The following is a 72089-nucleotide window of genomic DNA, read 5'->3' as shown; positions in this document are numbered from 1 at the left end:
GGAATGTGCAAACTCCATACTGACAGTGACCCAAGGCCAGAATCAAACCCAGGCCCCTGACACTATGAGGCAATAGTGCTAACCACTGTGACACTGTGCCGCCCAATTTATTAATAAGACAGGCATTAAATCACCCAATGAATACATGCGTGGCAAACTTCTGATTTCACTCATTTCAGCCATGTGAGCAGCTGAGTGGATCTTGAGCCCTTCCTCAAAAGCAGAGAGAAAACCAATGGTTATCATTCCCCACCCACCGCCATGTATATCTTAACATCCATCTCAACAGCAGAAATAGTACTTGTGCCAGACTTCCAATAAGGGAAATTAAAAATCAAATTGAAATGAAGGGATAAGAATATGTTCACAAACAGATGTACACATTTGGTTTCATGCATTGCATATGCACAATGTGTTCAGAATTATTAGTTTATGGAACTTCCCTCATTCAGGATAAGTGCTTGTTTATTTATTTTAATTACATCTCTTGAGAGTTCTGCTATTACTAGTTAAGAGCTAACACAGTCACTGGCAATCAAGTCTGATGTTGGTAAACGTTATTTCTCTTCTGGCTGAAATGATGACATTTGTCCCTTTCTACAATACCACTGAAATAAGAAGCAGAACCGTTCATTCCTCATCATAAACTTCATAGATCCATGTTTATTCAATGTGCATTCAATGCTAGTTTAAATTGAGTATCTGTACCAAGAAATATTTTCCACACCGACCACACGTGTTCTCTGTTTATCAAAAACAAACAAGTAAAGAGGGTAGACCAGCACAATATTTGAATGCTACAGGGCAAAGCTTTAGATTTCTTGGACTTGTACCTCATGTGGTAGAACTCTGCTGTACATTTAAAGCCAGGGGCTTGGTTGGCGCAGTTGGTTGGCTGGCTGTATTGTGATGTGAAGCAAGGCCAACAGCATGGGTTCAATTCCCGTACCGGCTGAAGTTATCCATGAAGGCCTCAACTTTGCCCCTTGCCTGAGGTGTTGTGACCCTCAGGCTAAATCACCACCACTCAGCTTTCTCTTAAGGGGCAGAACAGCCTCTGGAACAATGGCAGGGCACACACATTCTTAAAGCCATTTGAGAAATCTGGAATGATTTCTGTCAATAGGAGCATTGTGGTTTTCTGCTGGGTTCCCACAGCATTACAAAATCTTTGTTTATGAACAAGAGAATTCTAGCTTGCTTCATATTTGTAACCACATTGTCATTACCACTGATACTGTATCAACTATGATAATTACCACTGTGACTTAAAGTTAAATACACCAGACATTTGTCTGGTCTAAGGGGAATGTTGCCAAGTTGGCTCAGGCTGCTTGATGAAACTAGGTTCACTGTATTCATCTTGGCTTGATTTGGCTCACTTTCATGTTAAATGTGAAAGAATTTGTGTGGTTAGGACAGAATGTGTTTTTGGTGCTGAAGGAGATAAAAGTCCACTGCCGTACATTTGCCCAAACAGCAAAAACATGAAAATTATTTACATCAGTTACTATGAAAACAGAGGCATCTGGTGAAAATTTAAAGATGTGATCTAGGCTGGTTAAGCAAGGGTGTGAATGGAATCAAAAGTAACAAGCCAAGCTTTGGAGAAGTAGGTCAGTTTGGGTAAACTACTAATTTGCCAGTGATTTATCAAACACTGTCAGTTTTTACTGACTTCCTAAACAATGCCTTGGCGCATCGCTTTCTGAGCTGCATTCTATTCCCATCGCAATAGAAGTTGGCTTCACCAATGCTGACAGCACCTTTAACGGCCAATTTACTAATACTGCCTCAATTCTCTATATTCATAAATAAGCAAAGATACTTAAGTGCAGATACCCTAATGAAAAATATTAATACTGGTGAACTGTTAAATGTTCACAGTTTGACTATGATACAGATTAACTATAAGGAAACATTCCCTCTTCTCAGTTGGCATCCAGTTGGCCACATTATGGGCAACCTTGTGCAGTGAAATAATTTCCACTAGGAATGCAATTGGGACAGCGCAAATTCATTTCACTTGCAGTTGTCAAAGAGAAGCGTTGGTCAATCAATCTAGGCTTCACAAGAAGCCAATCCCTGGAAAGACACATAGGGCCCGATTTTACCATCAGGTTACGGCCGTTTTCGTGTGTGAAAACTTGGTAAAGTCGGGTGTGAGGTGAGTAGCGTGATCCGTGCCCGCCTCCGCACCGGTTCCCCCTTTACCAAGGGCCAAAAATGCATTTAAATTGACTTAATGGACTGCACGCCCAAACTTACTAGCACTTCCCCCCCCTTACCACCATGTTCTCCCATCCAGATTCGGCGCAAAACAGACATGGTCCGCAAAGATCCAATTCAGGCGCTCCAGCTTCTGAGGAGGTAAGTTCAGAGCTTCCAGTGGTTCTCTGACTCAGATCAGTGGTGGCGGGGGGAGGGAAGCAGGTCAGATGGCTCTCTGGTGTGGGGGGGGGAGGGAGGCAGGTCAGATGGCTCTGGTGGGGGGCAGAGGGGGCGGGGGCAGGAATGGGGGGGCAGGTGGTGTCCACTGCCACTCTGCGTGTGATCGGTGGGGGGAAGGGGGGTCCACTGCCACTCTGCGTCTGATCGGTGGGGGGGAAGGGGGAGGGGCCTGTGATCCATCTGGGTGGTGGCGGGGTGGGGGGATAAGGGGGTCAGGTATGTTGCGGGGGGTGGAGCAATGTCTGTGGGGGCCGGGGGAGGCATTATCCGGTCTGGGAGTGATTTGACAGGGGAGGGTTTCTCTATCTTTTTTTTTCTGTGCATGCGCAGTTGGAGGCACTGATCGGAGCTGCAGCGTTTTGGGCGCTTTAAGCCCTGACCACAGGCTTCTGCAGTGTGATTTGGAATTGCTGATTTTTTTTCAGGCAGAGTGCGTATGGGGGTGCCTGAAAACAGGTCTAAAAGTCGGATCTGGAACACTCCCAGATTCAAGTCCGTCCTGCACTTAGAATCAAAATGGTAAAATAGGGCCCATAGTTTAAATCAATTGGCCACTATTTCTTTTATTCTGTGTCCAAATTGTATCATTCTCCATAGTGCAGCCTGAGAATAAATAAATACTCAAGTGAATAAACTTAGATTCGAAATACAAATGGAAGAGGTTTTATACTGAGGGAAAGGTAGAATATCAGCCATGGAAATTGAAATAATTCCTCAGAGGCTGGTGTCACTTCACCAGATTTTCTTTATTTATAAACTTATCCCTACTCCTAAGAGGCTTCAGATAAAAAGTCAGAATTCGTCGTGTCAGTAGACCTGACACTCCTCAATATATACAAGTGAGACTCCCTGATTGGGCAGCCAATCAGTACCTCAATCAGGGAGCTCATACTCCAAGGGGCCAACTTCATGGGCCTCATTGAGGTGTTAATAGAAATATACACAGAGCAATAGTATCTTAGCTGCAGGAACATTTTACATGATTGAGTTACAACCATTGCTCAATCAGTGAGGCCTCTCAATCATACAACAACTTGTATTTACATAGTTCCTCTAATGTAGTAAAATGCACCAAAGTGGTTCACAAGAGTATTATATTTGACCCTGAGACTCATAAGAAGCTATTAAGATAAGTGTGCATAGGCTTGGTCAAAGAAGCAGGTTTTACAAGGAAAAGAGGAGAGAGGAAGATAGTTGGAGAGGTTTAGAAAAGGAATGGCAGAGCTTAGGTAGATGGAGGAATGGCCAATAATGAGGGGGGGCAGTCATTGAAAATTGGGAATGTGCAAAAGAACAGAATTGGAGCAGTGCAGAGGTCACAGAGGGTTGCTGTCCTAGGGAAATTGCAGAGGGTAGAGGCTATATAGAGATTTGAAATCACAGATTAGAAATCTAAAAGCAGATCAGGAACTCAAGAACTTCATGCAATGAATTACAAATGCTGCAATAATTACCATGATTATGATGGCACCCACTCTGTGCTGATTACTAACATACTGCCGTGAGATTAATTGCAAGCTAATTTGTTTTTTTTTAGTTGCTGTGATTAGGGGAGGAATATTGGCTAGCACTGTTTGGAAAATTGTCTGCTTTTTTTCAAAAGCTATCATATTTCCAACAGAATCACGTGTACAAGTCACTGGAACATCAATTTGTCAAGTCAACTGATTCAATGCGGATTTGTATTCAATGCAGATTTGTATCGTAATGCTGTCAACCAGTTTCTACACTGGCTGGAACAACTTTAAAGTGACTCCATAAAGACATACTCTGTTCCTCAAAGCTCCCAACAGTAACTATTTATTTGGTGCTACTATTGACTTTAAAGAGTTCAGGAGGACCACACATGGCAGCAATAACTAAGCCTGATTACTGGTCTGGACAGGGGAAACTAGACAATCAAGAGCCCAGCTTGCTGACGGCCATGTTTTTAGTTGGCTCAAATTCCAGCAACAAGCCACTTGACATTGAATCTATTGTCAAAGGTCATAATCATATCTTGGAGGTGTACACTATTTTGAAAGTCAGCAGGGTCAACTTTTTTTAAATTAAAAATTTGAAGATGCTTGTCTTGGTGTTGGCAGCAGAAAATTACAAATACTTCAATCAGTGTGTTTAGGTGGTTAGTGATCTTGTAACACTTTGTAATGTGGCATGTGACCAAGGTTGTGATAACTCTAACAAAGATGAAATCCTTCGTCCTCCCTAGCTCTTTAATAAATCCCTCAGCGGCAGTGGTATAGTGGCATTGTCACTTGACCAATAATCCAGAGACCCGGGATAATTCTCTGGGGACCTGGATTTGAATCCCGCCATATAGCAGATTTTAAATTCAATACAAAATCTGGATTAAAAGTCTAATGTCATAAAAACCATCTGGCTCACTAATTTCCTATGGGGAAGGAAATCTGTTGTCCATACCTAGCCTGGCTTACATGTGACTCCAGACCAACAGTAATATGATTGACTCTTAAATGGCAAGTTAGCCAAGAGCTTAGCCAACAAAGCCCACATCCCTTGAATGAATAATAAAAAAATATTAACCAGAATGAACTGTTTGACTGCAAAGAGTAACCAGAAGCAAAATGCTGGCATATGTAAATTATTTTAAACAAAAGTAACCCAAGAGAAGAAGAACATCTGGTATGATTGCTGGGATGCTTTCAACTTAAGTTATCCACTGCTAATGGCAGATCAAGGGAAGAACCCGGCATCAATGTACAGATTGACTTACATACTCACTCCACCAGTGGAGCATCCCAAAGAAACGTTGAAAGGGCTATTAGCTAGCCTGATTAAAAAGGAAGTACAGTAAAACACATTTTGTATCAAATGTATTTTTTCCAAGGCACAATCCAGTACTTGACACAGAGGTGGAACCCTTGTTTGGCCTCACCAGATGCACCTCGACTGACCCAATGCAAGGTAACTCCAAGAGCCAGGGAAGTGGGAGTTCCTGATTTAGGTAGTCTCTGATCCTCTTACATGAATGTTCATGGGGCAGAAGGAGATTTCACCGTGTACCTCCAACGTAAGGGCAGAACTTAGCATATCTGGGTATTAGTCTAACTTAAGACACTTCCAGGGCTTTCCCATTGGAAATTAACATAGAAACATAAAAAATAGAAGTAGGAGTAGGCCATTCGGCCCTTTGAGCCTATTCCATCATGGCTGATCATCAAAATCAACGTCCTGATCCCGTCTTCTTCCCATATCTATTGATCCCTTTAGCCCCTAGAACTATACCTAATTTCTTCTTGAAATCACACAATGTTTTGGCCTCAACTACTTTCTGTGGTACTGAATTCCACAGATTCACCACTCAAAGAACAAAGAACAATACAGCACAGGAACAGGCCCTTCGGCCCTCCAAGCCCGCGCCGCTCCCTGGTCCAAACTAGACCTTTCTTTTGTATCCCTCCATTCCCACTCCGTTCATATGGCTATCTAGATAAGTCTTAAACGTTCCCAGTGTGTCCGCCTCCACCACCTTGCCTGGCAGCGCATTCCAGGCCCCCACCACCCTCTGTGTAAAAATATGTCCTTCTGATATCTGTGTTAAACCTCCCCCCTTTCACCTTGAACCTATGACCCCTCGTGAACGTCACCACCGACCTGGGGAAAAGCTTCCCACCGTTCACCCTATCTATGCCTTTCATAATTTTATACACCTCTATTAAGTCTCCCCTCATCCTCCGTCTTTCCAGGGAGAACAACCCCAGTTTACCCAATCTATCCTCATAACTAAGCCCCTCCATACCAGGCAACATCCTGGTAAACCTCCTCTGTACTGTCTCCAAAGCCTCCACGTCCTTCTGGTAGTGTGGCGACCAGAACTGGACGCAGTATTCCAAATGCGGCCGAACCAACGTTCTATACATCTGCAACATCAGACCCCAACTTTTATACTCTATGCCCCGTCCTATAAAGGCAAGCATGCCATATGCCTTCTTCACCACCTTCTCCACCTGTGACGTCACTTTCAAGGATCTGTGGACTTGCACACCCAGGTCCCTCTGCGTATCTACACCCTTTATGGTTCTGCCATTTATCGTATAGCTCCTCCCTACATTATTTCTACCAAAATGCATCACTTCGCATTTATCAGGATTGAACTCCATCTGCCATTTCTTTGCCCAAATTTCCAGCCTATCTATATCCTTCTGTAGCTTCTGACAATGCTCCTCACTATCTGCAAGTCCTGCCAATTTTGTGTCGTCCGCAAACTTACTGATCACCCCAGTTACACCTTCTTTCAGATCATTTATATAAATCACAAACAGCAGAGGTCCCAATACAGAGCCCTGCGGAACACCACTAGTCACAGGCCTCCAGCCGGAAAAAGACCCTTCCACTACCACCCTTTGTCTTCTGTGACCAAGCCAGTTCTCCACCCATCTAGCCACCTCCCCCTTTATCCCATGAGATCCAACCTTTTTCACCAGCCTACCATGAGGGACTTTGTCAAATGCTTTACTAAAGTCCATATAGACAACATCCACGGCCCTTCCCTCGTCAACCATTTTGGTCACTTCTTCAAAAAACTCCCCCAGGTTAGTGAGGCATGACCTCCCTCTCACAAAACCATGCTGACTATCGTTAATGAGTTTATTCCTTTCTAAATGCGCATACATCCTATCTCTAAGAATCTTCTCCAACAACTTCCCCACCACGGACGTCAAGCTCACCGACCTATAATTACCCGGGTTATCCTTCCTACCCTTCTTAAATAACGGGACCACATTGGCTATCCTCCAATCCTCTGGGACCTCACCTGCGTCCAGTGACGAGACAAAGATTTGCGTCAGAGGCCCAGCGATTTCATCTCTCGTCTCCCTGAGCAGCCTTGGATAGATTCCATCAGGCCCTGGGGATTTGTCAGTCTTTATATTCTCTAACAAACCTAACACTTCCTCCTTTGTAATGGAGATTTTCTCCAATGGTTCAACACTCCCCTCTGAGACACTCCCAGTCAACACATCCCTCTCCTTTGTGAATACCGACGCAAAGTATTCATTTAGGATCTCCCCTACTTCTTTGGGCTCCAAGCATACTTCCCCACTTTTGTCCCTGAGAGGTCCGATTTTTTCCCTGACAACCCTTTTGTTGCTAACGTATGAATAAAATGCCTTGGGATTCTCCTTGATCCTGTCTGCCAAGAACATTTCGTGACCCCTTTTTGCTCTTCTAATTCCCCGTTTGAGTTCTTTCCTACTTTCTTTGTACTCCTCCAGAGCTCCCTCCATTTTTAGCTGCCTGGACCTAACATACGCCTCTCTTTTCTTTTTGACCAGTCCCTCAATTTCCCTGGTTATCCACGGTTCTCGAATCCTACCCTTCCTATCCTTCTTTTTTACAGGCACATGCCTGTCCTGTAGCCCTAACAACTGTTCCTTAAAAGACTCCCACATGCCAGATGTGGATTTACCCTCAAACAGCCTCTCCCAATCAAGAGCTGCCAATTTCTGCCTAATCCCACTAAAGTTAGCCTTCCCCCAATCCAACACCTTACCCTTGGGACACCACTCATCCTTTTCCATCACTATCCTAAAGCTAACAGAATTGTGGTCACTATTTGCCACATGTTCCCCTACCGAAACTTTGAAGACCTGACCGGGCTCATTCCCCAGTACGAGGTCCAGTATAGCCCCCTCTCTAGTCGGGCTATCTACATATTGTTCCAAAGAACCCTCCTGTATGCATTTTACAAATTCCTCCCCATTCAGAGTCCCTGCTCTCAGCGAATTCCAGTCTATACCAGGGAAATTAAAGTCTCCCACTACAACAACCCTATTTTTCCTGCACCTATCCAGTATCTCCTGACATATCCATTCTTCCACTTCCTTTGGGCTGTTGGGGGGCCTGTAGTACACCCCCAACATAGTGACTGCGCCCTTCCTGTTTCTAAGCTCCACCCAAAGTGACTCGTTACACGACCCCTCTGAATTGTCCTCCCTCTGCACCGCTGTAATATGCTCTCCAACTCATACTGCTACTCCACCACCTCTTTTGGCCCCTCCTCTGTCTCGCCTAAAACACTTGTACCCCAGAATATTCAGCTGCCAGTCCTGTCCCTCTTTCAACCAAGTCTCTGTCACCGCAACCACATCCAAATTCCTCATGAGCATTAAGGCCCTAAGTTCGTCTGTCTTACCTGCTACGCTCCTTGCATTGAAGTATAAGCACTCCAGACCTCCAGGCCCACTCGCTGGATGAAAATAATTCTCCTCACCTTAGTCCTAAAAGGTTTACCCCTTATCCTCAAACTATGACCCCTAGTTCTGGACTGCCCCGCTATAGGGAACATTTTTGTGAATCTACCCTGTCTAACCCTGTTAGAGTTTAAGTTCCTATGAGATCCCTTTTCACTCTTCTAAACTTCAATGAATATAATCCGAACCGACTTTAGTCTCTCCTCATATGACAGACCTGCCTTCCCAGGAATCAGCCTGGTAAACCTTTGCCGCACTCCCTCGATAGCAAGGACATCCTTCCTCAGATAAGGACACCAAAACTGCACAAAAAACTCCATTGGTGTGACTCACCAATGCTCGGTATAACTGCAGTAAAACATCCCTGTCCCTGTACTCAAATCCTCTCACTATGAAGGCCAACATACCATTCGCCTTCTTTACTGTCTGCTGCACCTGAATGTTTACTTTCAGCGACTGATGCATGAGGGCACCAAGGTCTTGCTGAGTATCCACCTCTCTCAATTTACACCCATTCAAATAATAATCTGCCTTTCTATTTTGCTACCAAAGTGGATAACCTCACATTTATTCACATTATACTGTATCTGCCATGCATATGCCCACTCACTCAGCCTGTCCAAATCACCCTCCCACCCAACTTTGTATCATCTGCAAATCTGGAGATAATACATTTAGTTCCCTCTTCCAAATCATTACTGTATAATGTAAACATTTGTTAGAGTGGTTGTGTATTTACTGGGCCCATTCCTCCAAATGTACGCTGGTGACCTTAAAAAGTAAAAAGGACCAAAGCTAAATCAAACTAGAAATTAAATGTAATCTCAAGGAAAATTTAAAAAAATAGAAATAATTTGTTTTCGCAATGAATATTCTCCGTTTGTTTAGATATTTTTGTCACTAATTTCTAGAGGCTGTACTTCAATGTAAATACATTTTGGCATCCAAATCTATTGTTTTAAGTAATTGCTCTATCAAATAATCAATTGTGCCTTGAGTTGTTGGTACAACAACATGTTGTACGTAAAATTAAATGCTTAATTAAATTGCATAAATAAATGATGTTTTATGTCCATCAAAATACATTAATTGCTTTAGCAATCGCACCCCTCCAACTGACCTCCAGCACTCAAAGGATTCCAGGTAGTTCATTAGCATTTTCGTATTTGAATACAGTCCATTGATCAAGGCTTTACTAGCTTCACAATTGGATTCTTATTGTTCTCATAGAAATGTTAACTGACAATTATCTTGTTTACACACACTGAGATGACCTCAAGGCCAGGCCTCTTCCTGCCTCCGATGGCAAATGTTACATGAAAGCCTCTTTTCAAGCACTGCATGTCTGGCCAAGTTGAGTCTTGGTCCCATTAATTTGAGTCCTGTGCTGGAACAGTGTGATAATTAAGCATAACCGGTTGAGCCCGGCCACCAGCAAATATAACACGCCAACCCTTCATTTAGCTTCAAGACTGGGATCTATGCCAGTAGCATTGTTTGGATGAATTACGCAAGAACTAACCATAGATGTTTAGTAATGAGGTCCAACATATATGCTTATTTGTGCTGGATTGTGTGTCCCCATTCCCCCACCCCCAACAATATTCAGGATCTGAAGCGGTTCTCACCATTTGCTTTTATGTTTGTCTTTTCACTGCTATTGGCCAGGCTTTCAAGCAAAGGAAGACAAATGCCAGGAACACAGGATAGCTATTCCCCATTTAAGAATATGCCTTCCACAAGTTGGAGGTGGTTCCTAGGTATTTGGATAGGAAGGAAATATGTATATATTAGCCTTCAGTTGCTTGCACTTGTTCTCTGGGGAAGCATGGCATAGATAATATCTTGTTGGAGGATCATGACAATGCTGTGAGTGGTTAAGTATTGACCTGGCAAAACACTACAAGGCAGTTACTAAGACAGACTCTAGCGGCAGCCAATTCACGCTGGGCATCTGGGCCTCCGCGCGTCTTCCAGCGCCGGGTTTCCAGCGCCAGATTTCCAGCGCCATCAGCTCCACACCGGAAATCGACGGGGAGCTGCCTAATGTACAAAGAAGGTAATTAAAATATATTTTAAATAGCATTAGCGGGCCCAGGACTGAATATCTCCAGCCCACTAGCCCGCACCCCCCCCCCCTCCCCCAACACCCACCCCCCATCCTTCCATCAGGAGTGGTTCACTCCAGCAGAGTTTACTATAGCTCCTCACTTGCGGGGAACTGGCAGCCCGACTCCGCTGGAGTTAAGGGGGGGCAATCGGCCACCGGTGAGGGTGCCCCCCTGGGCATTTCCAACTTAGTAAGAAGTTTAACAACACCAGGTTAAAGTCCAACAGGTTTATTTGGTAGCAAAAGCCACACAAGCTTTCGAGGCTCTGAGCCCCTTCTTCAGGTGAGTGGGAATTCTGTTCACAAACAGAACTTATAAGACACAGACTCAATTTACATGAATAATGGTTGGAATGCGAATACTTACAACTAATCCAGTCTTTAAGAAACAAAACAATGGGAGTGGAGAGAGCATCAAGACAGGCTAAAAAGATGTGTATTGTCTCCAGACAAGACAGCCAGTGAAACTCTGCAGGTCCACGCAACTGTGGGAGTTACAAATAGTGTGACATAAATTCTGATTCTAGGATCGCATGATAAAGACTCAGGAGGAAAAAAGCAGAAATATTTATGTGAAATAGTGTGACATAAACCCAATATCCCGGTTGAGGCCGTCCTTGTGTGTGCGGAACCTGGCTATCAGTTTCTGCTCCGCGACTCTGCGCTGTCGTGTGTCGCGAAGGCCGCCTTGGAGAACGCTTACCCGAATATCAGAGGCCGAATGCCCGTGACCGCTGAAGTGCTCCCCAACAGGAAGAGAACAGTCTTGCCTGGTGATTGTCGAGCGGTGTTCATTCATTCCGCACACACAAGGACGGCCTCAACCGGGATATTGGGTTTATGTCACACTATTTCACATAAATATTTCTGCTTTTTTCCTCCTGAGTCTTTATCATGCGATCCTAGAATCAGAATTTATGTCACACTATTTGTAACTCCCACAGTTGCGTGGACCTGCAGAGTTTCACTGGCTGTCTTGTCTGGAGACAATACACATCTTTTTAGCCTGTCTTGATGCTCTCTCCACTCCCATTGTTTTGTTTCTTAAAGACTGGATTAGTTGTAAGTATTCGCATTCCAACCATTATTCATGTAAATTGAGTCTGTGTCTTATAAGTTCTGTTTGTGAACAGAATTCCCACTCACCTGAAGAAGGGGCTCAGAGCCTCGAAAGCTTGTGTGGCTTTTGCTACCAAATAAACCTGTTGGACTTTAACCTGGTGTTGTTAAACTTCTTACTGTGTTTACCCCAGTCCAACGCCGGCATCTCCACATCATTTCCAACTTGGCAGTGCCAGCCTGGGCCCCCCTGGCACTGCCCAGGGAGCATCTTGGCACTGCCCCCCTGGGCATCAGGCAGTACCAAGGAGGTGGGGCCTGATGGGGACAGGGCCTGATGGGGGAGGGGTCTCTGGGGGTGATCAGTGGGGGTGGGGGGTCCTGCTGCCACTCTGCTTTTGGGCTGAGTGACAGAGGGAGGGAGGCCAGTGATCGGGGCTGGCCATCGGGGTGGGGGGGTCAGCTTAATGATGGGGTCGGGGCCGCAGGTGGTGGGGGGGTCAGAACGTCTGGGGTGGGGGGTTGGGACTGTGGGAGGGGGTTGAAGCTGCCAATGGTGGGGGGAGAAGATCCATGGGGGAGGGATCGGGAGATTGGGGCTGCTGGGGTGGGGGGTGGGGGGGGGTTCAAGGCTGGCCTGGGCATATTTGAAGGGCCAGTGATCGGGCTGTGGGGATGTGGGGGGGCAGCAATTGGGGGGCCGGCAGACGGGAGCCATTGCCCATGCACTGATCTCAGTGCTGACAGATCAGCACATGTACAGTGGCTCGCTCAGCACTGTGCTGCCGGCCTCTCGAGCGGGAATAGGCCCAACCCCTGATTTTCAACGTGGTTTTTATTAATCCACTCCATCATGCACAGGTGTTGGAGATTCTTTTTTAAACTCCCGCTGAAAGAAACAGCGGGATTTACTCCAGTTTTTACGCAAATTCGACACTTTGAATTTTTTTGGGAGAATTCGCCCCCAGAGCATGATTATATTTCTTTAAAGTTTGGCGGATTCTGGTGTCTAACTTGAATGAATAATAATGTTGCCATATTGACAAAGATTTTTGTCAGTTCCATGAAATTATTATGAACGAATATATCAGTGCATAAGGCGAAGAGGTGACTGGCGTAAAGTATCCAAACATGAAATCAGTTTCAATTTCTGTCATTTTTGAATCCTTTCCAAAAAGTGTATGACACCTGAATCACAATTTAGATGAACTGTCATGTGGACAAAGCCTACATGATTACTCATTCTTGACTGTTCGTGTTTAGTCTTATAAAAATGTAAAAAAAGGAATACTTAGATTTACCCTCTGAAACACATCAACGTGTGCTTAGTATCTCAACTGGAGTCTTAAAACCTGCATTACGCTCAATGGAGAAACCACAGCTTTGGTCACCAATGGACAATTCTATTGACTGATTGTTTCTGTTGTTTTATGGGGTATCTTAGTTTGAGGCAGGTTTAAGTTAATAGGGTTTTGTACAAAATTCAATGAATAACTTCTATTGGCTGCATTTCTCAGATCCTAAGATCACAAATTATCTCCAGAATAACTGACATTTTTATCATGGCATCTATGTAAAACAATTTTAATTGGGAGAGTAAGAAGTCTCACAACACCAGGTTAAAGTCCAACAGGTTTATTTGGAATCATGAGCTTTCAGCTTTCCTTCATCAGGTGAGTGAAGAGTTGGATTCACAAACACGGCATTTATTGACAGAGACACAATTGCAAGATAATGGTTGGAATACGAGTCTTTACAGGTAATCGACTCTTTACAGGTACAGACAATGCAAGTCGAGAGAAGGATAATCACAGGGTTAAAGAGGTGTGAATCGCCTCAAGCCAGGGTAATTAGTAGGATTTTGCAAGCCCAGGCCAAATGGTGGGGGTTACATGTAGTGTGACATGAACCCAAGATCCCGGTTGAGGCCGTCCTCATGCGATCAGTTTCTGCTCGTTGGTTCTGCATTGTCGTGTGTCTTGAAGTACCTCGTCTCCATCATCCACCTCATCTCTTCTCCACCATCCACCCCACAAGTCTGATTTTTGTAGGATTCCATTCCTACATTTCAAATGCAGACTGTGCACTGTCTCCGATCAAACACCTCAAGGTTTCAACCTAGGAATATGCATCCTTTGTTCAACATGGAGGAGGTATATCATATGGCCTCCCCCAACCTGCGCTGTAATGTTGTTGGATAAAACTGAACTAAGGCAATTCCTGTATGACCTCCAACGGGAACAGAACTCTAGGCAGCCATCCTGTGCTGTTTACCATCAAGCCGGTTGCAGCAGAAGGAGCTCTGGCCCTCATCAAACCTGCCAACTGGTGGAACCTCGGAACTTGTGCCTCCTGTGTTGCATGCCTTACCGTTTCATGGAAGTCTTGCTTTGAAAAGATGAAGCATTCTAAAATCAGTCAACATCCCTCATGGCTGTGTCTGTGTAAAAATAAACCAACCCTTATTATTTCATCTTACCTCAAGTTTCCTGAGCAAGATATTGATGGAAGATTGGAACTTTTCAAAGTTTAAGGGTTGGGGAAGTTATGCCATGATTTATAAAGGGGGACCTCGGAATACAAAGATGCCTTTCTGTGTACGGATGGGTGGGAAACAGGGACATCAGAGTGGCTTAAAGCGACCTATCCCCCATCCGCATGCAGTGCACACACACACACACACACAAACACATGCCCATGGCATGCATGGACACAAATATACATACAGACACAAAGATACACAAAAACACACATCTCTGATGGGTCGAGTTATTTTTAAACTCTCTGTCTGGGACACTTGGATAGTCAAAATCAGCAGATAGGATTCAACTTGCAAGCTGGATGTAGTTACAGAGAGAGAGAGAAGGAACCCATTCAGATTCCTGTTCCTTCGGCATCTCAGTTGCTTGTGCTGTTCAACAGAGAAAACAGATGCTTAAACACACAAAGTGTTGGCTTGTCACACAACCTTTTCTCACAATACTCAATCACCCAAATATGACCAAGGTCCACGGTGGCGGTCGGAACCAGGTTCCGTGGTGGCGGTCGGAACCAAAGTCCGGGGTGGCGGTCGGAACCAAGGTCCGGGGTGGCGGTCGGAACCAAGGTCCGGGGTGGCGGTCGGAACGAAGGTCCGGGGTGGCGGTCGGAACCAAGGTCCGGGGAGGCGGTCGGAACCAAGTACCTTGGTGGCGGTCGGAACCAATGTCCGGGGTGGCGGTCGGATCCAAGGTCCGGGGTGGCGGTCGGAACCATGGTCCGGCGTGGCGGTCGGAACCAAGGTTCGGGGTGGCGGTCGGAACCATGGTCCGGGGTGGCGGTTGGAACCAAGGACCGGGGTGGCGGTCGGAACCACGTTCCGGGGTGGCGGTCGGAACAAAGGTCCGGGGTGGCGGTCGGAACCAAGGTGCGGGGTGGCGGTTGGAACCAAGGTCCGGGGTGGCGCTCGGAACCAAGGTCCGGGGTGGCGTGACTAGTGTATTCCGGTTACTGTGATTAAATCATGACAGAGAATTCCTATCTCATTCATTGTTCCATTGTCCAAGTGATCATATCTAATAGTTTGTTTCCACCCAGTTGGGTACCCAGGCGATTGTCAGGATACTTTATTAATGGAATAGGAGCTGGCCCCCAATCATTTCTTTCAAAGCAATTGTTCATGGTGTGGCATTGAAGCCAGTTTATCTTCATTTGAATCATTTTTGGTTGTTAAAGGTACAATGATGCATTTGTGGAGCCATCTTTGACTGTGATCCCAAGTCACTGGAATGTGACTTTAGTCTTTTTCTTAAAATGTTCATTAGTGATTTCGAGCCAATAAATTCAATTTTTTTTTTTACTATTAACTATTGCTTCACAACATCAAGGCATTGGCTTTCTCTCAGTGAACATTCCTTGGAAGTATGCAGAACAAAGCAGATCATGACATTGACTCGTGTATAACGCTGATTTGACTTGGTGATGCCAGTTTGGAGCTTAGCAATCCATCTAATGCCTTCTCTTAACCTCATTCAGCTGAACAGACATTCAACGAGCCCTTGGCCCCACAACTTCACTAACACCATACAAAGGGACCTTGATAGACTTTTGGATACTAAAGGCATCAAGGGATATGGGGTATTACCAATATAGGTGTGGTTGCGGTGAGGCCAATTAGCTTAGTTGGCTAGATGGCGAGTGTGTAGTTCAGAATAACACCAGCAGTGCAGCTGTGATTCTCATTCTGGCTGACTTTGGATCTGTCACCCCACTTTGCCCTGAGAGTGGAAAATAATGGCAAACCGCTTTTTGTGCTTATGTTCAATAACCCTCATACCTCCATTGTGCTATTATCCTGGACCAGAACCCCAAGGTATATTATGAAATCAGACTAGACCCTAACAATTTTTCAATTTTGTGTAAATGTGAGGATAGGATGCTTCACTCCAGGAGTAATTCCACTGACAAATTAGGGACCTTTTATCACAACAAGCTTTATTCATAGCATAGTTCAAGAATAACTATAGCAAAGCAAACAGCTCAACTATTAATAATTGAACAATATTTTAAAAATGAAATGAAACAACTTCAATTTCTAACTTATCACTGTTTCAGTTCCAAATAAGCAACATTCTTCTCACAGACTTAAGAAAAACATTTTAAATATAGTTAGAAATCAGAAATATACTTACAAAATAAGAGTAGATAGTCTTGGAGTTTTCAGAGAGATATAGACCTTTCAGAAGCCTGCAAAATTCTTCTAACTTCAACCAGAACAGCCAAACTCCAACTCTTTGTTTAAAAACTTTTTTTTTCTGCTATAGATCCAGCTCTGTTCATTAACCACATCATCACATAACGCAGTCAGTCACTCTAATCTGAAATCCCAGGGGAACTTAAGTAAACAAAGGTCCATTAACTCTACTTAACAGAGGTTAAGGTTGCAAGGTTGAAGTGAGTCATTATCCTGCTCTCCCAATATCTGAGCTGTAATCCCTCCAGACATACTAGCTACCTGCAAAAAAAATCTCAACTTCAAAACATTCTCATGAAATATAAAAAACACATTTGCCTCTTTGCATACTTTCATCAGAATACCGCATAGCTTTCAAGTCCGTATATCACCTAATGTGCTTCTAGGTTCCTCTCCCTGATGTGCAACATGAATATAAATGCAATTTCCAGATGTTTCAGCAAGAGTTCTAAGTCATGTCATGTCAGATTCCATGGAATGCCATTTTAAATGTCTCTGCTCACTGCTGCAGCCAAACCAGATGAAAATCTGCTGGTACAAGGAAAGTGATACCAGTCTGTTTCTTGGTGTGAAACTGGCCAATTCCCTGCAACAAAACTGGACCATTAATTTCAAATCAAAAAGCCACAGAGGCTACAAGCAAACAACAGCAACATTTCAACTGGAGGCATATGAATAGATAGTGGTTAGAGCTTGGGAAGGCCATGAAGCCCCCTGCAGATGTAAGGGTTGGCATACGTAAGCGTTAGAGGACCAAGTGTTGCCTGGGGAAATCAAGATGTGAAGATGGCGGCGTTGGACTGGGGTAAACACAGTAAGAAGTTTAACAACACCAGGTTAAAGTCCAACAGGTTTATTTGGTAGCAAAAGCCACACAAGCTTTCAGAGCTCCAAGCCCCTTCTTCAGGTGAGTGGCCCACTCACCTGAAGAAGGGGCTTGGAGCTCCGAAAGCTTGTGTGGCTTTTGCTACCAAATAAACCTGTTGGACTTTAACCTGGTGTTGTTAAACTTCTTACTGGGGAAATCAATACATTGAAGAGCAAATGATATTGACAAAAAACTATACCAAATTTTCTATTAAGATAACTGTCTCAATTAAATTGTTTTTACATCGCAGTTAAATTGCATTTCTGGCCTTCTCAGCAATGTAATTTAATAACTAGAAACTTATTTTGCTTCTTTCACTGGTTGCACTGTGGACGTTAAGTAGCTTTCCGCTGCACTTTAAGTGGGGGAAAAACCAGCAGCTTAAATTCACTCCTCCAGTGATACACAAGCTTTCACTTCACATGAAGGTTGCTGTCACCTTGAGGGAGCTACCATTGGTGTTACATTTCCATTATCGGAAAATGTTTAATTCTTTTAAATTATGAACTTTCACACCTCGGAGTCTCATGGGGCTGGAGTTTCCGTGGGTTTAGTGCCATTTTGATGGCTTTTAGATTTTTCAGGTCCTAAAATTTTCATGTACAGTAGAATGCCATTTGCTCAATGACATTTGGTTTTCATTCCAGCACAGCAATGTGACATTGCACTGAAAGTGGACTTAGATTAATGTATGTTGAAAAATTTGTTTTTGCTAACCTACTCATCATGGCCCATGAATACATGTTTGTGTCATGACACATTGAACAGTGGTTATGATGTCAATGCTGATACAAAAAGCTCACGTAAAATTTAGGCCTCAGTCTGTTAGGCTAGACCTTCTGTTTTGGAAGCAGTGATGATGTAATGTTTATGTAATCAAGTTGAAGGTTGTTAGTGGGAATGAAACATTTTTCATTTCAGGCACAAAGTGTCAGCATTAAGTACTCTCAGGGCAAGTATAGCACAATTAGCTGCAAATTTAAACATGCTCTTCTCTTCCCTAACAACTTTACTTCAGCCCTGACCCTTGAAGAGTACCCACTACTTCATCAATGTGACCTTTTACCCCAGCTATCCTCTGTGCTGGTTTAAGCAGAAACTGCTGACTCTTCTAAATTAAGGATTGTTTTGTGCTGTGTAACTAAGCCAGGAAAGAACAACTTCAGATGATTAGCAGTACCCCACCTCAGCCCCTTTGTTTTCATTTCATTTCGTTTTTAACTGTCCTCTACCTTTTATTTCTTTATTGTCTTTCTTTATTTTTCTTCCCCCCACTCTTTCCCCCTATTTTATCCCCCTTTCCATACCTTTTCTTTCCTTTCCCCCTTTTTCTCAATTTTAATCTCTCCCACCCATTCCAACCCCCTATCCCCCACCGCCCCCCCCCTCCCCCACCGCACCGCCCCCCCCCCCCCCCCCCCCCCCCCCATCTTCATCTGTCTCAGCTTACCCTCTGATTTCAGCTTCTCTGCCATTTGGCCATTCACACCTTTTATTCTCTCTATGGGCTGCCATTAGCAGCCTTTCCCCTTGTTTCTGTGGCTATGACTCATTTTTCATTCCCTCACCCTGCAGTATAAATACCTCCCACTTTCTGTGCCTTTTAGCTTTGACAAAGGGTCATCTGGATTCGAAACGTCACCTCTTTTCTCTCCTTACCTGCTGAGATTTTCCAGCATTTTCTCTTTTGGTTTCAGATTCCAGCATCCACAGAAATTTGCTTTTATTAAGAACTGGATTTGGGACTTAAAAGATTAATATAATGCATATATGACACCTGCATGGGACAAGAATATTTGGTCATGGTAACAATTACTTCCAATTGGGTTTGTACATGCAGATGCTGGGCAGGAATCGTAGCGGGCAGGGGCGCACCAAGCAAAGGCCTGTTGAAATTGGGTGGGAGTTTCTGGCCTTGGAGTGAGCACAGCCAGAAAATCCTGCCCTCTGCGTGCATCTAATGCTATTGATCTTATCTTGTGACGACTGTAGTTTTTATCTTGAGGATAAGGATGTCAAAAAAAGAGGGAATATTGTTGTAATCTACGAATCGAAGATTTTAAGGGGAGCCAATAGGGTACATGGAGTGAAACTGGTTGAGGAGTCCAGGACGAGGGGACACAGTTTCAACTGCAGAAGCTATTGGCTGGCTTAGTGATTAATGCACACGCTGAAACAATTTAAAATTAGAGACATTTCAGGAGTGAAATTAGGCATTACCTCTACGCACAAGACTGTTAAAATTCTGGAACTCTCTTCCACAAATGGTAATTGATGTTAAATCAATTGTAAATTTTAATTCAGAGATTAATAGATTTTTGTTAACTAAAAGTATTAAAGTGGAGGGGGTGGGGGGGGTGGGGGGGGGGGGGGGGGCGGCGGGGGTAGAGAGCGGGGGACGGCTTGTATAGCCGGGTATATAATGTTAAGTGGCAGGTCAACAATGATCACATTGAATGGCAGAACTGGCTTGAAGAGCTAAATGGACTCCTCCTGTGACTGTTGTATAGCCAGAAAATGATTGAAAACAATTGTTTTGGGCAGGAGCACTTTTTAAGAAATTACATAGATGAAGAGCAGTATCTGAAAATAATTGTAGTAAAAAGTGAATATATCAAGCTGTTAATTTTTGATTTGATTTATTTGATCTGATTTATTATTGTCACATGTATTGGTGTACAGTGAAAAGTATTGTTTCTTGCACGCTGTCCAGACAAAGCATACCGTTCATAAAATGCAAAGGGTAGAAGGAAAGGAGAGGGTGCAGTAGAGGGTTTAAAAGAGTTAGAGTACAGTTTTAAAAGCATAGAATGAGAGTAAAAGATAGAATTAGAGGGTTGTGGTGAACCATTGTTGGTTCCCACCAGGAGTGCTGAGCCATGGTCTGTAGATATGTTACTGTTGGGGTTAGGGTTGGGCTGTTCTACCTGTTAATATAGTCCTTATGGTACACCCCAGTTGGCTCCGCCTCCTGGGAGAGGTATAAAGGTCACTGCTCTGCCTGGTGACCCTTTAGTCTGGGATCGTATACTGTATATAGTAGCTCCGTTATTGTTGGCAATAAAAGCCTTTATTTCCCGAGTACATCCTGCCTCTCGTGTGATATATCGCGCATCAAATTAATTGCCAATAAGTAAATTCTTTTTTTTGAAAAAAAAAACAAAAGAAAACATGGAGCAAATGCTTAAACCCGAACGGCTTACGTTGGACCCACGTGCGGCGGGAGCATCGAACACTTTCGACCACTGGTTGAAGTGTTTCCAAGATTACCTCGACGCCTCCACAGCGGTCACCGACGACGCCGACAGACTCCGGGTCCTCCACACGAGGGTAAGCGACGCTGTATACTTAGCGATCCGTGGGGCCACCGACTACAAAGGGGCCCTCGAGCTTCTCAAGAAGCGATACAACAAACTGCTGAATGAGATCCATGCTCGACACCTTCTAGCCACTCGACGGCGGCAGCCCGGCGAAACGACGGAACAGTACGCGTGCGAGCTTCGGCAGCTAGCCAGAGCCTGCAACTGCAAGTCAGTGTCGGCAGCCCAGTACATGAGCGACCTAGTTCGAGATGCGTTCGTGGCGGGAATCGGCTCGTCGTACATCCACCTTCGGCTGTTGGAGCAAGGTAACCTCGATCTCACTAAAACCATAGAGTTAGCTGATGCTCTAGAAACGGCCTCCAAAAGTCTGGAGATGTACCCTGACGACCGCGTGGAGACAGTGTGGCAGGGGCAGTCGCAGACTCCACTTTATTCAGCGGGACCGAAAAACTGCGCGATTGCGTTCCCAGCCTCGGACCTGACGACGGCAGCAGCTCCAGGTGGCCCACAGTGTTACTTCTGTGGGGGGGGGTGAAACACCCTCGGCAGCGATGTCCAGCTAAAGCGGTGTTGTGCTCCGCCTGCGGCAAGAAGGGGCATTATTCCAAAGTATGCCGGTCCAAACTTCCATCAAAGAACAGCAGTGCGGCGTGTGACTCCCCGGAGCCGGCCTCCTTGTCTTCTGCATCTTCAAGGTCTTCTACCACGTGCGATTCCAGGACGTCGCCATTCCGAACGACGGAGTCGCAAGACACGTACGACCTGCAGGGGCCGCAGGTTTTGGCGCCATCGTCCACGTGCGACCTATGGGGGCAGCCATTTTGGTCGGCACCGAACGCGAATGACCAGCAGGGGTCGTCATCAACCATCTCAGCTGCCTGCAGTTGCACCCACTAACCAACGGTGGCGTCGATCATCCTGGACCAGGCCAAACCTCACAGACTTGACAAGTCCATGATGGACATACAGCTTGCCTGAGTCCAGGAGATGGTCGCCACTTCAAGGCGTGCCCGAGTTCAGCGGATTGTCACCACCTCATGGTCTACCGGCCTGTGAGGAACTGGAGGAGTCGCTGGACACCGCCTTGGAGAGAACGTCACCGCGATTGCCTGAACCGGTGTCATCGCCGGTGTTGAGGAGGTCACAGCGACGGTGCGGTCCCCCAGACCGTTTGAACTTATAGACAGATGAACAATTGTTCTGTGTTTTGTACCCCGCTGGCCTTTGTTTTCAAAGGAGGGGTGATTGTGGTGAACCATTGTTGGTTCCCACCAGGTAGTGCTGAGCCATGGTCTGGCCAGTACTATGAGTCTGTAGACTCATGTTACTGTTGGGGTTAGGGTTGAGCTGTTCTACCTGTTAATATAGTCCTTATGGTACACCCCAGTTGGCTCCGCCTCCTGGGAGAGGTATAAAAGTCACTGCTCTGCCTGGTGACCCTTTAGTCTGGGATTGTATACTGTATATAGTAGCTCCGTTATTGTTGGCAATAAAAGCCTTTATTTCCTGAGTACATCCTGCCTCTCGTGTGATATATCGCACATCAAGGGTATGCTGGGGACAGCTTGCAAGAAGTCGCCACGCTCCGGCGCCATCTTGGATCATCTTTAAAAATCCGTCCCTTGCACTGATATTTGCGAAAAACAATTATCGCAGCTTGTCAAATGCAAACTTCAGGGGAGTTTTTTTTTCCAAAGAATATAGACAAAGGCATTAAAATTGCATAGGGCTCCCCAGGTTTCCTACCGTGACATTGGCAGGACTTCAGTGGAACTACCAGAGTAATGGCGACTGACGTCCAATCCTAGAGGCTTCCAATAGACTCCATCAAAGTTAGGTTTGACATTGAAAGGAACTCTATGGAGTCGTAGGACCTACGTTACTACAATCAGAGAAATCTGTGGATTCAGCAATTTTCAACATGTCTGCTGAGTGATGTCATTGACAGGAGCGAGCACTGAATTCTGGGAAGTGATCTGACAGCAACTCAATTCTGCAGCCACCTGCTATTTGGTCTTCATATTGGCCGCAATAGAAAATGTGTTTTAAAATCAAATTAAAGCATTTGAATGTTCAGATGGTCCAGTTAGCTGCCTTTACATTTTTAATCTCAGTAAAGCACTTATATAGTTGTTTAGTTGTTTAACTATTAGTTAAACATAGGGCCCAGATATAAATCAAGGGCTGTGCAGCGCTAGTAATATCTTCACGTAACTGTGTTCAACTAGAACCCTGATCATTCTCAATACCTTGCTTAGCATAGATATGGAGACAGATCCCTTAAAGTCTACATCGAGACCCTCAACATATATGATGACAGCAGAATGTAAGACACCATCTATGGTTCTATGACAACTTTAACTTGCTTTCTAACAACCTTTAACAGATAAGAGACCATTTTCAAATACTTTCTTAAACCAGAACACACAGTCTTACCTCCAATCCAATCAGCTGGATTTGAAGTGAAGTTTTACCACATTAATACCAATTGGTGTGCTTGTATCCATAATTGCACAATTTATATATTTGGCCCAGTGCATTTACTAGATGAATAGACGTACCGTGTAAACAGAAGGTCAAACTAAGTTTGAATCAATTGAATTCAGTTCCATTATTAATCTGGTGAAAGCCGCAATGTCCAACAAATGTTTCATGTTGTTTAAAAGCTCTACATTAAGCACAGCCAGATATTGAATATTGTATCTTTAAGGCATTTATTACGAAAGGTATAGCAGTGTTGCTCGTTTCTTCCACAGATTGATTGAGTGCTGGTTCTTGCATTAGCTGTGTGCACTTTATAAAAGTTGCTTTCATTCTGAGGTCATAACCTGTGAAACACTTGGTAAATGTTTTCAAAATCAAGAAACTGTGAAGTACAGTTCCTAATGAACGACTTTGATGCTGGACTTTAGTTTTTCTTTTCAGCAGTTTGGGTCTGTGGAAGGAAGTTGGAAGGGTTTATGCTGAGTAGGGAAGCAAGTGTTTCTGTATGCCAAGGCACAATGTTAATCAATAGCTTAGTGGCTGAATCCATGGCCCAATAGTCTTTCTCCATTCCATCCTAAATTTACTTATCTCTTGGGAACAGCAATTGGGACATGACAATTGGCCTAATTGTTTTCAAATCCTCACAAATTGCACCTCCCTATCTCTGTAATCTCCCCACAATCCTCTGAGACAGCTGCGCTCCTCTAATTCTAGCCTCTTGTGCATCCCCACTTTAAATTGCTCCACCATTGATGGCTGTGCTTTCAGTTGTCTAGGCCCATCTGGAATACCATCCTGACACCTCTCCAACTCTCTGCCTCCTTTTCTACCTTTAAGACACTCATCAAAATCTAATTCTTTGACCACAAGCTTTTGGTCATCAGTTGTAATATAGCCTTACATGGCTCAGCGACGTTCTGTGTTTTACGATGTTATTGTGAAGTACCTTGGAATATTTTATTACATTAAAAGGTGCGATATAAATATACACTATTGTTGTTGTAATCAAGAAGACTAAGCAATGGATAAGAGATCAGTCAAGATTTCTGCTCCCAGCAGTCAGTGATTGGTCCCTGTTGGGAAGTTCATGACCGAAATGTAACCACAGTTCACACCGGCAGGATTTTCCCCTCCTGCTGCAGGGGTGGGTGCCAAATTCTCCGACCTGGCTGCAGTGGAATCGTGGCATGAACGGCTGATAAAATCACGCTCCATGTGTTTGGAAATTTGGGGCGGGATTTTCCGTCTGCGCTCGTCCCCAAGACCGGAAATTCCCAACCAAGGTCAGGAATTGCATGGTCCTGTCCTGCCCACTACGATTCCTGTGGCGGGCGGCTCGGGAAAATCTCCACTTGGTGAAAGCAAGATTAGGTTCAGTTATTGATTCCATGCACCTCGGTCAAGGCTGAGAACCCCGTCTAGGCTTACAGAAGAAGAATGAACACTGGGATTGGGAGCCGGTGGCCACAGACTTACTCAGGAAAACGTTGTAATTTGGAATTTGCTTAAGCGCCAAAACCCAGTGTTGAACTCTTCACTAATGAGATTTACCATGGAAACCAAATACTCCAGGTTCAGAATGTGCACTCCAGGCATCTCTGCGTAACGAAATGTCTTCTAAAGGTCAGGAAATTGGACTCCTAAATGGTCGGACCTCCTGTGATGATTTGAAGCATAATCATATGCGGATATACAATATATGACACTTAGCTCCTAGTTCTTACACATAAATTAACCAAGTAATTCCATCTGATAGGAAATTTCTCAAAAGGTTTTGTTGTCTAAATGTGTCACAACTTTTAAGCTCCTTCTTCCATAGAATCCCAGATTATTTCCATTTTATCATTCTATTTCCTCTCCAGTGATATCCCTGGCCACACACCTTGGAAAGTAATTAGAAGATGCTTACTTAACACCATGAAGTCTTCAGTGTTTCTTCTAGAGGCAGAGAGAATATAGTAGACCTCTAATTAACATGCTGTGGATCTATATCAATGCAGGAATTTCACCTGTGGATTGCACAGTAGCCTGCGGTCATCCATGTATTTCTTTAAAAAAAAAGCTGTGAATCCAAGAATCATAGACGAGTTAATTTAACATTTTTTAGTAGAGAAAATGCTTGAAGGCATTTTCCACGATGCTATCAATATTCAGTTAAAGAGATACCAGAGCAGGCAAATGCCATGGTTTTAAAAGCAATCAGTCATGCCTCAATATCTGCAGGAACTCTTTAAGGAAGCGGCTCAATTGGTGAACAAAGGATATCCGGTGGATGTAATATACTCAGATTTTCCGCAGACATTTGACAAGGTTCTACATCAGAAGTCTCTCAAAAAGATAATGGTGCATGGAAGAAATGTTACATTAACTAAATAGAGTGATAATAAGCTTGCCAATTCGAGTGAATGATAAATTTACATTGCTTTAAGAGCAGTGACCTGCAGATTTTTCTTTTAGGTTCTTTGCTGTTTGCACGATTCATAACGTTGCAAAGAATTTTTTTTGCGATAGAAAACCCGGCGCAGACCCACAAGCTATATGTCCAGATAATCTCTGCATGGGTGCATAATGACAGTCAGGAGAATTTATCCACAATAATTGGAAGCTGAAGATTGACAAGTTATGCGAAATGTGAACGACGCACTAAATACAGAAACTGAAATAAGTATTAAATAGATTCACGTCAACTGAAACAGAAGAAATGAGATTTGTGCCTCATTCCATCACAGTGTTGAGATCCAGAATTGGGTAAGACAGGACTGTCTCAGCCCCCTGTTTGCTATCTTTCTCTCTGCCCTACTGAGTTAAGTTTTCCCTGCTAATAATAGAGAAAGTTTACCTCCACACAAGATCAAACTTCTCAACTTATCAAGACCAAAAGTCAAAACAAAAATTCATCAGAAAACTGTACTCTGAATTAGGTTTTTTTTAAAAGTTTATTTAGTAGGCTTACATTAACACTGCAATGAATTTACTCTGAAATTTCCCTAATTGCCACACTCTGGCACCTGTTTGGGTACACTGAGGGGGAATTTAGCAAAGCCAATGCACCTAACCAGCATGTCTTTCCGACTGTGGGAGGAAACCAGAGCACCCAGAGGAAACCCGTGCAGACACGGGGAGAACATGCAGACTCTGCACAGTGACCAGGAATCGAACCTGGGTCCCTGGTGCTGTGAGGCAGCCGTGCTAACCACTTGCCACCATGATGATGCTGCACTTGTTGCCCAGACAGGAGATCCATTCCAAAGGCTCATAGATTATCTGCCCATGTTGGTGTCATGTTTTTCCTTGCTGTTACTGTCAAGAAAACAATAGTTTTGGGACAAGGTTTTGTGGCTCCACCTCTGATGCAAACACACCACTGGAAGCTGTCAACAAATTCTGTTACCTTGGATCTTTGGTGACAGACAACCTGTCTGTTGATGAAGAACTCCAGCATATGCATTGGAAAGGCAGCCAGCAACTTTGACCAACCAACAAAACAAGCATGGAAAAGTAACAACAAAAACAGAAAAATGCTGGAAAGTCTCAGCAGGTCTGACAGCATCTGTGGAGAGAGAGAGTAGAGCCAACGTTTCGAATCTAGATGACCCTTCATCAGAGCAGAAAAACAGGAAACTGACCTGTAGGACCTAGATGCTGGTCAAAAGCTCTGTATCCTAAGCACATCACAGCAAGCCTGGACAACTTGCACCTCCCAAGATCATAGGCCTGTATCGTTGTCACAAAAATTTCAGAAGTGCCCAAAAATCACAAGTTCTGTCCGCAAGCATGCCATTTTCAACAGGGGCAGGAATAAAGCTGGCTCACATTTTGCCCCTGCACAGTTTACGAAAGCAACTGGCTAGTGACCCCAAAGTGTGCAGAATAGATCAGGTAAGGGCAGGTCTGCATTTTGTGGATTTGTTTGTGTAGCCAGGGTACCGTCATTGGAACTGGTCTTGGGATACCTTTGGGGGAGGTCAGCTGTCCTTTGGTGGAGGTCAGGTGCCATTTTGGGGAAGTCGGGTACTCTTTGGAATGTTAAAATTATGCATGAAAGTGCATAAAATGTGCGTAAACTCATTTACTGTCCCGCTCAAATTGGTGAAAAGAGAAGATAGCCAACGTTTTGAGTTTGGATGATCCTGCTGAGACTTTCCAGCATTTTCTGTTTTTGTTTCAGATCCCAGCATCTACAATACTTTGCTTTTATCCGTACATATTGGAACTGTCAATAAATCGATCAAAATCACCTTTCAAAACTATCAAGAAGACTTATCCAGAGAGTCTGTCAAAAGTACCTGTCAAAGAAAGCTGTCAAGCTGTTGAAACATTTAAAAGCCCTGTCCTTTAAATTTGATAAAAATGTCTGGATGTTAAAAAATCATTGCTTGCTATTTCACTCTGCCTGTCAACATACTGCAGAGGTACCAGATTACTGCTATATGACTGATTTCACAATCATCCATTGTCACAGTAGGGTGCCTGTTTTTTCACAGTTTGGTAGTTATAAGTGGTTTTAGACTCTTTGAAATCGGACTATAAATTCTAATGCTTTTGTTTAAGAGATTGTGCACTTCAATTAAATGTTTGTTGTGATAATATTTTATGTAGTTGAAGGAATATAAATGTATTAGATAAGTTTTTATGAGCGAGAGCATTTCCTTCTCAACATCGTGAAGTCTGCTGGATTTATGTGGTGCAGTAGCAGCACCCATGTCTCTGGGCAGGAAGCTCTGGATTCAAGTCCCACGTCAAGACTGATGACCATGGAAGGTGCATTCATACCATAGCCAAACAGGTTGTTTATCAGCCTGTAAATCCTTCCAATATGCCTAATGCCAATGGGAGAATTTACTGGTCAGCCATCTTGCAGAAGGCAACGGCAAATCACTGCAGTACTTTGCCAAGCATAATCATGGACCAATCCAGTGGAAATCCATGAGTGTCATGGCATGGTACTTGAAGGAACAGGAGGAGCGAAGTGTGCAATAGAAACTTAGGTTCTTATCTCATCCCTGCATGGGTCCTAATGTCCACCCATTATTGGATATTGGGTCAGTTGGCATGGTAGGTGTAAGGACAAAGTAAGGCAGGCATGGATTAGCAATAAGTTGGCTTAAGGGCTATAAAGGGCCATGAGGGTGGATGCTTGGAGAGTATGAGGGGCCAGGGGAGCAGGTACATGGCTAAGGTTGGCATGGAGCTCATGAAGAGCCATGGGGGTGGCATATAGTGATATGGATGGGGCTTGGGGAGTATGTGGGGAGGTGAAGAAGAAAGAGGTGGGATGCGATTTGGAGCAACGTTTCATGTTTTATTCTTCTTTTTAAATGTCAGACACAGTGCCAGAGCTCGAGGTAGGTCTTCCATCCAGCCCATCTCCAAAGCTGGCATCCTCCTTGGTACCTCTGTGGTCGCTTGCTCTAATCATTAATTTAGTGCACTCCTCTCCACTCATTCCCCCCATCCCCAGCACCTCCGAGCACCTCAGACCAAGAATTGGAAGTTCAAACAGACATTTTGAAAAGTCAGGTATACGGAGCTGGGAATTCTCCTGACTCTGCATATCCGACTGGCAGCCGAAAATCCAGACAACAGACTCAGTAACTTCCTTCTCCAAGAGACTAGTAGAGCATCTAGGGCCCCAATTCGAGGACGATGTCAAAAGAGACAGGGAAGCCCTTGACACCAATCAGGAGTAATGCAAATGGTGACCCGAGCTGTGAGCAGGAGGCAGGAGTTCATCACCTCCATGACAATAGTCTCAGTAGCTCCAAAGCAGACACCAGCCCTGCAAGTAAGGCATCAGCAGTGATCATCCCACACCACCAACAAGGAACAACTTTGCATGTAGCACTTGTGCCAGACCTTGCCTTTCCATTACTGGTTTGATCAGCCATCAGAAAAAGTGCAGCAGATAATCTTATCTGATCTCACCAAATACTGGAGGCTGAATGCCCATCATCTTTCAGAGATGGCAGGATACCAACCATTACCAAGAACATAAACTTGGATCATGTCACGTTTTGAGATTTTTACTAGTTTGCCCTTTAAGAAGTCTTTGATTTAACTTTCCGCAAGTTACCAATGTAAAGCTAGGTCCAGTTAACAAAGTTTTGATTTCAGCGTACTTTTCTGGCTTGACAGAGCTGGACAGCAGGCGATTTGGAAAGTTAATGTGCTTTCCAAAGGGCAAATCAATAGCCATTACACTTTTTTTTGTAAAATACACTGGTGTAAAACTAATGGAAATCCATTGAGTCCGTCCCAGAGCAGCTCGAATCTGAGTGGACTAAAAAATGAGCTTTCATGCAGAAGGTAAGTTGGGGTTCAGGTCGGGGAGAGGGGGTGGCAGGGGCTGTTCTTGATCTCACTTTAACTGATAATTGTATCAGGAGTGATAAGATATCAAGGTACCTAACTGGGAAACCAGGTTATATTAACTAATTTTGGGGAAGCGATGGCCAAGTGGTATTATCACTAGACTATTAATCCAGAAATGTTCTGGAGACCCAGGTTCAAATCCCGCCATGGCAATGGTGGAATTTGAATTCAATAAAAATATATGGAATTAAGAATCTGCTGATGACCATGAAGTGGAGATGCCGGCGTTGGACTGGGGTAAACACAGTAAGAGTTTTAACAACACCAGGTTAAAGTACACAGGTTTATTTGGTAGCAAATGCCATTAGCTTTCGGAGCGCTGCTCCTTCATCCGATGGAGTGGATATCTGCTCATAAACAAGGCATACAGAGACACAAACTCAAGTTACAAAATACTGATTAGAATGCGAATCTTTACAGCTAATCAAATCTTAGAGATACAGACAATGTGAGTGGAGAGAGCATTAGGCACAGGTTAAAGAAATGTGTTTTGTCTCCAGACAGGACAGCCAGTGAGATTCTGCAGGTCCAGTCAAGCTATGGGCTACATGTGACTCCAGAGCCACAACAATGTGGTTGACTCTCAATTGCCCTCGGGCAACTCGGAATGGGCAATAAATGCAGGCCAGCCGGCGATGCCCAGATCCCACGAATGAATTTTTAAAAAATCATTTCATGTAATGAGTTCATTGCTTCATGATGCGATGTCTGGTGAGGACAGTTGTCAGGATTCGGCCTTTTCTTAGCCATTCCCTGATTGATTGTAACAGGGCTAGGTGTAGTGTATGAGGATTAAGGTGTTTACTCAGGCCTGAATTCTAGGGTGGACGCATGGCATTCCTGACATGCAATGCAATAGAGCATGATAATATCAGGAGGGGTTCCAAATGTCATCATGCTACATTGCGATATTTTTGTTGGGGGGGGTGGGGGGTTGCCCAAATGAAACATTACAAGCAGAAACCTCCTAATCCAATGACACAGAGTTTAAGCCTGCAACTCCAGCGAGTTGCACCCAGCCATTTACGACATGGAGGGGTATTCATTGATTCAGACTTCCACTGCCATCTGGAGAGGAAGTCCCACCTCCGACAATGACCAACAGCACTCTGGAACTGCACCCAGACAATTGGCTCTGGAGCCAGACGGGTTAAGTGGGGGAAGGTAGGAACACAGGAGTAAGAATGGGTCAGTCACTTGAGCTTGCTCCGCCATTTAATCAGATCATGGCTGATCTTCTATCTCAATGCCATCTTCCCTCGCTATCCCTGCATCCCTTGATGTCATTGGCATCTAGAAATCTATCAACATCTGCTTTGAACATATTCAATGACTGAGCCTCTACCACTCTCAGAGGTAGATAATTCCAAAGATTCACCACTGAAGACATTTCTCCTCATCTCAGTCCTAAATGGTCTATCTCTTATTCTGAGACTGTGCCCTCTGGTTCCCCAGATAGGAGAAACATCCTTGCTGCATCCACCCTACTTAGCTCTGTAAGAATGTTGTATATTTTGATCTCATTCTTCGAAACTTCAGAGAATACAGGCTCCATTTACTTAATCTCTCCTCCTAAGATAATCCCGCCATCCCAGGGATCAGTCTGGAGAACTTTGTTGCACTTGCTCTATACCAAGGAGACCAGAACTGGTGGTCTCACCAATGCTCCCTATAACTGCAGCAAAACCTGCTTACTCCAGTAGTCAATTCTTTTTACAACAAAGGTTGACATTCCATTTGCCTTTCTTGTTGCTGGTTGCACCTGCATGCTAGCTTTCAGTGACTCATGAACAAGGACACCTAGCTCCCTTTGGACATCAACACTTCCCAATCTCTCGCCATTTTAAAAATTCTCTACATTTCTGTTTTTCCTACCAGAATGAAGAACTTCACATTTTTTCCCCATTATATTCCATCGACCATGTTCTTGTCCACTCACTTAGTCTATTTAAATCTTCTCGAAGCCTCTTTGCATCTTCTTCACAACTCACACTCCCACCAAGCTTTGTGTCATCAGAAAACTTGGAAATATCACATTTGGTCCTCATATCCAAATCACTGATATACATTATGATTGGATGGGGCCCAAGCACTGATCCTTGCAGCACTCCACTAATCATAGCCTGCCATCCTGAGAATGATTTGTTTATCCCTGCTCTCCATTTCCTAGCCATCATCCTATCTTCAATCTATTCCTCTTTATTTCCTCAAATCCCCTGGGCTCTAATTGTGCTTACAAACCTCCAGTGTGGGGCCATATTGAAAGCCTTCTGAAAGAGCATCACGGTGGCACAGTGGTTAGCACTGCTGCCTCACAGTGCCAGGGGCCCATGTTCGATTCCCAGCTTGGGTCACTGTCTGTGCGGAGTCTGCATATTCTCCCTGTGCCTGCATAGGTTTTCTCCCACATTCCGAAAGACATGCTGGTTAGGCGCATTGGCCGTGCAAAATTCTCCCTCAATGTACCTGAACAGGCATTGGAGTGTGGTAACTAGGGGATTTTCACAGTAACTTCATTGAAGTGTTAATGTAAGCTTACTTGTGACACTAATAAATCAACTTTAAAAACTAAACAACATATTTGTCTGTTGCTAAGTGCTTGGCTGCTGAGAGAGGCAATTGGAAGATATACGCCGCGATAATAAATTCCTGAAATTAAAAATAATTCTTCTATAAAACCAAACCAAGTAGAATATTATGAGGTAATTTGAGGCAATTTGAAAGAAGGAAGGCAGAATCAGATGTGAAGGTTCTACAGTTAAATAAAGGTAATTACAGGCGCATGAGGGAGGAACTGACAAAAATCGACTGGAAGCAGAGCCTAGTGGGAAAGACAGTAGAACAGCAATGGCAGGAGTTTCTGGGAGTAATTGAGGACACAGTGCAGAGGTTCATCCCAAACAAAAGAAAGGTTATCAGAGGGGGGATTAGGCAGCCATGGCTGACAAAGGAAGTCAGGGAATGCATCAAGGCAAAAGAGAGAGCCTATAATGTGGCAAAGAGTAGTGGGAAGTCAGAAGATTGGGAAGGCTATAAAAACAAACAGAGGATAACAAAGAGAGAAATAAGGAAGGAGAGGATCAAATATGAAGGTAGGCTAGCCAGTAACATTAGGAATGATAGTAAAAGTTTCTTTAAATACATTAAAAACAAACGGGAGGCAAAAGTAGACATTGGGCCGCTCCAAAATGACGCTGGTAATCTAGTGATGGGAGACAAGGAAATAGCTGAGGAACTTAATAAGTACTTTGCGTCAGTCTTCACAGTAGAAGACATGAGTAATATCCCAACAATTCAGGAAAGTCAGGGGGCAGAGTTGAATATGGTTGCCATCACAAAGGAGAAAGTGCTAGAGAAACTAAAAGGTCTGAAAATTGATAAATCTCCGGGCCCAGATGGGCTACATCCTAGAGTTCTAAAGGAGATAGCTGAAGAAATAGTGGAGGCATTAGTTATGACCTTTCAAAAGTCACTGGAGTCAGGGAAAGTCCCAGAGGATTGGAAAATCGCTGTTGTAACCCCACTGTTCAAGAAGGGAACAAGAAAAAAGATGGAAAATTATAGGCCAATTAGCCTAACCTCAGTTGTTGGCAAAATTCTAGAATCCATCGTTAAGGATGAGATTTCTAAATTCTTGGAAGTGCAGGGTCGGATTAGGACAAGTCAGCATGGATTTAGTAAGGGGAGGTCGTGCCTGACAAACCTGTTAGAGTTCTTTGAAGAGATAACAAATAGGTTAGACCAAGGAGAGCCAATGGATGTTATCTATCTTGACTTCCAAAAGGCCTTTGACAAGGTGCCTCACGGGAGACTGCTGAGTAAAATAAGGGCCCATGGTATTCGAGGCAAGGTACTAACATGGATTGACGATTGGCTGTCAGACAGAAGGCAGAGAGTTGGGATAAAAGGTTCTTTCTCAGAATGGCAACCGGTGACAAGTGGGGCCACAGCTGTTCTCTTTATATATTAACGATCTAGATGACGGGACTGGGGGCATTCTGGCCAAGTTTGCCGATGATACAAAGATAGGTGGAGGGGCAGGTAGTATTGAGGAGGTGGGGAGGCTGCAGAAAGATTTAGACAGTTTAGGAGAGTGGTCCAAGAAGTGGCTGATGAAATTCAACGTGGGCAAGTGCGAGGTCGTGCACTTTGGAAAAAAGAATAGAGGCATGGACTATTTTCTAAACGGTGACAAAATTCATAATGCTAAAGTGCAAAGGGGCTTGGGAGTCCTAGTCCAGGATTCTCTAAAGGTAAACTTGCAGGTTGAGTCCGTAATTAAGAAAGCAAATGTAATGTTGTCATTTATCTCAAGAGGCTTGGAATACAAAAGCAGGGATGTACTTCTGAGGCTTTATAAAGCACTGGTTAGGCCCCATTTGGAGTACTGTGAGCAATTTTGGGCCCCACACCTCAGGAAGGACATACTGGCACTGGAGCGGGTCCAGCGGAGATTCACACGGATGATCCCAGGAATGGTAGGCCTGACATACGATGAACGTCAGAGGATTGTGGGATTATATTCATTGGAGTTTAGGAGGTTGAGGGGAGATCTGATAGAGACTTACAAGATAATGAACGGCTCAGATAGGATGGACGTAGGGAAGTTGTTTCCATTAGCAGGGGAGACTAGGACGCGGGGGCACAGCCTTAGAATAAAAGGGAGTAACTTTAGAACAGAGATGGGGAGAAATTTCTTCAGCCAGAGAGTGGTGGGTCTGTGGAATTCATTGCCACAGAGGGCTGTGGAGGCCGAGACGTTGAGCGTCTTCAAGACAGAAATTGATAAATTCTTGATTTCTCGAGGAATTAAGGGCTATGGGGAGAGAGCGGGTAAATGGAGTTGAAATCAACCATGATTGAATGGTGGAGTGGACTCGATGGGCCGAATGGCCTTACTTCTGCTCCTATGTCTTATGGTCTTATGGTCTTATAGGTATGGTGGGGGGAGAGAGAAAGTGGGAATGTTTTTTTAAATGTTTGTATCAGATTACAAAATAATGCAGAGAAATCCAGAGGCATTGACGTGAGTCAACATTGTGGGAGAAAACTCACACCAGAGTAACATTTCAGAGAGATGGTCGGGGATTATAAGGACTCTGGTTTCTGGAACAAAATGGCAGCTAAAGGGAATTCCAATTGTACTTTGAAGAATCTCATTGATTCTTCTCTATTCCACATAATTGGTTGCTTATTTTTGAGCGCGAGTTTCTAAGAGTTGCGATTGTTTTTATATTTCTTGCTTGCCACTTGTGTTCATTTGTGCATTCCTGACTTTCTTAATTACTGCCTTAGGAGTAAACCTTTTCAAACAATCAATCTGGAATTCTAAGTGATGTGTGTGATGCCTGAGGTTTAATGGACATTATGTGTGCTAGGAAGTTCATTCACTTCTTTGAAGAGGGCTGACTTGCTATTTGGTTATGAGACTGATTGGATGGTATAGCGTCAAGATAATGAAATAATCAATTGAATGCAATACTGCAGTTTGTTGAAAAAATAGGTATGTAATGTCTGGATTCAAGTGGTCAGAGTTTTAAAATGTTAATGCCGCATTTAATTGTTAACTGGAATCTTCGTAACTGTCCACAGGGATTCAAGAAGAATGCTTATGTTTCCTCTCCAAAAAATGTTCATCTGTAATAATTCAATTCATTCAGAAAATTAAATTAGAGAAAGTCTCAAACTTCCATAGTGAGGAATAAGCTCGAAACATTCAATGATCTTTCATCTTCCAATGTCTCCCTGTTTTTTTGTGTAAGTTGACACAAGAACATGGTGCGCCCAGAGGCAAGTGTAATAAGGATAGATGTCCTATGGTATTGAGTCTGAAAAGCTAACAGAATGGCTGCCAGTTGGCAAGCTTGGAGCTCTGCTGTACCTATTGCATGCTTCAGCAAACTTGGATCCGCTTATAACAGCTGTGTGTAGAAACTTCTACAATTTATTGTGCTTTTTATGTTCTTAATGATCGTCTGTTGCCAGTCAGTAGATGGCACTGAAGTGCAGCCCAATGTAGAACCACCCCCCCCCCCACCCCCTCCCCAACCCCACACATGCTGATTTTTCTTTCCTTCCAACAGCCAGATACCTTCGCTGCACAGGTCTTATTCATATCAACCTAACCAAAATCAGCAAATTGCCACGTGAAGGAAACTTCACTGAGAATATCATCTGAAGCTGGATCTTTCATTACTTGTAAATGTATTCCCACTGATTTTAAGTTCACTTCAGTAAGGAATTATATAAGATTACATCCCCGACGTTTTGATCAGGCTGAGTTTTCTTTTTGGACACCTGACCTTGTTTAGTCTTTGATAAAAAATCCTGGGTATCGTAAAAATGTTTAGGTATCAAAGCAGTATTGACATAAGGGAACATTTTATGCATCAAACAGATGGCTGAGGAAGAAAAAGCTGGTTGGCATGATTAAATTTCAAAAACATTGGTACATCTTGTCACTTCATTAATTAAATGCTGTTTGCCATTAAATGAATATTGCAGCCTTTCATGCCCAAGGATATGTATGATTTAGAAACAGTAAAAAAGCCTGTAAGTAATCGGCAGAATGCCGTTGGCCTCTATTAGTATTCAATATATTCAGATGCTGATAGAGTCTGCTCCACCTTTCACAAAGCATGCCAGGTTATCAAGAATAAAGCAAAATGTTGAAACGGATTGTGATGTCTCAAAAGGTTATGCAAAAAAGAAAAGATATGAGGCTCATGCATCCAAATAGGAATCATAGAGGAAACCAAAGTTCCAATAGTTCATAAATGTAAGGAGAAAGTGAATTATTGTCTTAAAGTCCTCAGCAGTTATTACACATATTTGTGCTCGGAAAGGGCCATTTTTTGGTGCCTGGTATCAGGTTCAAGCACTATCAAGTTCCATCCAACATAGATCTAGTTTCTACAATACTGCCCAACAATGTGGCATTTTCATTTGTCACATATATTTATATATTTTTATGGATTGAGTAAGTTTACCACATTAGTTCAAGTACCACTGTATATAACATAGAATGACTTGCATTTATATTGTATTTTTCATGATCTTTGGGCATCTCAAAGCACTTTACAGCCAATGAAGTATTTTTTGAAGTGTCTTCACTGTTGTAAGAACTCCTCTGCTCAAGCCGTGTGCCCATTTTGCTCAGCAGCCTTAGAGCAGCTGACAGCGAGAAGGTTGTCAAAAGCGTAGAAGGTTTGAATTCACAGCCAAGAGAGGAACAGCCATTTGATGTAATATATATCACAATCGTGGTATTATCGTTTTGGGACGTAGATTACTGGTAAAGAGACAGGCCTCCAAATTTATAAAAAAAAGCTCCCAATTAACCGAGAAGGAAGTGTATCAATATTTAAAATATAATTTCATTTTCTTCTACCCCTGTATTAGGATTAGATAGCAATGGCAATTTAGCTTTCGAAGACATTTTGTGTGCATCTCAGCAACTGGACTCTTTGGCAATATTATCATAATATCAGAATCAGTTAACGTGGACTTCTGAAAAGCTAGAACTACACAGAGTGTAATATACTGAGAATGCTTAACACTGAATACTGATCAATTAGCAAAGAACAGAGTATTGACTGTCTGGACAAAAGAATGCTTAGATCTTGAATGGATTCTTTTCAACGAAATTGCATATAAATTCCACTCATCTCCTTATTAAAATCAGCCCCAAAAATATTTGCATCTTACATGTAAAAAATCATGGCTATTAGCTATATCTGCACAGTGTCTGTATTGTAGGTGCTATGGATATATTTTGGTTGCAAAATAATGTCTGGTTGCGTATTTATGGTGTGGCTTGTGTCGGTTGTGTTCGGAAAATGAAGAATAGACACAACATGATGTCAGTCAGTGTGTAATGCTGATTTGATACCAGCCAGCCTTCCAATTTCAACTTCACCACTCCAGCTAACACTCTGCTTAAAATTTCACAACTGAATGTATGTTCAGCAGCAGAACTGATCCCCACTGGGGTGACTTAAGGGGATCATCAACTACTTTCAGGTTAGCTGCTGATTGATATCTATTGGCCCTGGCTGAGTTAGTTATATGTTGAGTGCTTTGTTTGAGTGCTATATTTTAATGCAGTGAAGTTGACAGAGAATGGGTGTTACACTTGGTAAAGGCCATGGTTCTGACTTCAAGGGCTCTTGTCAGGCCATTTGTTTCCAGTCATGGGTGTTGAACCCGGCAGCCCGCTTGGGCCTGCAACAAGCAGAGGCAACACCAGAGCAGGACAAGCTACTTGAAGAGGAAGAGAACATAAGAAATAGGAGCAGGAGTTGGCCATCTAGCCCCTGGAAGCCTGCCCCGCCATTCAATAAGATCATGGCTGATCTGATAATGGTTTAGTTCCACTTACCCGCCCGCTCCCCATAACCCTTAATTCCCTTATTGATCAGAAATCTATCTACCTGTGACTTAAACATATTTAACGAGGTAGCCTCCACTGCTTCAATGGGCAGAGAATTCCAGAGATTCACTACCCTCTGGGAGAAGAAGTTCCTCCTCAACTCTGTTCTAAACTGACTCCCCCTTATTTTGAGACTGTGTCCTCTCGTTCTTGTTTCCTTTCTAAGATTCTGGAAAGAATCTCTCTGCCTCTTCCCTGTCTAGCCCCTTCATTATCTTATATGTCTCTATAAGATCTCCCCTCAGCCTCCTAAACTCCAATGAGTACAGGCCCAATCTACTCAATCTCTCCTCATAATCTACACCCCTCATCTCCGGTATCAACCTGGTGAACCTTCTCTGTACTCCCTCCAAGGCCAATATATCCTTCTGCAAATAAAGGGACCAAAATTGCACATAGTAGGGGGAGAGGGAAAAGGGCTCTCAACAGGAGACCACATCCACTCTTATCTCAAACCCCCTAAGGAACAATGTGTGCAATGTCTCAATTTTGCAAAGGAAATCTTCCACCCTTAGCAGAGAGACCTGCAGCCTCTGCGCAGGGCATATATAGCATTGCTAGTAGCTGTTAAGGTAACCATTGCAATGTATTTCTTCATGTTAGTGTCCTTTCAGGGTGGAACAGGTGATAACATCTTCTAGTTTACAACCCACTACTCTATATGGAAGTTGATTGACATTCTTTATATCAGGAGAAGGGAGTACATTGTATTTTCTCTGGCCAGAGAGAAGCAAGCATATCTTGTACATGTTTTGTCAGGATCATGGGTTCTCCCATGGTGCATAGTGCCATTGACTGCATACATTTAGAGGTGCAACGGCAAAGTTTTCCACTCCATGAATGTGTAGCTGGGGTGTGACCACGCTCAGCGAACCATGCAGGTGAATGTCCATTATCTTGGCAGCAGTCAGAATGCCTTTATCCTGCACCAATTGGCTTACCATCAAAGAGCCACTAATGGGCAACAAAGAGTTATCCACATATGGGCAGCTCACACATATTGAGACTCAGGCTGCTGTCCATGTTCATGAAACGCAGGAAGCTAGCATACAGGCACACAGGGTGATAGGGAAGGCAAATGGAAAGCTGGCTTTCATTTCAAGGGGGCTGAGAAGCAAAAGTAAAGAGGTGTTGCTGCAACTGTACAAGGTACTAGTAAGGCCACATTTAGAATATTGTGTACAGTTTTGGTCCCCTTATTTAGGAAAAGATTAATTATCATCAGAGGCAGTACAGAGGAGGTTTACTTGGATGATCCCTGGTCATGGAAGGACTTCCATATGAGGAAAGATTAAACAGATTGGGTCTGTACTCTTTGAAGTTCAGGAGAATGAGGGGTGATATGATTGAAACATGCATGAATCTTAGGTGTTAGATAAGGTAAATGTTAGGAGGATGTTTCCACTCGTGGGAGAGTGAAGGACCCGAGGGAATAGTCGCAGAATAAGAGGGTGCTCATTTAAGATGGATCTGAGGAACAATTTCTTCTCTCAAAGAGTGGGAAACCTTTGGGATTACTGTGGGGGCCAAGCCCTTGAACATTTTCAAGGCTGAGATTGATAGGTTTTTTATTAATAAAGGAATTAAGGGTTACAGAGCTAAGGCATAAAAGTGGACTTAGTGTGAGTGTTAGATCAGCCATGATCTTATTAAATGGTGGAGCAGGCTCTATGCGCTGAATGGCCTACTCATGTTCCTATTTCTTATGGTTTTTTGGGATTGTATATCTTCATTTTGAGCTTCCACTGCAGCACTCAGAGTTAGTGTGTCTTTTATTTCTCCTGCAATGGAACTGGGACATCAGCCACAAGACATTGCATCATGCTTGTGTTTGTGGGTCCTCTCGGAGATTTGACAACCACTTCCCTGGTGGAAAGGATGGGCTCAATTTCTGCACAAAGCCACGATGCTGGACAGCGCAATGCTCTTTGATACTGACCGGAGGCTTCCCATAATGCACTGGGCATTTCTGTGTGCATGCCCATTAGCCTCTTCCTGTATGACATTCCATCAAAGTTCTGACTTGAATCCGCTGCAACAGAACTCATAAGTGAGCTTACTCTCAGGGTAGCTGGCATGGCATTACCTTTCCCACTGCCCTGACTGCCACATGTACCCAGTGACTCACGCCAGGCAAATCCTATCTCTTTATTAACCTATAAATGGACTCACAAAATCTGTATCTGAACCGGTCGCTGCAAGCACGAGATCAAAAGTCTTTTTAAAAATCATCTCTTGTTGTTCTTGTGCTTCATGCTCCTGGCCAGGTGACCATTCTGGAGGATCTGAATGGGAAGAGAGACACAAGTATATGCTAACACCATTTATAACCTGTAAATTAGGAAAGATTATGGGATGAGGGGGAAAAGGAATATGAAAAGCTGGATTAAGTTTAAGCATGCCATCATCTTCAATGGTTTCAACCCCACTGCTGACCACAGTCTCAGTCATGGAGACTGTAATTATGGCAATCAACATCTCTGTCATTGGGATAAGCACGTGCTGCCATATCTATCCCCGAATGGTTAGGTATTGTTGCCTGCAGTTTTATGCCATCCTGTCCTGCAAGGACAAGGGAACTGTGTCAGTGAATGCGGTGAAATCCCTTTATGTTGTGTGTCTGTCGTGATTGAATAGCTGGCTGTGTATGTAAACTGTGAGACATTGGTGTGAGGCTTGCAAAAGTGTTAATGTGTGAGAGTGAGGTGAAACTAATGTGTGTGAAGTCCAAATAGTGGTTGATTGAGATTGGGCGTCGATCACAGAATGATTACAGTGCAGGAGAAGGCCATTTGGCCCATCGTGTCTGCACCGGCCCTCCAAACAAGCATCATGACTTAATGCCATTCCCCTGCTTTACCCCGTACTCCTGCATATTGTCTCCATTAAAATAATCATTTAATTCCGTCTTGAATTCCTCCATTGAATCTGTCACCACCAAACTTCCAAGCAGCACATTCCAGACCCAAACCACTCAATGTGTGAAAAGAAAAATGTCTCAAATTACATTTGCTTTTGCTTCAATTGCAAATCACTTTAAATCTGTGCTCTTCCTGATCCTTTTACAAGTGGGAACAGTTTCTCTCTATCGACTCTGTCCAGCCTCCTCATGATTTTGGACATCTCTATCAAATCTCCTCACAGCCTTCTTCTTTCCAAGGAGAACACTCCCAGCCTCTCCAATCTATCCTCATAACTGAAGTTTCTCATCCCCAGAACCATTTTTGTAAACCTTAACTCTTCCCAATGCATTCACATCCTTCCTATAGTGTGGCACCCAGAACAGTACACAATATTCCAGCTAAGGTCTAACTTGTGTCTTGTATAAGTTCAGCATAACCTCCTTGCTCTTGTACTCTATGTCCCTGTTAATAAAGCCCAGAATACTATATAATTTATTAACTGCGCTCTCCACCTGCCCGGCCAAATTTAATGATGTATGCACAAATAGGCTCCGAAAGCTTGTGGCTTTTGCTACCAAATAAACCTGTTGGACTTTAACCTGATGTTGTTAAACTTCTTACTGCACAAATACACCCAGGTCTCTCTGCTCCTGCACCCCTTTTAGAATTTTATCCCTTATATAATATTGTTTCTCCATGTTCTTTGTACCAAAAAGCATCACCTCGCATTTCTCCACATTGAACTTCATCTGCCACCTATCTGCCCACTCCACCAACTTGTCTAAGGCACATAACTTCCTGGGTTCCCCAGTCGCATTAGGAGATACCCCAGTGATGTGCTGGGTAACCCCTGTAGGAAGTTCCCAGGTGCGGGTTTATCTGACAATTGTTCAGAAGCGCTAGCTGGGAACTATCCGACAAAGTGATTTAAATTGTTAAATCGATGGTTCTGACACTTTCATCCTGATAGTTACTTTGAAAGAGTTCTTTGAAAGAAAAATAATCACTTCTTACTCCAAAGTAACTATTTGAACACCCAGACCCAGCCTCACATGAGATAAAATGCATACACGACATACCCCACACCATCCCACACTCACCCCAACCTTCCCGGCCCAACACACCCCCCATCCAGTCTGACTCATACCCCCCAACCCCCAACTCCAGTCCAACATCCCACCCTCTGGTCCAACCCCCCCACCAATCTGACCCCACCTGCCTGCCTCAACCTCCCCGCCCACCCCCCCCTACCTCCGTTCGACCCACCCCCCAACCCCTTCCCAGTAGTGCCATAGAAAGGGTGCATTCCTTTGTCCCCTGCACCCCTGTTACTCCTCATTGATGCAGCTGAGGGCATGCTTGGCTGTTCCTGTCTCACCCAGCCTGAGAGAGGAAGGTTGGGCGAGACAGGGACTTTGCAATGGCAGTGAGATTGCTGGAGATTGCCGTCGGAGATTGCCACTCTGAGAAAGTTAATGAGTCAAAGTCCTTTTGAAGTTCTACTCTTCACAATTTACAATACGTACAAGTTTTGTGCCATCTGCAAACTTTGAAATTGTCCCCTGCACAAGATCGAGCTAATTAATAAACATCAGGAAAAACAAGGGTCCCAACACTGACCCCTGGGGAACACCACTACTAATCTTCCAGCAACCTGAAAAATATCCATTAACCATTACTCTCTGCTTCCTATTGTTCAGCAAATTTTGTATCCAGATTGTTATATCCTTTTTATTCCATGAGCTATAACTTTTCTAACAAGGCTGCTCTGCCCAAGACCGCAAGAAACTACAAAGAATCATGAACGAAGCCCAGTCCATCACACAAACCAGCCTCCCATCCATTGACACTGTCTACATTTCCCACTGCCTCAGAAAAGCAGCCAGCATATTAAGGACCCCACACAGCCTGGGCATACTCTACTCCACTTTCTTCTGTCAGGAAAAAGATACAAAAGTCTGAGATCACATAACAACCGACTCAAGAACAGCTTCTTCCCTACTGCCATCAGACTTTTGAATGGACCTACCTTGCACGAAGTTGATCTTTCTCTACACCCTAGCTATGACTGTAACACTACATTCTGCACTCTCTCCTTTCCTTCTCTATGAACGGTATGCATTGTTTGTATAGCGCGCAAGAAACAATACTTTTCACTGTATACTCATATGTGTGACAATAATAAATCAAATCAAATCAATCAAAAGTCCTACAAAATGAGAGTGAAGGAGGGTGCTTGGTGAATTGAGCAGTGTGTGAAACTTGTGGTTTGTTGTCAGGATATGGCATGTGAAAATGCACTCACTGACCTGCACCAATCATGTGAAACCAACTGATTTCTTTCATCACTGCTTTTCCTTTCTTGGGACTGTGTAGCTGGCATTAGCCTCCATGGCTTTCTGCTCCCAGTGCTTTTATATTGTCTGTTCAGGCCTCTTGGTTCCCAATGGATAAAGTCCACCTCCTGCACCATGGCCTCTTGTTCTGCATTTGAAAATCTTGGAGCTGCTCTCTGCTCTATCATGCTATTCAGTGGGGTTTCTCCTGCTCTCGATAAGTTTCCTAGCCTCCTCCAGCACCTGCTGCAGGCAAGAATTAACTTCCCTGTAAGAGGTGGTGATGCACGTCAATTGAACTCGAGGCACGAAGCTTCGGTAACAGAAGGCTTTTATTGTCTAACAATGGAACTAATAGAACGTAAGTACACCATCCCAGACTGACGAGGTCCCGCCCGAGCAGGGGGTCTTATACCTCTCCCAGGAGGCGGAGCCCGACTGGGATGTGCCACAACAGTAACAACCACAGGTGTATTAATCCCACCCTAGCCCAACAACAACATTAGAACAATCCCACAGTGGGAACACCCTAGCCCAACAACAACATTAGAACAATCCCACAGTGGGAACCAACGATGGTTCACCACATTCACCCCTCCTTTGAGAACAAAGGCCGGCGGGGTACGAAAACAGACTAAAATGTCAACAGATTATAAGTTCAGACGGTCGGGAGGACCGCACCGTCGTTGTGACCTCCTCAATACCGGCGGTGACACCGGAGTAGGTGCTTGCGGTGGCGTTCTCCCCAAAACAACGTCCGGCTGTTCTCCCACGGACTCACAGGCCGGTTGACCCTGATAAAGCGGTAGTGCAGGGGATCCCGGTACATTCTGCGATGGCGCCGATCTCCGGGGCTCAGGCAAGCTGTGCATTGGAGTATAACTGTTAAGCACTGGTCCCGGTGCTGTCCACGCCACGTCCGCGGGAGAAATAAGGGATAAGGGATTCGTCACTGGGGGTATGGGAGCGACAGGAGTTGCTACGTCCCCTGCGGGCGCCAGGTCTCAGATCGAGACTGTGTCCTCTCGCCCGTCAGGATATGCCACATAGGCATACTGAGGGTTGGCGTGGAGGAGGTGGACCTGTTCGACCAAGGGGTCGGACTTGCGGGCCCTTACATGTCGCCACAGAAGGACGGGTCCTGGGTACGTCAACCAGGCGGGTAAAGGTATCCCCGAGGACGACTTCCGAGGGAATGAGAACATCCTCTCATGGGGAGTAGCATTGGTTGCCGTACACAGGAGGGAGCGAATGGAGTGAAGCGCATTTGGCAGGACCTCCTGCCAATGGGAGACTGGAAGGCCTTTGGACTTCAGCGACAATAGGACAGCCTTCCAGACTGTAGCATTCTCTCTTTCCACCTGTCCATTACCCCTAGGGTTGTAACTCGTGGTCCTACTAGAGGCAATCCCGTATGAGAGCAGGAATTGCCTCAAGTCATTACTCATGAACGACGAGCCCCTGTCGCTATGGATATAGCTGGGGTACCCGAACAGGGTAAAAAGATCACGGAATGCCTTGATCACCGTGGCAGTCGACGTGTCCGCGCAGGGGACAACAAACGGGAACCGGGAGTACTCGTCTATTATGTTCAGAAAGTACACGTTCCGATCTGTTGAGGGAAGGGGGCCCTTAAAATCCACACTCAGCCTCTCGAAGGGGCGAGTGGCCTTGACCAAATGTGCCCGGTCAGGTCGGTAAAAGTGCGGTTTGCATTCCGCGCAAATCCGACAGCTCCTTGTTACCGACCTGACATCCTCCACCGAGTAAGGCAGGTTGCGGGCTTTTACAAAGTGGTAGAGCCGAGTGACCCCAGGATGGCACAGATCATTATGGAGGGCGTTCAAACGATCCTCCTGAATACTAGTGCATGTTCCGTGCGAGAGGGCATCCGAGGGCTCATTGAGTTTCCCTGGACGATACATGATATCGTAGTTATAGGTGGAGAGTTCAATTCTCCACCGCAAGATCTTGTCATTCTTGATCTTGCCCCTCTGCGTGTTGTTGAACATGAACGCCACGGACCGCTGGTCCGTGATCAGGGTGAACCGCTTCCCCGCCAGGTAATGGCGCCAGTGTCTGACAGCCTCCACAATGGCCTGGGCCTCCTTTTCCACCGCTGAATGCCGAATTTCGGGACCTTGGAGGGTGCGGGAAAAAAACGCAACGGGCCTGCCCGCCTGGTTTAGTGTGGCGGCCAGGGCGAAATCAGATGCATCGCTTTCCACCTGAAAAGGGATGGATTCGTCTACCGCGTGCATCGTGGCTTTCGCAATGTCGTGTTTCAATGCCTTGAAGGCCAATTGGGCCTCTGGCGTGAGTGGAAAAGTCGTGGACTTAATAAGCGGACGGGCTTTGTCCGCGTAGTTGGGGACCCACTGCGCATAATAGGAGAAGAAGCCTAGGCATCTCCTCAGTGCTTTTGCACTAGCGGGCAAGGGAAGTTCAGCAAGGGGGCGCATACGGTCGGGATCAGGGCCAATGACCCCGTTTTCCACCACGTATCCCAGGATGGCTAACCGGCGCGTACGGAATACACACTTCTCCCTGTTGTAGGTCAAATTCAGGCGAGATGCAGTGCGTAAAAAGTTCTGGAGATTTGTGTCATGGTCCTGCTGATCACGGCCGCAGATGGTGACATTATCCAGGTACGGGAAGGTAGCCCGCAGCCTGTTCTGGTCCACCATTCGGTCCATTGCACGCTGGAAGACCGAGACCCCATTGGTGACACCAAATGGAACCCTAAGAAACTGATACAGACGACCATCCGCCTCAAAGGCCGTGTAGTGTCGGTCCTCTGGGCGAATGGGGAGTTGGTGGTAGGCGGACTTAAGGTCTATGGTGGAGAACACCCGGTACTGCGCAATCTGATTGACCATATCAGATATGCGCGGGAGGGGATACGCATCCAGCTGCGTATATCGATTAATGGTCTGACTGTAATCAATGACCATCCGGGGTTTGTTCCCGCTCTTGACCACCACAACCTGTGCTCTCCACGGACTAACACTGGGCTGTATGATCCCTTCTTTGAGGAGTCGCTGAACCTCAGATCTGATGAAGATCCGATCTTCAGTGCTGTAATGCCTATTTTTAGTAGCGATGGGCTTGCAGCCTGGTACCAGATTCTGAAATAAAGAGGGTGTGGTGATCTTTAATGTAGAAAGATTGCATGCGGGGCGCTTTGCACAATTTGGAGACTACAGCTGTTCCCCTACTGTCAGCGAAGGGAGTGGCCCACCGTACTGTAGGATCACACTCTTCATGTGGACCATAAAGTTTAGTCCGAGGAGAATTGGTGCGCAAAGATGCGGTAACACAAGGAGCCTGAATCGCTCGTAAATTGTGCCTTGTACTTTCAAAGTTACCACACAACGTCCTAGCACAGGGACAGACTGGGACCTTGATGCCATAGAGATTGTCTGTTTGGCAGGTTGAATCTGGAGTCCACACCTCTTTACAGTGTCAGGGTGAATAAAGCTCTCAGTGCTCCCGCTGTCAAACAGACAGTAAATTGCACGACCATTTACCTCTATATCCATCATTGAACAGTCAAGCCTGTGGTGCTTAGCCTGGTTCAGGGTGATCGACGCCACCGTTGGTCCTTGAACGTCACTGCAGGCAGCTGAGGTCGACGCTGAAGACCCCTGCTGGTCGCTCCTGGTCGTCGTCGACCAAAATGGCCGCCCCCATGAATCGCACATGGTTGAGGGCACCAAGCGTAGCAACTCCTGGTGGTCATCCTCCTCCGACTCCGTCGACCACAATGGCGTCGTCCTGGACTCGCACGTGGACGAACCCCGTGGGTACTTCGACGTCGATGGTGACGATCCCCGTTCCGAAGGGTCACAGGCTGCACTGCCGTTCTTGGGCTTCGATCTGCACACCTTCGCATAGTGCCCCTTTTTACCGCATTGGTTACAGACCACCGCTTTAGCGGGACACTTTTGTCGTGGCTGCTTGGCTCCTCCGCAGAAGTAGCACCGCAGGCCGCATGGGGCTGCAGCCGTCGTCGGGTCTACATGGGAGCACGCCATAACACTGCACTTCGAGCCCGTGGGGCGAGGAGGGATTTGCGACTGCTCCTGCCACGTTGTCTCCACGTGGTCCTCCGGATACAGGACCAAGCTCTTCGAAGCCGCCTCAAGCATTTCAGCCAATTCCATAGCTTGGGTCAGGTTGAGATTCCCTTTTTCTAGCAGCTTGAGACGGATGTATGAAGACCCTACCCCTGCCACAAACGCATCTCGGGCGAGGTCATACATGTACTGCTCAGCCGACACAGCTTTGCAGTCGCAGCCCCTGGCAAGCTGCAAGAGCTCATTGGCGTAATCCTCCATGGTTTCGCCCGACTGCCGACGTCGTGTAGCGAGGAGGTAACGAGCGTGGATCTTGTTGGTAGGTTTCGTGTAGCGCTTTTTTAAAAGCTCGAGGGCCCTCGGGTAAGTGGTGGCCGCACGGATCGCGAGGTAGACTGTGTCGCTTACCCTCGCATGGAGGACCCGGAGTCTGTCATCATCTGTGGTGACCGCTGCGGAGGCTGCCAGGTAGTCCTCAAAACACTTCAGCCAGTGGTGTTAGAAGCGCCCACCGCACGTGGATCCAGCGTCAGACGTTCTGGCTTTAGGATTTGCTCCATACTCTCCTTTCCGTCGAGAGCTTAGTGTTAGACAATAAAATTGATGCGCGTCAATTGAACTCGAGGCACGAAGCTTCGGTAACAGAAGGCTTTTATTGTCTAACAATGGAACTAATAGAACGTAAGTACACCATCCCAGACTGACGAGGTCCCGCCCGAGCAGGGGGTCTTATACCTCTCCCAGGAGGCGGAGCCCGACTGGGATGTGCCACAACAGTAACAACCACAGGTGTATTAATCCCACCCTAGCCCAACAACAACATTAGAACAATCCCACAGTGGGAACACCCTAGCCCAACAACAACATTAGAACAATCCCACAGTGGGAACCAACGATGGTTCACCACAGGTGGAAGAAATAAATTGGTCACAGCTTCACACGAACTTGGGCACCCTGCTAAGCTTTGTAGCCATTCAACAGCAAGTTTAACACACAGGAACTGGGCTCCTTTTGGGGTAACCAAATAAACTAAATCAACACACTGAGAGACACATAAAGGTAGCCCCTTAAAGAGACACTGCATAAAATTAAACAGAACCACAAGGAGACTTCAGCAGGGAGTGTGCATGTTGCTTGCATTGGTAGGAATACATGTGGATGAGTTACTTTGTTTTTTCGAGGACAAGGATTTCTATTTAATAATAAAAATAGAAAACGCTGGAAACAATCAGAGTGGTCTGGCAGCATCTTTACCTGTGTTCCCCGACTCCTTGTTCTTTTCTGCTTTTTTATTTCCCATGTTTAAAGTTTATTTATTATTGTTACAAGTAGGGTTACATTTACACTGCAATGAAGTAACTGTGAAAAATCCCCTAGTCGCCACACTCCCGGCGCCTGCTCAGGTAAAATGAGGGAGAGTATAGCATAGCCAATGCACCTAACCAGCACATCTTTCGGACTCTGGGGGCACCTGGAGGAAACCCACGCAGACGTGGGTAAAACATGCAGACTCCATACAGACAGTGACCCAAACTGTGAATCGAACCTGGGTCCCTGGCGCTGTGAGGCAGCCGTGCCACCAACTGTTCCACCATACCACCCATGTGCTCCACTGATCAAACTGATGATCAGTTAATTTACTTTTCCATATCAGCTCCTTACAGGCGAGACTTGAGCAACTCTCTACTGTATTTGCGAACACAAGTAAGGAATATGTGATAAGGCCACTCATTCACTCAGTTCAGGTCAAACTTCCTCCATTCATTTAGCTTCCTACCCACTCTGCTGGCTTCTCACAATTCAACTCAGTTGATGATGCTTGACAGCAGTTGCTGATCCCTGCCAAGTTCCTTCTTACTTGTGCGCTTTGTAGGCTACAAACCAAGTATTTCCGAACTCAATCCTCCGATGCTCATGAACAATCTTGTGCACTTTCTTTGTGCCAATTTCATAACTTGGATGTTTACCTTGTGCCTCAATAACCCAGAAATGATTGCGGCATTAAATTATGGATGGCCTGATCAGAACAGCGCTGTTTCAATATAACATCACATTTAGGCACTAAAGGTTAAAAACTGGAGTGTGTTCATTCCAATTTTCTGCTGATTGAAATCCGTGCCTCTGTTTTCCGATCTTATCCAATTTTTCCCCTCATCTGCATTGAACATGACCCACTTCAGATGTTACACTTGAAACAACACATAGTTTTTTAAAGGGTGGCAGTGACATTATGTTAATCTTTGCGCTGGAGTTGGAAATTTACAAGCACCTGCCAGTCTGCAAACTTTCCCCATCAACAGCGATTAACCTCTAGTTAACCTTAGGATTTACAGCAATTAGCCTTCGTGGCCCTAAAAGGACAGATTAGGCTAGTCACAGCTTCATCTTTGCAGTGCATTAATGCATTAGGCGTTACATTGCATAAGGATTGTATCCCTCTCTAAAGCAATGTATCATCTGCTTTACTGTGAGCAATGGCACTGGAGTTCTGCTAATCTCTGCAAATATAAAAGCAATAACGATCAAAGAATGACAGTCATTTTCAGATCTTCATTACTGTTCGAAAATTGCTGGAAAGATTACGCAAAATCTGGAAATATTCGAAATGTGCGAGAGGTCCATTGACTATCTGAGAAGGCAGGTTCATGTTTCAGATAGGCACCTTCATTAGAACAGGGACTTGCATTAAGCATTCAATGCAGCATCATCCAGAGTGCATTAAATTTACTGAACACGTACTGCCTAAAGTGGCATTTTATCACTGGAGGTAATGCAACACTTAAGGTAATTACCACAAATCTGCATTTTCTACATGTAATTTAACTCAGCTGTAATGGATTGGCTAATGATAACTAAACACCAATTAAGACAATTATTTAGGTAATAGATCTCGCGAAACTAAACTGCACATCTTTTTCACATTTAGGGAGAGAGGAGTGATGGAGACTATTTTAGTAATGCATATTTGAAGTGGAAAGCAAGTAACTGCAAATGCTGGAGGATTGGGTCAGTCAACATTTGTGGCAAGAGTAATGAACATCTAAGGTGTAATTCTTAAGCAAACATTTGAAATAGTTATCATTATGGAGCCTGTTATTGGTGATTCACATGAGGGCCTGTGCTTAGGCACCAGGTTAAGTGGAGATGGTAGCATAGTGATAATGTTGCTGGACTAGTGATCTAGTCTTATGGGGATATGGGTTCCAAACAATTGGTGGAATTTGAATTCACTTAATAAAATTGGAATATAAAGCTTGTCTAATTAATTTAATAAAATTGGAATATATAGCTCGTTTCAGCAGTAGTGACCATTAAAATCGAATGTCCTTTAGGGTAGGAAATCAGCCATTGTTACCTGACCTGGCTGGCCTACATGTGACTCTAGACACACAGCAATGTCGTTGATTCTGAACCATCCTCTTCAGTTTAAGGGCAATTGTGAAGAGCAGCAAGTGCCGGTCATTCCAGCAATGCCTGCATCCCATGAAAGAATGAAGAAAAAAAATCTTCCTTTTTTTGGAATACATTGGTGATTTATTGAAGTGCATAGCCCCTTGAAATTGTTTTGCACAGGTGTGAACATGCGATAAATTTAAGGAACTGACATGCTCATGGCATGTGGTTGAACATCTCAGTTGGTGCATGACTGCACAGTTTAGAGGGAACATTGGTCTGCATTGAGAAAAGGGAAATGGCACCGGTTTTATCTCTTTGCGGTCCCAGCAAAAATCCCAATGTTGATCAAGCTTACAATTTGTCCGAAGATTCAGAGCTCCTGATTTTCAAATGGAAAGGATTGCCTTTGGATCACAGAGCTGACCCAAAACTGTGCACAGTACTCCCGATGCAGTCTCACCAATGTTGTAGGCAGTTGCAACAGCATTTCCCTATTTTTATGTTCTATTCCACTAGCAATGAATGCCAAAACTCTATTTGCCTTCCTTATTACCTGCTACACCTGCATGTTAAATTTCTGCAATTCATGCACAAGGACACCCAGATTCCTCTGCACCTGAAGCACTTTGAAGTTTCCCTCCAGTTAAGTGATAAGTTGCCTTTTTATTCCTCTGATCAAAATGGATAACCTCACACTTACCCACGTTAAATTCTATTTGCCAAATTTTGACCTATTCACCCAACTTATCCATATCCATTTTTAAATTTCTTATTTCCTCATTGCAATTTGCTTTCCCACCTATTTTAGTGCCATCTACAAACTTGGCTATAGTACATTCTATCCTTGCATCCAAGTCATTAATAAAGATTATAAATAGTTGGGGTCCAAGAACCAAACCCTGTGGCATATCATTAGCTACAGTTTGCCGACCAGAAAAAGACCCACTTATCCCCACTCTCTGCTTTCTCCTTGGTTAACCGGTCCTCTATCCAAGCTAATATATTTCCCCCAACCCCATGTGATCTTACCTTGTGTATTACCCTTTTGTGCAGCAGCTTATCAAATGCCTCATGGAAGTCCAGATACATTACATCGACAGGACCCCCATTATCCACTTTGTTACATCATCGAAGAGCTCCAGCAAATTAGTCAAACACAATTTACCCGTCGTAAAACTGTGTTGACTCTGATGGATTGCATTTTAATTTTCCAAATGTCCCACTGCTACTTCCTTAATAATGAATTCCAACAGTTTCCCAACAACAGGCATTAAACTAACTGGTTTGTAATTTCCTACTTTTTGCCTTTCTCCCTTTCTGGACTTTCTGGACTGATTAGGGACAGTCAGCATGGCTTGTGATTGGAAAATCATGTCTCACAAATTTCATTGAGTTTTTTGAAGGGGTAACCAAGAAGATAGATGAGGGCAGTGCAGTCGATGTTGTCTACAAGGCCTTTGACAAGGTACCACATGGTAGGTTGTAGGTTGTACAAGGTTCAATCTCACGGGATCGAGGGTGAGGTAGCCAAATGGATACAAAATTGGCTTGATGATAGAAGACAGAAGATGGTGGTCCAGGGTTGTTTTTCAAACTGGAGGCCTGTGACCAGTGATGTACCTCAGGGATCGGTGCTGTCATTTATATTAATGATTTGGATGAGAATTTAGTAGGCATGATTAGTAAATTTGCAGATGACACCTAGATTGATGGCATAGTGGACAGTGAAGAAAGTTATCTAGGATTGCAACGGGATCTTGAACAATTGGGCTGACGAATGGCAGATGGAGTTTAATTTAAATAAATGTGAGGTGATGCATTTTGTCAATCGAACCAGGGCAGGACTTACTCAGTTAATGGTAGGGTTGGGGAGAGTTATAGAACAAAGAGATCTAGGGGTATAGGTTCATAGCTCCTTGAAAGTGGAGTCACAGGTGGACAGAGTGGTGAAGAAGGCATTCGGCATGCTTGGTTTCATTGGTCAGAACATTGAATACAGGAGTGAAGCGATTCCTCACTAAGAAGATGAAGCAGAACCGGCCGATTCCACAGTGGATCCGCATGAAAACCGACTACAAGATCAGTACAACTCCAAGAGGAGACACTGGAGAAGGACCAAGCTGGGCCTGTAAAGGGATACACCATCTCTGGTACACTACCAGTCACAGATTACTCTTCCCTGCAGGGGCAAGAGAGCGGGAGAGATGGCAAGGAATCGCTTCATCCTGAAGGTTTTGTGGGATGGCATGGCCGCACGTCAACTCCGGCAGGAGGGATTCGTTCCTCCGGTGGGGAGGAGGGATTGCCCGAAGAGTGGTGGTGGACCCCCCTGACCCCGCCCTCCCCACCAATCGACCGCAGACTGGCAGCGGACCCCCCCCCACCAGAGGGTGATCTGGGTCCCACCCCCCCTCCTCCCACCCCAACCCCCCCCGACCAGAGGATGATCTGGGTCCCGCCCCCCCCTTCTCCTTCCCCCCCCCCCACCCCCCGACCAGAGGATGATCTGGGGGGGCGTTGATCTGAGGCATTGATCTGAGGGGCATTGATCAGCTAGATAGTCAATATCTTTTCCCAAAAGTAGGGGAGTCTAAAACTAGAGAGCATAGGTTTAAGGTGAGAGGGAAGAGATACAAAACAGTCCAGAGGGGCAATTTTTTCACACAGAGTGTGATGAGTGTCTGGAACAAGCTGCCAGAGGTAGTAGTGGAGGCAGGTACAATTTTGTCTTTTAAAAAGCGTTAATGGGTAAGATGGGTATCGAGGGATATGGGCCAAATGTGGGCAATTGGGTCTAGCTTAGGGGTTAAACAAAGGGGCGGCAAGGACAAGTTGGGCTGAAGAGCCTGTTTCCATGCTGTAAACCCCTATGACTCTATGACTTGATGACATAGGTGTTATATTAACCTTTTTCCAATCCACTGGACCCTTTCTAGAATCTAGGGAATTTTGGAATATTATAACTAAAACCTCTATTGTCTCTGTTGCCACATCCTTTAAGAGCCTAGGATGAAGGCCATCAGGCTCTGGGGGTTACAGAGAACATAGAACAGTACAGCACAGTACAGGCCCTTCGGCCCTCGATGTTGTGCCGAGCTTTGTCCGAAACCAAAATCAAGCTATCCTACTCCCTATCATTCTGGTGTGCTCCATGTTCTCTGCCTTAACTTATCATAGAATCCTACAGTGCAGAAAGAGGCCATTCGGCCCATCGAGTCTGCACCGACCACAATCCCACCCAGGCCCTACCCCCATATCCCGACATATTTTATCCACTAATCCCTCTAACCTACACATCTCAGGAAACTAAGGGGCAATTTTATCATGGCCAATCAACCTAACCCGCACATCTTTGGACTGTGGGAGGAAACCGGAGCACCCGGAGAAAGCCCACACAGAGACGAGGAGAATGTGCAAACTCCACACAGACAGTGATCCGAGCCGGGAATCGAACCCAGGTCCCTGGAGCTGTGAAGCAGCAGTGCTAACCACTGTGCTACCGTGCTGCCCCAATAGTTTGCTCAGTATATTTTCCCTAGTAATGGCAATTGTTTTAAGTTACTGCTTTTCAATAACTTCTGCATGATCTGTTACTATTGGGATGGTTCTAGTGTCCTCCACCAAGAAAACCGAAACAAAATATTGATTTAGTGTCACTGCCATTTCTGAATTCCCCATTATTAACTCCCCAGTCAGGGCCTCAGTTTAACATCTCATCCAAAAGACACTTCCAACAGTGTAGCACTCCCTCAGTGATGTTGTGTCAGCCTTGATTGTTGTACTCAAGTTCTGGCATGGGACTTGAACCCATAATCTCCTGGGTTAACGGTGAGGGTGCCACCAACTGAGCCACAATGACACTGCATGGTGGGCAAACATCCAGCAAAAATGATTTTTCAAACAGTAATTTTGCTTCAAATCTTACTGGTCATGATCATTAGGAACTCAGCCTTCTTAATCCTAATACATGGTGTTATCCTATGGTTTATATATATACATTTTATTGTAGATTTGCTTCTTCTTTTGGCCTCTGGTGTCTGCATGTTTCTGGAAAAATACAAGATTCTCACATTTTTCCAAATTATTGTGTTCATGAGGAACATTCTTATCGGAGCTTCTAAAGCAAGCTATTACATAATCAGAAATCAAGGATGGGAAGATATAAATTTCTTTGATATTTTCCTTGTGTTTCCTAAAGGAGGAAAGTTCACAAAAAATGAAGGTGACTGGAAAACTGGTGTTGAAAAAAAAAGTTACTGTCATAATTAATTGGAAATATTTTTCTGAATGTAGACGGCTCCAGCACCAAATAAACAACTTAACAATATCATACAGGTAAGCCCAGATTAGTTCAGAATTGAGAGACTACACGGAACTTCCAGATGGTGGGCAGTGCCCGATTCATAGATAGATTCATAGAAACCCTACAGTGCAGAAGGAGGCCATTCCGCCCATCGAGTCTGCACCGATCACAATCCCACCCAGGCCCTACCCCCACATATTTTACCCACTAATCCCTCTAACCTACGCATTTTAGGATTCTAAGGGGCAATTTTTAACCTGGCCGATCAACCTAACCCGCACATCTTTGGACTGTGGGAGGAAACCGGAGGGAACCCACGCAGACACGAGGAGAACATGCAAACTCCACACAGACAGTGACCCGAGCCGGGAATCGAACCCGGGACCCTGGAGCTGTGAAGCAGCAGTGCTAACCACTGCGCTACCGTGCCGCCCGAATCCAGAAGTTTAGCCCCATTTCCAACAGATCCCATTTTCACTGGTAAGGGAATGGGGGGAAGGGTATGAGTCACACATGAGAGAATTCCAAACGCAATAGGGCTATTTGAAATCAGTGGTGAGTTCAAACAGACCTAATTTTCTCTATAGCAAGGGCCTTATAACCCACAGTATGGGACTTTTAGCTCTTCCATCTTCCTTTTAATGTCCCAGATTATTGCTATGTCTTTATTCTGGCCAAAGAAGATTCTGGAGAGATGAGTCTTTCCAGAATGAATGATGGCAGGATTTCCTTTTGCTTCGCCTTCAAATGATAATAACTTTGAATCTGTTTCCCACCAATAAACAACTTCCTGTTTCTTGTTTTCAATGTTGGTGCACTCGGTTGCCACTAGACTTATTTGCAATGGTTCCTCCAAGCGTATCCATCCCGACTGATGAAAATATTCTTAAAGAAACATCAAACACCTGTGTAATTTTCAACTAATGTTGAAAATAATCTGTTTTGAGAAGAAAAGTCCGCAAAGATGATACAACTATAGCTAGTCATTATTCCATTAACTCCCGGGGTTTGAAGACTTAGCTGTCTCACTGTTCCAAATGGAAAAATGTCCCACACCTCATCATCCTCTGGTATACTTCAATTGAACATTTAGCTTGGCAGCATGGGCAGCACACTGGCACAGTGGTTAGCACTGCTGCCTCACAGTGCCAGGGACCTGGGTTCAATTCCTGGCTTGGGTCACAGTCTGTGCGGAGTCTGTACATTCTCCCCGTGTCTGCATGGGTTTTCTCCAGGTGCTCCAGTTTCCTCCCACAGTCTGAAAGATGGACTGGTTAGGTGCATTGGCCGTGCTAAATTCTCCCTCAGTGTTCCCAAACAGGAGCCGGAGTGTGGCAACTAGGGGATTTTCACAGTAATTTCATTGCCGTGCTAATGTAAGCCTACTTGTGATGCTAATAAATAAACTTAAAACTTAGCTTTGCCATTATGCATACAAGAGGGCATGATGTGGAAATGCTGGCGTTGGACTGGGGTAAACACAGTAAGAAGTTTAACAACACCAGGTTAAAGTCCAACAGGTTTATTTGGTAGCAAAAGCCACACAAGCTTTCGGAGCTGCAAGCCCCTTCTTCAGGTGAGTGGGAATTCTGTTCACAAACAGGGCATATAAAGACACAAACTCAATTTACATGAATAATGGTTGGAATGCGAATACTTACAGCTAATCAAGTCTTTAAGATACAAACAATGTGAGTGGAGAGAGCATCAAGACAGGCTAAAGAGATGTGTCTTGTCTCCAGACAGGACAGCCAGTGAGACTGCGGGTCTAGGCAAGCTGTGGGGATTACAAATAGTGTGACATGAACCCAATATCCCGGTTGAGGCCGTCCTCGTGTGTGCGGAACTTGGCTATCAGTTTCTGCTCAGCGACTCTGTGCCGTCGTGTGTTGTGAAGGCCGCCTTGGAGAACGCTTACCCGAATATCAGAGGCCGAATGCCCGTCACTCCAGAAGTGTTTACAATAGCTTCCCATTTGCAGGGAGCTGGCAGCCCAACCCTGCTGGAGGGAAGGGAAGCAATCGAGGCCCCCCCAGAGAGTTGGGCACTGGGGGGATGCCCCCTGGACATTGTCACCTTGGCAGTGCCAGCCTGAGCCCCCGGCACTGCCCAAGGGGCAAAGTGCCAATGCCCGGGGTCATCTTGGCACTGCGCAGCAGGTAGCAGGCAGTGCAAAGGGAGAGGGGCCTAATGGGAGCGGGGCCTGATGGGGGCGATCGATGGAGGTGGAGGTTCCCGCTGCCACTCTGCATTTGGGCTGAGTGACAGAGAGAGGGAGGCCAGCGATCAGGGCTGGCCATCGGGGTTGGTGGCGGGGGTTGATCAGCCTGCTGCCGGTGGTGTGGTCAAGGCTGCCGGAGGGGGTGGGGTGAGGGGAAAATCGGCAGATCGGGGCTGTGGGAGGTGGAGGGCACCAAGGGGGCGGAGGGGGGTGAAGAGGCTGGCCCGGGCATGTTTGGGGCTGGCCTGCGATCGAGCTGGCCAGCAATTGGGAGGCCGGCAGACAGGGGCCACTGCGCATGCGCCAGTCTCGACGCTAACACATCGGCGCGTGCGCAGTGGCCTGCTCAGTGCTATGCTGCCAGCCTCTCCAGCAAGAATAGGCCCTGCCCCCTGATTCTCAGTGTGATTCACATTGGTGCACACTGCAGTGCACAGAGTGTGAGAGGTTCATTTTGAAACTGCCGCTGAAAAAACAACCTGATTTACTCCAGTTTTTATGCAACTTTGGCACAATTTTGTTTGGGAGAATTGCCCCCATAGAGTTTCAAAATCCACATTTGCATTTGTGTCATAAGAGACTGGTGTGAGATTTTGACGAGAGTAGCTGGAAGAGTTACATACCCCTTAAATACATAATCTACTGGTGCTAATGTAAGCTGCTGATTGTGCCGTAAGCATCTTGCCTGCATTTTTGCTTCTGTGATGTATTTGTACTTGTAAATAAGTCAGGGCATGTAACATAGCAGGTGAGGGAAGAGAAGTGGAATGCAACATAATGTATACACAGTGGACCAACAGTGTGATATTTTTGAATGATGTGGAGATGCCAGCGTTGGACTGGGGTGGGCACAGTAAGAAGTCTCACAACACCAGGTTAAAGTCTGACAGGTTTATTTGGAATCACGAGCTTGCAGAGCACTGCTCCTTCATCAGGTGAGTGACTCACCTGAGGAAGGAGCAGCGCTCCGGAACTTTGTGATACCAAATAAACCTGTTGGACTTTAATCTGGTGTTGTGAGACTTCTTACTATATTTTTGAATGCCCATGTTGAGTGGTAGTGGCAGTGGTGCATTGGTACTTGCACTGGATTAGTAATTCAGGGACCCAGGGTAATTCTCTGGGGTCCTGCGTTCGAATCTCACCATGGCAGATGGTGAAATTTGAATTTAATAAAAATCTGGAATTAGAAGTTCAATGATGACCCTTGTTGATTGCTGTAAAAACCCATCTGGTTCACTACCGGAAATCTGCCATCCTGCATGTGACTCCAGATCCACAGCAATGTGGTTGACCCAAAAATACCCTCTGAAATCATGTTGAGAGCTATCAGGGCGGGCAATAAATGCCACATACTATGAAGTTTTTTTTTAATCCTACATATTTCGCCATTATCATAGAAATAATAGAAACCCTACAGTGCAGAAAGAGGCCATTTGGCCCATCGAGTCTGCACCAACCACAATCCCACCCAGGCCCTACCCCCATATCCCTACATATTTATCCACTAATCCCTCTAACCTACTCATCTCAGGACACTAAGGGGCAATTTTAGCATGACCAATCAACCTAACCCGCACATCTTTGGAAGATGGAAGACATTAAGCATGATTGAATTTAATTGAGTTGGTTACGCTGATCTCATACAACTAAGGATACAGGTTTCAATGTGTTGGAGACTCTACACAAATGGATGTCTCACTGTGCAAGAAAAATGGCTCAAATTGTAACCATTCATCTGCTTTCCCTGCAACTGGCAACAAACCCTTGAATATATGGAAGAGGATGATTGAATGTGGGCCAGCACAGTCAGTAGATTGACATTGGAATCAATCCAATTGATTAAAGTCATCGGTGACGGATGTAAACAGAGCTATTTAAAATAAACAGCAAGCTCAGAGCTTGAATTGAGGTAAGTAGGATTGTTTTTTCACACATAGCCTATAGTGATCTAAAATGTATGCAGCAATTTCAATTCCCGGGTGCTCAGCTGATGGATTGCGTGGGCTTGCTGACTGGGAGGTTTCATGAGAGGCCCAGACCATTTCAGCATATTAGCACAGATGCGACAAGCTGCCCACCCAAAACAGGCATTCAGAAGTAGCTTACAAAGTTCTGCACTGGCGACGCATGACTAAGCCATCATCGGGGTTTGGGGAGGAAGATCGGGGCGAGGGAGCAGGAAGCTTTCTTGCAAGTGGAAATTTGCAGGAGCTGGTAATGACCTGGTGGCCCAGGGGGACAGTTGCCAAAACTTTCTTTTTGGTGCCCATAACACATCTGTTCAAGATGGAAGACAATTATAAAGTAGATAACTATGGAGCGCTTCCTTTAATGTCAGTTGTGCGCAAACTTTTACAATCTCCAATTCAAGATAAAATAAACTGGCATTTAGAGACACTTCATTCATCTAGGACATTGTCATTTTGGGAATACAACTCAGTAGGAAGTATATGTGGTTGCAAGTGCATAGGACAAATGTCCTTTATATTACACTTCTAAGCAGTCATCAAATTGACTCCTAACTCACCTTTGTCCTGACTTTGTGGAGTCAGAAGTGAAATCCTAACCTTTTGTAATCATCTTAACCACTCTGATTTGCAGCAACGTATTGTTCAAAACTAAACTTTTAATTTAAATTAACCAGGAAATCTGGGAATGACAAAGTCACTTTATCCTTTAGTTTATTGTGGTTGTATTAATATTGTTTTGCACAGGGATTGTTCATTTTAAAGGCTAGCCTGCACTTGAACACAGTTTCCAGATGGTACATTAGAATGCCTTGTCTTGTTCACATTTGTTTTGAGTCTTGGGGTGAAGATAATTCACAGTTGATTAAAATCATTCATTCACAGCTCTGCTAATGGCTTCGTGAGGTTAGCCACTCAGTAACCGAGACATGCAGGCCAGCAACGTCCCGGGTTTGATCTACAGTCTGTGCTAATCTCAGCTGGGGCAGTGGCAAGGGCACTATCATTGACCTCAAATGCTGTTGAATGGGGGAAAATTGCCAGACTTCCTGCTCCTGATCACTTTCAAGACCCCTGCTGAATGTGCACTCGTAGGTATCGGGTGAAGACCAGGTCAGCTTCTGTTGCAATTTGTCCACCACCCCCACCAACCACTTCCATTCGAGTGAGTTCCTATCCTTTCCCAAGATCAAATAACCTGTCAACACTCACTGTTGAGGCCCATGCACCGGCTACTTGAGAACTGACTACAGATGGCTCAAACCCATGAAAATATATCCCAAGAAAGGACTAGAGGTAATTACCAAAGAGAAAGGAAAGAAGAAATTCTTGCAGAAGAACAAGTACTGTACTGTTGTGGATGCAATTAACCTGCATCTATTGTACTTTGGGTGTTTTTATTTGGACAACACGGTGGCACAGTGGTTAGCACTACTACATCACAGCACCACAGACCCGGATCGATTCTTGACTTGGGTCACTGTCTGTGTGGAGCCTGCACGTTCTCTCCATGTCTGCGTGGGTTTCCTCCGGGTGCTCCGGTTTCCTCCCACAGTCTGAAAGACATGTTGGTTAGGTGCATTGGCCATGCTAAATTCTCCCTCAGTGTACCCGAACAGGACTGTGACAACTAAGGGATTTTCACAGTAGCTTCATTGCGGTGTTAATGTAAGCCTACTTGTGACACTAATATAAAAAATAATTTTTTGTTTTGTCTTGTGGCTTTATTTACTACCTATCCCCCAATTGTTCTGAGAAAGTAATGATGGGACATCTTCTCAAGAGTTTGTCTTCACAATTAAATGGTTCACTGGAACATTTCAAATGACATTAACAGTCAACCATGTAGTGTGGGATAGCCTGGAGTGGGTAAATGTGACAGATGCCTTTCTCTGAAGAATATTAATAATCTAATTGGATTTTCAACAATCCAGCAGCTTTCCTGGTAACTCTTCCATGATGTGGAGATGCCGGCGTTCGACTGGGGTAAACACAGTAAGAAGTCTAACAACACCAGGTTAAAATCCAACACGTTTCCTGTCCAACCTGTTGGACTTTAACCTGGTGTTGTTAGACTTCCAACTCTTCCATGGGCCAGGACTTTCTGGTCCTACCCACGATGGAAAATCTGGCGCCCTGGCAAAACTTCCATTAACTTTTGGAGTGAATTCCCAGTCCTGCCCGATTATTGAATTCAATTGGAGATTTGAGCTCAGGTCTTCTGTGTTGCTACTCCAATAACATAACCATTCTGCCCTACAATAAGTGGGAAGGTTTAGTGATCAGAGTATTGCCTCTCCCAAAAATAGAATAAAGACTTTGAGATGACGCAGTGATTATCCACATTTTAAAATTGAACTGCAAGTGTTACAAAATGGTAGATTGTCATCTGAGGGTTTTGTTAAGTTTGTTTATTTATTACTGTCACAAGTAGGTTTACATTAACACTGCAATGAAGTTACTGTGAAAATTCCCCAGTTGCCACACCCTTTGCACCTATTCGGGTACACTGGGGGAGAATTTAGCATGGCCAATGCACCTAACCAGCACGTCTTTCGGACTGTGGGAGGAAACCAGAGCACTCGGAGGAAACCCACACAGGGAGAACATGCAGACTCCGAATAGACAGTGACCCAAGCCGAGAATGGAGCCCGGATCCCTGGTGCTGTGAGGCAGTAATGCTAACCATTGTGCCACCATGCCACCCCACCAGTTAACATTGAAAAGCAGACTATTTGACAATGCAATGCATTAGCCCAGTTTGTGCCAACAATCAGCAGTAAACCTGACATGTCAGAGTTAACAGATGCAAATGAATTTGTGCCGAAGGAAACTTCCGCATCTTGCTGTTGAAGTTGATCAAATTCCAGATTGTTTTGCCACCTTTTGAGCTTCCTTGGCACAGCAATGCTGCTTTGCGAAAGGAAGACTTGTTAAATCCTTGCCCTTGCTATTCTTTCACAAAGCGTTAACATTTGAGCATTGAAATGCAGAAGAATCAGGCATTGATAAATGCATGTAGGCTTCTGAGGCATCAAGTGCAAACGCTACTGTATATAACACTGCCCTTTTTTCCCAGCTATCACTTACAACAGTGTATTCTACTCTACTGAATTGATAATGTTTGGCTAAACGATTCTGTCTGACATTAGATTTCATTAAGTGTAAATTATACTCCAAGGCCTGAGGCTTTGAAGTGGCATTGAAGCTATCATTGGGGACGTCTTTCTTTCTACCTGTCTACTGGCCAATAGCCCAGAAGTTTTAACTAATGGAGAGTTGGCATTCATGTTGTAATACAAATGTGAGGTCTGTGCAGCTTTTTACTCCTTTGTGACAGTCATTAAATTTAAATGGAGATAGGAAATTGATCTGTATTTAAGGGGGTTAAAGACCCTCAGCTAACTTAGGATCTTTATGACCTGCTCATTATAGTTATTATATGCTAACAGAAGCACTAATGAGGAGCTCTAAAACTGTCTGTATGCGGCGTCCATCATTTTAGCCAAGAAGGCAGAAACAGCAATCTAGATGAGAAAATAGAGGGGAGAAAATAATAATTAGCTGGGGAAAAATATTTGGCACATTTCAATCAAATTTTTCTGGAGTTTGTTTATCAAATTTGTTACTTGTGTACAGCACATAGAGTCTTTAAAGCAAATTATTTCGATGGTGCCTTGATGCTTGATGTAAAAGAGCTACCCTGCTCTCCTGAGGTTATGGGTTTGTGACCCAGTAATGTTTAAATGCTTGAACTCAACTACCTGATGTGCAGTGAGTCAAACTACTTCTCAGGAAACACTGACAAACTCCAAGAGAGTGTGTGTGTTTTTGCTGGCATTATACATCCTGTATCATTCCAAGTGTGAGGTCTAAAGCCCAGATATGTATGGAAACTGTTTAGTGTGGACATGAAAAAAAGATGACCATGGGGAAGCATTTTTCCCATTCGTTGATTGTAGTTGGGTGAGATTTTTATCTCTAAATGCAAGTCTTAACTATGAATAACTGTCTCATTTCTCCAATATTGGCACTGGCGCCGCTCTTTCCTCATTTCCTAATAGTGTCGCTGTTTTGATATTATGACAAACATTATTTATAAAAATGATGTCCCTCACTTAATGTAAATGTAAACTCTAGCCAAACATTGGAAGTTATAGTTTGACATACTATGATAGCATCTTGTCAAAATCAAGCTGGTTTATTTGAACAGATGATATTTTGCAGGAACATTGTTCTATTTTGGTTGCTTTGAAAGTGACACTTGAAGGTAAATTTTTAAAATTACAATAAATTTCTATTTTAAATGAAAATTCTAACATTTTGTGTACTACATTAAATCACACATTTACCTCAATGTTAAACTAAAAAATGAATAGTCTGTTTTCCATACGTGTTCCAGACACCCTCACATTTAGAGTTGAGTAACCTGAAGCCTCCTAATATTTTCATTTGAAATCAAAAGTTTACCTTAACTTAGCAACAAATAACAAATCAGCACAACTGGTTACAAAGATAACTGGCTGCATCGCCTTCTTCAAGAAATGTTTCCAGATAGAAATTATAGAAACATGGACCAACCGACTTAAGATCAGCTTCTTCCCTGCTGCCATCGGACCTTTGAATGGACCCACCTTATATTAAGTTGATCTTTCTCTACACCCTAGCTACGATTGTAACGCTACATTCTGCACCCTCTCCTTTCCTTCTCTATGAACGGTATGCTTTATCTGTATAGCGTGCAAGAAGCAATACTTTTCACTGTATACTAATACATGTGACAATAGTAAATCAAATCAAATTAAAAATTATGTTGAAAAATTCCAAGTTTGATAAACTAAGAAACACCTTTTTGTACAGATTATTGCACATTTTACGAACAGATTGTCATTGATAACACTTTATTGCTCTTGTTTTATTAACCTGGACAGAGTCAGATGGTGGTTAAGAGCTAATTTCTTTGCTGATGACAAATGCTGTTGTATTTCGCCCGTTTGGATTTCTTTAGCATTCCTGACTTGGGTTACGTGCCGTCTCTGATTACAACCTTACCATCAATCTTGGATACTTCAAATGATTCTCCATTATCCAGCACAGCATCAGCCCATAAAGGAAATCACTGGAAGTTGACAGAATATGTCTACTTTATATTATATATCAAGATATTTGCAACTTCTACAATTTAGCAGCTTTCACAACGTAACATAAGACTGAAATATAACAGAAGCAGTACATTTCTCCTGTAAGCTGCTTTTGTTTTATATGTTGTGTATCTTAGTGGTTAGTGGCTCATAGTTGCAGATGTTAGTAAATTAGGATGATGGCCCAATTGCAATATGTTTGGAGGAGTGTTATATTGAACTAAAACTAAACTAGAGCAAGTCTCTCACATTACGACTGGATGTTCCAGTGGGCCGAAGGGAGTATGTCGGAGCAGAAGGGGTGGTGGTAGGAGTTGGTCAAAAGGTTGCCCTGTCACAAAATTACATTATAGGTGGCCTTAACAAGCTTGGCATGGGACTCCTGTCCCTCAGTGAAAGAAGTCTTGTCTTTGTGAGCTGTCTGCCAATCCAATTGGCCAGCAGCTCTTGGAGTCCCCGCAGCTGTCCTGACTTGGAAATTATTATCACCATTCCTTCGCAATCGCTGGGTCAAATTCCTGAAATTCCCTCCCTAACGGCATTGTGGGTCAACCCACAGCATGCAGACTGCAGCGGTTCAAGAAGGCAGCTCACCACCACCTTTTCAAGGGATGGGCAATAAATGCTGGCCAGCCAGCGACGCCCATGTCCCACAAATGAATTTTTAAAAAGCACCAGAAATCAGTAGTGGGTGCTGCAAGCTGTCTTATGAAGAAGAAAATATGGATCCTGGAATGGGTTGTTGAGCTTTCTAGACTGGGGTTGGGAGTGGGTGGGGAGGGGGAACACACAAATGGGAAGTACCATCTTGTGGGGGGGGAGGGGGGGGAGAATGTCCCCCGATACGCACAGGACACCCCCAAAAGAAAGTACTCCCTCCCTGCTTACCCACTCTAATTTTCCCCACCACCTGCAATATGGTGCGGGCAGGGCAATATTCAGGACAATTAGCTCATTAACAAGCTCAATTGCCCCTTAATGAGATTTTTTTATAATGATGGCTAGGCTACCGATTTTGGCCGCCATCATATTATGGGGAATTGGCATCTTAGTGCACGATCTTACTGGCCGTTCACGCCATGCTCCTGCTGCATGAGGTCAGAGAATTTGATGCCCAGCCAAATCTCTGTTCACTGTAATAGGTTGGAAAAATCCCGCCAGCATAAATGGCTGTAACATTCCAGCCTTGATGTCTGGTTCATGACTCACCGTCATCATGCCGGATTTTAGGCATGTGCAGGATGGCAGCAATCTTGATTTCCACATAGAATCCCACAGTGCAGAAGGAGGCCATTCAGCCCATCGAATCAACACCAGCCACAATCCCACACAGGCCCTATCCCCATAACCCCATGCATTTGCCCTAGCTGATCCCTCTGACACTAAGGGGCAATTTCACATGGCCAATCCACCTAGCCAGCACATCTTTGGACATCTGTAAAATCCCAGCCTTTGGGCTATGCATTCATCTTGTGGAATATCAAGATTGAATTGATTATTGCATTCTGGTCTGATGCAAAGCACAGCAATGGGGTAACTGCCCTTTAAATATCAGACTAGGGGGTGCAGTGGGAAGTGTGATCGTGTGTCACTGTTGAGATTGTCGAAAAGATATAGGCCTCATCTGCTACAGAGAATAAAGGGGTGGGCTAGCTCAAATGAACCGCAATTAGTACAGTGGTATTACATTCCAGTTTGATGTGAATGTAGCTCTGCAAAAAACACAGTACAAAATTAGGATCCCTGACTCATGAGCATGTGATCAGTGTGGTCATTGCATAGCTGTTATTATGTACAGACAGTAAAACTCTCTGGGTGGAGTTTAGCCACTGCAATTTAGTCGTTACGTTCCAGTTTATACTGGTTTGGAGAAAAGTGCTACTTGTGTTCCTCGAACAAGCCTATTTTAATCAAAAGATTGTTATTTAGCTAAGAGCATTTGGTGAAGGCAGGGAGTTCAACTGAGTGTAAAGTTTGTTTTAAGCAGTAACATGTACACTTATTGCCAGCCACATGACATTACTATGTACAAGTACCGCAAAAATATATGCTGAACCACTTTAAGCCATTTTGTCAATAACTACTGGGTCCAAGTAAGTGGAAAACAGATTTTTAGATGCTTTGTTCAGGATGAGGTACTGTAACTAAATCAGGAGTGACTCTCTTTGAGTGAGATTTTTCTTTCCCAACAAAGCTGGTTAGAAGTGACTTATATTTTCCTTCACAGTTTTTTAATATGTGTCGGAACAAGTAAAAAAGAACATGTGTTTCATATTTTGCAGATTTCTTTTTATAAATGTCAGATTGGTGTGTGGGAAGAAAGTTAAAGTTGCTTTCAAAATATTTCATATCATAAAACCAATAGAGGGTAGAAAGCATGTAAGTAGTTAATCTGAGAATCCACAATTGTAAGGAAACCATATTCCTTATGTCAAGTCTGCCGAAGTTGGTTTGTAAGCATGCTTCCAAAAGACAGCTTTTTAACCGAAACCCAGTTATTTGGATTGGAAGGTTTTCAGGTTAAACCTATTCAGGGTCAGACATTTCTGTTCACACATCTCATCTGGATGGCAATTTATAACAGAACAAAATCTCAAATTAAAGGATGATGGTGCTGGAGAATGGGATTGGTTCCTATTTTATACCCACACATGTGAATACTGACTGCCGCCAGAACTAATAAACATGAATAAGTGCACAGCTCTGATTGCCGTAACAATGTGATTAAAAGCCTAGTTTCAGAAGATTAAGCCTCTTCACATTAGCGAAACACTAGTCTCCACAGATTTTCTTTCATGGTGCAATTGTTGCATGTGTGCCAGCCTATTCAGTTTAATGGCAACGTTAGGCTTTGGATTTAGGCCTGTTTGACCCTCCAGCTTAGTTCACCTAGGGTCCTCAGCAGGTACCAGAAATAAAAGAGTTTTGTCATATACCTTAAGTGGGATTCATATCCAATTCTTTAAAAGAAAATCATGAGCAAGAAATTGAAATTGATGGAGGAGGGGGAGGGAGTATGGGTAAGATAGTCTGTCAGAGGGTCAGTGAAAACCCAATGGGCTGAATGGCCTCTTCTGAATGGCACTGTGGGGATTCCACGATACTGAAGATATTTTTTTTCGAGGCTTTCGAGGCTTCTGCTCAAACCAGTTGGTCCCAAAGATGGGTACATCAGTAGGCAATTCCCTTGGGATGCAGCATAACTTGGAGAATGAACAGAGGCAGAAGAGGAGAATCTGCTAGTAGAGGAAGGGAAGAAGGACTCTCAACAGGAGGTCATTCTGCCCAGACTGTTCAGGAGCCGATCTCCCAACTGAACCACAGCGAGGAACAATGCATCAGATATTTGCCCTTCAGTAAAGAGTTGTGCAGTGAAATCCCTGCTGCAGACACAACTGCACCCTCTGAAAACAGCAAGGATCGCATTGCCAGCGCCAGTGAAAGAAATGAAATTTTTATGCACCTAGCACCTTCCAGTCTGGAGCTGGAGATATGTGTAATATCTCGCAGTTTGCTGTGCATGTTTGAGTAAGGGAGGTCACCGAGCCTCTCCAATCAATGAAAGCTCACAACATTTCACTCTCTAAATACCCAGTATCCTGGCAGCAGTAGCGTTGGTTCATCCAGCTGTGGATTACTGTGTCACCTGCATTTGAGCAAATATAACAGACCAAAGGATAGATTCTGAGCAATGAGAGCAATGCAATGATAACGTGGCTGATATATTTGGTGTGCAGCCTGCACTTATACGAGCAGCATGTGTAAAATGAAAGCCCTGTTGCCACATGAAATGTGATAGAGCAAAATATTGGTCTTCTGAGATAATGTTATCGTTGCCTGGACCACTCCAGAGACAGCTCTCAATAGAGCAGTTGTTAAGATTTGTGGTGATCTGCTGGATTTAATCCAGCTTTGCCATCAGGAAGAGACAGCCCCTGCCACCAGCTATATGGCACACTCTTTATTTCCCTGTAGAAGATGAATCTGGAAATAACACTGTGCAATAGAAAGAAAAGGAAGGACTTATTTTGTGCCTTTCACAACTTCAGGACTTCTCAAAGTGCTTTAGAGACAACAAAGCATTTTTGTGAAATGTTGTTACTTTTGTAATGTAGGAAATGTGGCAGCCATACAGTAAAGCAGCATTATCAACGATGGAATAATGACCAGTGTTGGTTCATGGTTAAATATTGGCCAAGATAATATTATGATATGAATACTTTACAAGTTTGGGCCCAATCTTTCTGCCCAATATCTTAGTGACAGCTTTAACCTATTTGAAATGAATGGGTTAACTTCTCTATTAAAGTGGCGAACAGAGAATAGCTACATTGATTAAATCATTTCAGTTTTGATCGTTCTGACTGGAAAGTCCATTAAAGAAGCAGCACTCATACTTTTATGCGCTTTGAAACCAAATAAAATTTTTGCTAACATTCTTGGACCATCTAACTAACCCCCTCTTTTACCATATTATAGAATCCCTACAACACAGAAGGAAGCCATTCGGCCCATCAAGTCTGCACCAACCAAGGGGCGGCACGGTAGCACAGTGGTTAGCACTGCTGCTTCACAGATCCAGGGACCTGGGTTCGATTCCCGGCTTGGGTCACTGTCTGTGTGGAGTTTGCACATTTTTCTCGTGTCTGCGTGGATTTCCTCCGGGTGCTCCGGTTTCCTCCCACAGTCCAAAGATGTGCGGGTTAGGTTGATTGGCCATGCTAAAAAGAAATTGCCCCTTAGTGTCTTGAGATGCGTAGGTTAGAGAGATTAGCGGGTAAATGTGTAGGGATATGGGAGTAGGGCCTGTGTGGGATTGTGGTCGGTGCAGACTTGATGGGCCGAATGGCCTGTTTCTGCACTGTAGGGTTTCTATGATTCTATGGAACCACAATCCCACCCAGGTCCTATTCCCAAAACCCCACACATTTACCTTGCTAACCCCCTGACACTAGGTTCAATGTACCCTGGCCAATCAACCTAACCCGCATATGTTTGGAGTCTGGGAGGAAACCGGAGCACCAAGAAGAAACCCACACAGACAAGGGGAGAAAGTGCAAATTCACACAGGCAGTCACCCGAGGTCAGAATTGAATCCGGGTCCCTGGCGCTTGAGGCAGCCGAGCTAACCACTGTGCCATCGTGCCACCCCATATCTGCGTCACTTTTAAAGGCTACCTCAAAGTCTACCTTTTTTGACTTCAGCATTAAGTGCGTTGTTTAATTTTCTAGCCTGCTCCTGCCGAGATCTCATTCACAGCATCTTAGATTGTCTTGCTACTTCGGAGAGGCTGCATAAATGTGCATTGTTCACTCTGCATATTTTCACTTCATCTTAAAATCATTTTAACATTATTCTTAATTTCTTTCAGTCTTGAAAAACATAGTTCAAAACTGGCAATTCCCAGGCTGGAATTTAGAACAGTTTAAGCATTTTCCCTTATGTTACTAACCGGAATCTAACATTCTACAGAGATCGTGCTTCCTTCCAGAAAGGCTTTTTAAAGTACATTCTTTTATTACCATTTTATTCTGTCTATGGAGTGACATTTTCATCTCACTGTCTTGTTCAAATATTTAATATTTAAAAACCGCTGGCACATCCGAGAGTTTAATTGAGAAATATGAAACAGAAAATTGTGACCAAGTATTGTGCCCTACATTGGAGCTTTTTCTTCTGCACGTCACTGTTCCTCAGCTAAAGGTTCTTTTAACAGATAATGAGCAGGGGTTTTACACTGTTGCTGATTGTTAATTAATCAGAGGAATATTAAAATGACAAGGCTCGGCACCATAATTTCTGCCTCTCCTTTACAGGCACTTTGGAAACAGCTGCGCTGCGGCAAATATTTTGTCATTTTATGAACATTTAAGTAGGTCTCATTTTTGTAATGTAAACTTGTTAGAGCATTTACTGGTTATGTGAATTGCTGGAGTAATAATATTGAGGCTACATTATCATAGAATTCTACAGTGCAGAAGGAGGCCATTCGGCCCATCAAGTCTGCACCAACCACAATCCCACCCAGGTCCTACCCCCATAATCCCATATATTTACTCTCGCTCGTCCCTCTGACACTAAGGGGCAATTTAGCACAGCCAATCCACCTAACACGCACATCTTTGGACTGAGGAAACCGGAGCACCGAGAGGAAACCCACGCAGACACAGGGAGATTCCACACAGATAGTGACGCAAGCCAGGAATCGAACCCGGGTCCCTGGCGCTGTGAGGCAGCAGTGCTAACCACTGGGCCACCGTGCACACATTAATAGTAAGGGGATGAAAACAGCTTCAAATTGCAAAAGCGATTCATAATTTGCAGGGTTCAAATCCTACAATTTGCAACGTTAATCACGTGGATCTTTTTTCGAGGTGGAACCATGTATGCTGCATCTGCTTTTGGTGCGAAAGCTGTACATGTGTTTCAAAAATATAGTTAAGATCATGGTTTTCTGTAAAGGCACATCATAATTTTAAAATTAAACCATGAGGATTATAGGAGAGTTTAACTGAACCAAAGAAACCCACTGAAGCAGTAAACAGGTGTTATAATTCTTATGTTTCTTTTGAGTATAGGGATGGGGATGTTTTGCTGCAATTATATAGGGCATTGGTGAGGCCACACCTGGAGTGTTGTGTGCAGTATTGGTGTCCTTATCTGAGGAAGGATATCCTTACTACAGAGGGAGTACAGCAAAGGTTTACCAGGCTGATTCCTGGGATGGCAGGTCTGTCATATGAGGAGAGACTAAGTTGATTAGGACTATATTCACTGGAGTTTCGAAGAGTGAGAGGGGATCTCATAGAAACTTATAAAATTCTAACAGGATTAGACAGGGTCGATTCAGAAAGAATGTTCCCAATGGTGGGGGAGTCCAGAACTAAGGGTCATAGTTTGAGGATAAGGGGTAAACCTTTTAGAACTGAGGTGAGGAGAAATTTCTTCACCCAGAGGGTGGTGATTGTGTGGAATTCACTACCACAGAATGTAGTTGAGTCTAAAACATCTGATTTCAAGAAGAAATTAGATATCGCTCTTGGTACTAAAGGGATCAAGGGATATGGGAGAAAGGGAATCAGGATATTGAATTCGATGATCAGCCATGATCAAAATGAATGGCGGAGCAGGCTCGAAGGGCCGAATGGCCTCCTCCTGCTTCTAGTTTCTATGTTTTTATGTTTCTTTCAATGTTTTATGTACATCATTGGTATTTCTTGCATTTTCAATAGTTCCTCGGGGAAGACTAAATTAGTGTTTATCATCTTATTGTAACATCTACTCAAAATCCCCATTGGAAATAGGCATATTTTTAATGTTTTTGATCTTCCAAATCAATGAAGTCAGAAGTGGCCCAGTCACAATATTGATCAATTTAGGATCTACATGAAATCCCACTTATCAATGAAGTTTCAATTACAAAATCATTTAACCATGGAAACCTGGAGCGGGATTTTCTGGCCCTATCTTCTGGTGGGATCTTCTGGTCCTGCCCAGGTCAACACGTCCCCCCATTCCACCCCACGATGGTGGGTCCCCTAGAGGCAGGACCAGTGAGCCGTGCAAATGGCCATTGACTTTGTTGGGACTGGAAGATCCTACCAGTGGCCAATAACTCGCCACTCCACTGTGGGAGGAGGTCAGGGGGACAGAAAATCCTAGCCATAGAAAAATCTGCAGTAGAGGAGGAGACC

Source organism: Mustelus asterias, chromosome 4 (assembly GCF_964213995.1).
Source record: "Mustelus asterias chromosome 4, sMusAst1.hap1.1, whole genome shotgun sequence".
In the NCBI taxonomy this organism is placed as follows: domain Eukaryota; kingdom Metazoa; phylum Chordata; class Chondrichthyes; order Carcharhiniformes; family Triakidae; genus Mustelus; species Mustelus asterias.
This window is presented reverse-complemented; position numbering follows the sequence as displayed.